General features: G+C 40.8%; 1 protein-coding gene across 1 annotated transcript; it reads left to right on the plus strand.

Annotated features, from left to right (window-relative positions):
- Nucleotides 1-366: 366 nt before the first annotated feature.
- Nucleotides 367-57,991, plus strand: pth2ra (parathyroid hormone 2 receptor a; the record flags this gene model as incomplete). The annotated part of the gene is made up of 12 exons (XM_084083801.1): nt 367-472; nt 11,166-11,276; nt 12,383-12,504; nt 14,534-14,631; nt 18,179-18,362; nt 22,912-23,065; nt 30,362-30,422; nt 41,926-41,992; nt 47,944-48,038; nt 49,548-49,686; nt 56,841-56,882; nt 57,590-57,991. 12 exons carry the CDS (start codon nt 367-369, stop codon nt 57,989-57,991), a joined length of 1,581 nt encoding a protein of 526 aa, XP_083939927.1.
- Nucleotides 57,992-72,089: the final 14,098 nt, after the last annotated feature.

Here is a 72,089-nt window from a genome sequence, read left to right on the forward strand (position 1 = left end):
GAATGAACAAATTAGATAAAAAGGGCATACAGGCTCAGCGAGCTCACTTTCCTGGATAGATTACTGGATCGGTAAAGAGGGATGGCAGATGAATAACACTGGATTAACATGTAAACCTCAAGAAGATTCTCCGCCTTAATACCTAATTAATTACTTGAAAGAAGAAGCGACCACGGCCAACCTCAATGCCTGTTACCGAGTAATGAATAATGATGATATTCTCACCATGCAAATCACACGCTCACCGAGCATGTTAAAGTATTGTCTTCATTCATTGTGTAGAATTTCCCGTGAGTTGCACATGCATGTGTGCGGTTAATTGGGGTGCGCCAGTTCATCTGATCTTTTTTTCCCTGTACTCTACAGATGGGGTCTGACGGGGCCTTGTCGGCTCAAGAGCAGATGTATATCCTTTACGACATCAAACTACAGTGCTACCAAAACCTCTCCAACAGAGACCCAGGCACCACAGGTACGATACGATACGATAATACTTTATTGTCAGTTTGCACTGAAATTTGTCTTGCGACCCAAACAGCCATGTATGCAACATATAACAGTACACACATTTGACATGACACAAGAAAACAACAAAATACAAAGTTCATACATAAAGACATGTAAAGACAAAAGCAATGTCCACCATTCAGCCTACCCCTGGCCTATAACTCCTTATTAAGCCTCAATGTCGTCTGATGGACAAAGGACCTCTTCAGTTTGACCTTATTGTATGTTGGAACACCGTATCTCCTTCCTGAAGGCAGCAACCTATATTCTCCATACAAAGCATGACTAGTGTTTGAAGTGATATTTTTTGCCAACCTTATCATACTGTTATTATACGTTCATACTGTTATTATACAGCACTAAAGCAAAATGTGTTTTATGCTCACTCTCATGACACACACAGTTATTATAGTAACTTTCTGCAGATTCAAGTACACAGTTGTTCCTTACTTAGATTAGCTTTTTGTTTTCAAATACAATTATTTACATTATTTTCTATAGTTATAGCTTTTTACTAGTTTTTATTTTTGTTTTACATTTTTATTTTGTTTCAAAAGCATCCCAGAAGCAGCTGTCCGCTCTATTCCCATAGCTGGGACTGAAATGATTAATTCTCAAAGAAATATTCTGTAATTGAGTGCACTAGAAATGATTTAGTAGTAGTTAGCAAGATTAGCTCCTATTGGCTACGTGTTGAACTGTCCTTGAGCAAGACACTGACTTGACCCTAATTGCTCCAGATGAGCAGGTTGGTTCCTTGCATGGATTCCTGCACCGCCGGTGAGTGAATGTGTGTGTGAATGGGTGATTGTGAAAAACATTGTGAAACACTTTGGAGAAAGGTGCTGCATAAATGAAGTCCATTTACCATTTAACACATAGATAAGAGCAGTGATTTTAATATCTCTGCCTGACAGGGACAGAGATTATATAAATTTGACATTGACATCAAGAACACACAAAGTTGAACTCACAAAATACCAAAATACCTGGGCCTTTGGCTTGACTCTGAATTATCATTTAAATGCCATCTTGATAATATTGGAAGGAAGATTAATCTCAGTATTAGTGTTCTCTACCATCCCAGAAACTGCCTTACATTTTCTGTGAGAGATAAGTTCAATATCTCTGCCCGCCTGGCAGAGATGATATATTGTCATATTGACATCAAGAACACTCAAAGTTGAACACACAAAATACCAAAATTCCCGGGCCTTTGGTTTGACTCTGTCTGATCATTTAAATGCCATCTTGTCCCCCCCCCCGCCCCGATTTCTGCAGTTTCAAAAACTGTAACCAAGAAGGCCTTTATGTTCAAATATATCTGATCATCTTTACATCTGTTTAAAAATGCCTTATTATAAGATGACATGTACATATTTATAATTAATAATGATGACACAAATGATATATAATTAATAACTATATAATCATAATTTACCTCGAAGCTACTCTTGTCCAAGATTATTTATTGCATAATTGAGAACATTTTATTTAAAAAAGTGTGAATATTATATTTGATCTTGGTGTTCAGGTTCTGCTTATACATTACTCCCTGCTCAGCACATTAGCAGACAACCATTTAAAAGCAGGGAGATATACATCTATAACAACGAGCTGAGTTTGTTGCCAGATTCTGTGAGAGAAACAAGCGGCGAGGTGTATGAATGAAAGCCCAAAAGAAGCGACCAGTTTCACCACTTGAGCCCCATTGCATCAGCTATTTTCAAAAAGAAATCTAGAAAGCAATTAGCCCAAATAAGCAACTACACTTCAGAAACAAGCCCAAACTAAAGCAACCAGCAACTATGAATCGACAAGCGACTTTACAGGAAAACAAGCCCAAAGTCGCTTATAATAAGCAGACCTGGCAACGTTGGCAGGCCAGCTCAAATGCATTTGCACAACAATGTGCACATCGGCCTATTGCTTCTGCTGAACTAAATGCCAACTTTTGACAACAGACTACCTGTTGCAGTCTGTTGTAGGCTGAAGTAGTCTGAAGTAGTCTGTTTGGTGGAGAGTCACCTTAACCTCTCAAGTGTATACTGTCTGAACTAGCTTGCATGCTATGCATAATTTATGTCAGGCCCTTCCCCCTTTTCACCTCCTCCTCCTTATTCAATCCTCTCATCTTCTGTCGGCTCATATTCAATAATGGCCCCTGTCAACACATATTTCCCGTCCTTACGTTGACGGAGAAAGGCTATACTTTGCAATTACAGACATTTATTGCATCAGTGGTTTATTGCATTGCCCTCATCTATTCCATTGCAGATTGATTAGATTGTTCATGCCTTCATTTATTGATTATATTGCTTCATTTCATTTCACATCACAAACTCACTGTTATATATGGTCAATAGCACTCTGGAATGCTCTGCCTTATTAATACATCAAGAGATATCTTGCCAAGTAACTGTCATTTGTGTATTTGTTTAATTTGACTGGACATTTTCATTAGATTTTACAATGTTAATTTGTCTTTGTGTATTCATTTTCTGATTGTTTTTATATTTTAATTTGTATTTTTGTAATTATAATACAGTTCCACCAGCACTGCGTTTTGCTGACAGACATATGTCAGCACCAGGCAGTTGACTTGAGTATATAGTTTCCTCTGTCATCCTGCTCATTTTACCTGTGGAATTACTGTAATCGTGATTGCAGGTCGAATTCACAGTGCATTTCATCAGCAGGTCTATTTTCAGATGGCTGGGAATCAGTATGGGAGTCAATGTGGAACACACTGTACACATGTTTCATAATTCTGCTTGGTGTTGCACTGGCCCATGATTTAACATCTAGTACTTTATGGAGGAGGCCTGCATTCATTTGTTACATAAAAAACGGATAAATGTGCTCAAAACATATTAGTACTATGAAAATGCACGATGCCCACCCACCTGACCACTTAACTTAACCACTTAGCCTAATGGCTGCCGAGATTTTCAAGTGGGCCCTGATCCGGAAAAGGTTGAGAAGCACTGCTGTAGTGTGTAAAGACAACAAAGTGCTTACATTGTAATCCTAAAGTTTACTTAAAGGGCAAGAGGTTTGGGTTGTGTAGTTACCTTTCCATGATGTAACTCCAAAGGTGGACAAGAAATCAAAAATAGTTGTTCCATTGATTAAAAATTGATCATTAAAAATATGCTCCTCATTGACTCACATTGTACGGTAAAACAGCTATCAAAGCACGTAAACAAACGCTTGTTTTTTTTAATAAAAATGTTAACTTCCTGTTGATTTTCAGGGAGTAACCTTATTAAAAATAAAGTGTTATCCAATTAAATAAAAGGGATGCCCACCAAAGTAACATCTAAACGCAATATTCAGTAGAGATTAACCTTGTTAAATTGACTCGCACGTCACATTTATGGGAAACTATTAAAGAGGAATCAGGGAGACACAGCAACCCCAGATTACATCATGAGAGACTGCCTTCTTGCCACATTGAAGCTGAGCTTAAAAGGTGCACTGGACAGGTGGAATGTTGAGCCCTTAGGGCTCGGTGCTTAGCCCCTCTCCTTTTTTATCCTCTACAATACATGCTCCCTCTCGAACAAATCCTTTGCCGTCACGGGCCTCGCGGCCTCCGTTTTCACTGCTATGCCAATGACACACAACTCTACCTCCCCTCCAAAACCATTACTGCTACCACCCACTCCACCCTCACCACCTGCTTGACTGACATTAAAACTTGGATGCAATCAAACTTCCTGAAACTCAAATGCAATAAATCCTCATCATTGGTCTAGACACCCTCACCCGCTCTACTCATAATTTCTCCCTGAACATTGACGGCTCCGTTGTCACCCCCTCCACCCAAGTCCGTAACCATGGTGTCCTCCTGGATCCCATCCTCTACTTCAGCCCCATTTCAACCAGATCACCAAAACAGCCTTTTTCCATTTTTGCCTTTTCCATGCTCGCCTTTGTCCCACCCTATTTCGCAATGCTCCAGAGATACTAATTCACGCCTTCATCACATCCAGACTCGGTTAAAACTGCCCTCAAAACCAAGGGGCAAGGCTTGGATATTTACGATGAGGCCAACACGGAAGCTTATGAATGGCCAGAGTGGCGCTGTTTTACCCTGCGCCGACCTGAAGTGTCAGAAAGAATTAATTTTAGCGCAAGTGAATGGGTTTTTGACAAACTTTAGACTAGATTTTCTTACCGTAATAAAAATTGTCATAAATTCTATATGCTTCCAGTCGCTAGTTTAAAGTCTCCTTTCAATCATCATGATATGCGTTTTGCTAAATTATGGTCCCATTTATTCTAAAATTGACGATAAAGTAGGCTATGCTCCAGGAGGGGCGGGATGATTTGATTGACAACCTACACAACCAATAGCATTCATTCCCCGCCCCCGCTCTTGATTGACAAGCTACCCAACCAATAGCATTTTTGGGGGTGTTTTCCGGTTCGCTGGTCACGTGTCTGGTCTCAACCAATAGCGTTTGAGTTCCGGCGTGGCCAACTGTATATATTAACGATGGAGGAATGCATGTTCCTGAACTATCGGCTTCATTTTCGTTCTGTAGAAAGCAGGGGAGTGGCTTTGTCCATTCTTTTTTACAGTCTATGCTCAAAACCCACCTCTTCAGACGTGCCTTTCTCACTTAATTCAAACCCCCCTTTTAACACTCTTCCTATATTTTAACTTTTTCGAAATTGACTTTGGGTATTAAAACAGTGCTACATATCGGTTACATATTATCATTATCAGCTTATTATTATTATTGTTGTTGTTGTTGTTGTTGTATAACAGAACACCAAAAACATTTTGGGGACACAATGCATCTCCAAAAAGAAAGAGAAAATAGAAAAGCAAAATGAACTCCATGAACCGGATGGCAGGACAGGGATCTGGTGCCTTCTATTAAAAATGACTCATTCATTGTGTGTTTCCTGTTTGTGGAAGCTTCTGCTTAGGGCACTGAAGGTCTTTGAGCAGGGATTATAAATATAATGTATTATGTGTTATGGCTTTTGTTTGTTAGCCCTGCCGTAACTGTGTATTCACAATCATGAGGCATGCACGACAATGTGGGCTGTGATGGTGCAGTGCAATTATAGATCGTATTTATCCAGAAGCCAGATATTGTTGGCCAAGTTTTCAAGGATTCTGATTTAAATTTTTAGCGGTGCCAACCGCTCTACGTTTGACTTTGTCTGCGTGTCCGTCCGTCCGTATGTCCGTCCGTCCGTTTGTGTGAGCACGGGATGAGCACGGCAAAGAAGCAACACATACAAACACACGCACACACACACACACACACACACACACACACACACACACACACACGGACTTGCAGATTGCCTATGCCATCTCTCCTCTCATTGGCCACACGTGCCACTGGTTATCAAAGAGGGGTCCAGGGACCCCCAGCGTATGAGCACGGGATTTTAAACAGCTATAACTCCAGTTTCCAGCATGCCACCAAGTCCAAATTCAGTATGTGGACTTAGACCACCAATAGGGACGAGCATGAATTGCTGAAGCCCCGCCCCCTCTGTCCAGGGACCCCCAGCGTATGTTATGTCCGTCCGCCCGTATGAGCACGGGATGAGCACGGGATTTTAAACAGCTATAACTCCAGTTTGCAGCATGCCACCAAGTCCAAATTTGGTATGTGGACTTAGACCACCAATAGGGTCGAGCATGAATTGCTGAAGCCCCGCCCCCTCTGTCTTCCCATTGGCTGGCCTTTACACAGCCATAACTCAAGTTCGCAGCATGCTACGGAGTACAAATTTTGCACATGGACTAAAACCACCAATAGGGACGAACTGTAATTACTTAAGCCCCGCCCCCTCTGTCTGCCCATTGGCTGGCCTTTAAACAGCCATTATTCCAGTTTGCAGCATGCTACCAAGTACAAATTTGGTAAGTGGACTCAGACCACCAATAGGGACGAACTGAAATGAGTTAAGGCCCGCCCCAAAGGCACCGCTTCCTTCACACAGGGTGTGATTTTTTTTTTATTGCAAGATGTGAATTTGTGGTTGTCTTTGATTCCTTAATTGTTACATTACTGCGTACACCCGCGGTACAGTATAAGCGATGTTTTGATTATTTCTTGATTCTCTCACCACCGATTCAAGTGTCTCATTGCGGCATTTTACTGTCATCTCCACCACAAGGTTCCTTTAATAAAGCCTGCCTGCGCTAGTTTGCACATGCTCTATAAAATCGGAGACATTCCAAAACTGACCCTTGGAAATTGTGTGAGAAAACCAGCCGAATGCGTAATCAACCACACGTTTCATCTCCTACCATGCACTTTGCTGTGACACAGGAGGTGCACTTACAGTATAATGTCAAGCAAACTGAATTTCCGGGCTGATGCGCCTGTTTTATAAATAACACTTGTGTTTCTAGTAGGTGACCGTCAGTGTTGGGAAGTAACTAAAGTAATATGTAACTTAAAGTAATATTATTACCTTTTCCCAGTAACTAGTAACGTAACTAATTACTTTCACGTTTTGAGTAATAATATTACCTTTACTTTTTTTCAAAAAGTAACTTATTACTTTTTTTCACGAGCCTCGGTGGTACTCTGGGTTTGAGTGTGTTTATTTGATCCTGTGTTGTTTTTGGTCCATTGATATAATGGTAGACTGGTTGGGATCGAGTTGCTATGCAGGCTGCTTGCTGATCCGGTCTAGAGCGGATACGGAAACGTTGCGCTCATGTCTGTGTGAATTATTATCAGCTGCGGAAGGGCGGGCCGCCCTTAAACCGGATCAAACAGTGTTGCCATGTCTGCTTATTATAAGCGACTTGTTAACCGATGAAGATGCGCCGTAAGCTTGTAGGTCGGCTATTTTCTATATATATATATATATATATATATTAGAATACATTTGTTTACAAAGAAATTAAGCACTTTATGAAGAGGTTTTGTTGTTTAGTTGGTTGCTGTCAAATAAAAGGTTTTTGAGAGGCTGGCTGTAAGTGGGTCCACCAGCATATTGTCCAATGCCCACTTAACCGTAGGCCTAGTCCATAGGCCTAGCTGTAGGCTGCTATGAAGTGGTCAAGTGGAACACACTTTTGATTTATTTTCCTGATATGTTTTTTTGTGTCCTGAATGATGCACTAAATATCAGTCAGTCAGAATGATTGTTTTGAAGTTTACATTTCCTACACCCACGAACCACGATGATATGTGTTGCTATGGGAGCCTTTTTATTTTTATTAGAATTAATTTTGTTTACAAAGAAATGAAGCACTTTATGAAGTGGTTTTGTTGTTTAACTGTTTTGTTTAACCTAGTACATAGGCCTAGCCCACGATGATATGTGTTGCTATGGGAGCATTTTTATTTTTGTATTTTATTAGAATACATTTTGTTTACAAAGAAATATAGCAGTTTATGAAGATGTTTTTATCTATGTTTGTTTAGTTTATGTTTGGAGCTTTAATAAACAACAGAAGTTGTTCAAAGATTGTGTCTCATGATGAGTCATTATCTGTTTGAGCCCAGGTGTTTGAATTTGAATATTTTATTAGGCAAAAAATACATTAAATACATTTAAAATACTTGTTTCCATTGAGGTCCTTAGTATTCAATTCATAGTCGTCAAATGGTTTTCATTTAGTCTGTAAGTTATGAATTCATACACTGTAAAAGTCTTAGTGTTAATATAATTCAAATGAGTGTACAATGAGGATTTTACAATGTAGGCTGCAGAAAAGAGAAAAAAAACAACTGCTAATGTTGAAAATGCAAAGTTAGACTTTTGGGGAGAAAGGATGCAAATTACTGGGGGCGAGAAAAAAAAAGTAACTAAAGTAATAAGTAACTAGGTACTTTTGGCAGGGAGTAATAAGTAAAGTAACTACATTACTTTTTAAACAAGTAATATGTAATAAGTAACATATTACTATGTTTTAGTAACTATCCCAACACTGGTGACCGTGACATTATAATGTGTATGAAATGAGGAGCAAAAAGCTTTGTAAATGTACCCCTAAGAGAAGTGTTGAGTGTTTACTTACGTAAAAGTAACATTACCACAATATAGAAATACTCTGTTACAAGTAAAAGGAATGTACAGTATGTTACTACTACTAAAAATACAAAAGTATTGACATCAAACAAGTTATAGCAGATGTTACAAACAGTGACTATAAAATGATATAGGTCTATTGGCAGAGGTTATGTCCAATTTGAATGCGTATAATCAGAACCAGGTGTATTTTTGAGCGTGTTCTTGAACCTTCTTTTGACACTCTTGAGCTATCAGTAAAATAATATTATCTACTCTATCTTTACATGCGGCCCTCTCTTTTTCTGTCTTTTAACCTTGGTCTCTCTCCACAGAGAATATCTGAACCTCTTACTTATGTCAAACGGTATTTCACGGTACATTAAATGGATGAAATTATGTCTGGCACCAGGCATTTACTGTACCTCGAGTGTATAATTGAATCTGTCATTCTGCTGGTTGTCCCTGTGGAATTAATAAGGACGAATTGTCAAATTGACAACTCAGTTCATCAGCACATCTATTTTCTCACATACTTCAGATGGCTAGAAGTCAGTGTGAAACACTGCACACATGATTAATAATTCTGTTTGGTGCATGGTGCACTGGTCCATGCATTAAAATAAGGTACTTAGGAATGGAGGAGGCCTGCATTCATTTATTAGATCATAAAAAAAGAGTGGGGAAATGTTTTCATTTGACAGAGAAAAATATTATGTAACTAGAAGAGACCTGTGCTCTTGGCGGATCACAGGTGTCCGCCAGGCCAGGTAGTTTATTGTGGGCCAGCAAAGTTTGGAAACCAGTGACAGGTGGAAATCGATGTGGGGAGTTGCGTAATAATCCAAGGACATTTGGACAAAATCCGTACGAGTAATATAAGAAAATGTGTTTTGCAAAAATTGTCCTCCTGGTGGCGCTATAACAGGCACCTTGGGGCAGAGGTTCTGCTCTGGCCTCCATGGAGTGTGTGGGCACAGTTTCACTGCAATTGGTTCATCGGTGATGAAGGTTATCTGCTCACAGACAGAATGACGGTCACACACACATGGACGGACGGACGGACGGACGGACGGACGGACGGTCACACACACATTGAGCAAGCTCCAGCGTTTTTGTTATTTCCATTAAAAAGAAAGGGAAGCAATTATTTTAGATTTCTTGTCCATCTTTGGAGTTACATAATGGAAAAGTAACTACACATTTTGAAAGAGAAAGAAGCAAGCATTCATCAGACGAGTAGTTCAAAGTACATGTCTATCGGGTGCACGGTTCAGGCAGAAACAGTTTCTTAGAAAGGAATACCAGCACTCACTTTCATCCATTTAGGATCATGTTTATTATAGTCTCAACACCCCCAGCAGCAGCTCATAAGACAGACGTTTCGGCCCACAGGCATTCCCAATACCCAATACAATTTCATGTATCTGTGCCTGCAGGCACAGTACACAATATATTTATTGTTATGTTTTGTTTGTTGCTGTTGTAGTTGATGCTCCATTCGATTGTTCTTCTTTGTTCTGGGTTATTCTTTAATAGCCTAACATATAATTGAAGAACTTGCAAAAACTGTTTTTGGATCAAATTAGTTGGCTCTGTACTTGGACTGCTTTTTTCACCTCTACACCAATCTCTTCACCAAAAACTAGCCGATCTACATGCTCACAACGTGTGGCAAATGTTCCCGTTCAAGTGGTTAAGCAATCAAAGTCTGCAGACTTTTGTGGTGGAAGCATTCCTTTACTTCATCTCTCTTCGCTTGTACTCTCATTGTCCTTTTGTTCGCTCTGTCTCTCTCGTATGCATGCACACGCACACGCACACGCACACACTAATGTAACCTTGCATCAGCTAATGCTCTCGATAACAATGTATGCTAATGCATACTAAATGACAGAATAAAAGTACCACGCAGTAATTATTATGTAACGGCTTACATCTTCACAGTGTTTCATATATCACCTCTCGTGTCTCATGGCTGCATTTACTGTCATCTCCACCACATGTCCTCCAAGATTTTAAAGAAAAAATACCATGACATTGTCTTAATGTAATTATTTAGTATTAATGTTATTTAAAGGTAGGTAAGTGATATTCTGTGGTATTTTTTTTGTTTTTGTTAAAAGGTTAAAGTACTATATTCTGATAGTACGGTAATCATTGTTACAGAGCGTTTGTTCAGTCACAGGGGTCTCTCCAGCTCTTTAGTAAACAGAATATAAATATATTTTTAGGTAGGTGACAACATTTAAGCCAATCAGGAGAGAGCACTGAAAATGCATTTTCTGTTTAATAAAGAGCTGGAGAGACATAGGAGACTCCTTTTACTGAACAAACACTCTATAGCAATGAGTACTATCAGAATATAGAGCTATTTAACACTTATTTTAACAAAAGTAAATCACTTACCCTACCTTTAATCATTAAATGTGTTGTCTTTTGCCAATTATGGCCCACCAGTGGGCCACAAGTGGGCCCCGACCCACATGGTGGGAATCGCTGTTCTAGAGAAATCCTGACCAAAGTGTTGGACCTGAATAAACATTGGCATCCTTAGAGCCCCGCCCGCTAGTGGGGCTTTAAAAAAAGCAAATAAGTTTGTCAATTAGCACAGTCAAATTAAAGTAATGAGATTTTAATTTCTCCTCCAGACGAGCTGTGCCCTCCGGGTTGGGATGGTCTCATCTGTTGGCCTCAAGGCTCCCGCGGCACGGTTGCAAATGTTCCCTGCCCTTCCTACATCTATGACTTCAACCATAAAGGTAAGGACATTGACCTGATGCTGTTCTACAGCAGGGGCAGTGGTGGAAAAAGTACTCAAATTCTTTACTTAAGTAAAAGTACCAATACTGCAATATAGGAATACTCTGTTACAAGTAAAAGTCCAGAATTCAAAATTGACTTGAGTAAAAGTACAAAAGTATTGGCATCAAAATGTACTTAAAGCACCAAAAGTAAAAGTACTAAAATATTTGAAGCAGATCTACAAGCTCACAACGCGCCGCGATACGACACGTTGTGAGCTTGTAGATCGGCTTTTTTCAAATAGCCTTGGTATAACATAGGGCTGAAGTGGTTAATGTGTGTTTTATAATGTAATCATTTATATCTGAAAAGTAACTAGTAACTAAAGTTTTCAAATAATTGTAGTGGAGTAAAAGTAAAAGTATTGGAAATTGGAAATACTCAAGTAAAGTACAAATACCTCAAAATTGTACTTAAGTACAGTACTTAAGTAAATGTACTTTCCACCACTGAGCAGGGGATCCCAAACGTTTCAGCTCAAGTAGACTACTGTAGAATCTACAGTACTCATAGCAATAATACAAAGGACAGAAGGGATGGAAAGCTCCCGCCTTGTGCCCTTTTCGCCTGACATTCTTTTATAAGGAGAATAGGAAATGACAGAGAAAGGCCCAAAGTTTCTTCAGTTCCTGAAAAGTTGACAAGTTGAAGAACCTGTTGCCTACACCAGTGGTTCTCAAAGAACCCCCAAATTAACATGTATTTGCCCGTGGACCTCCATCTGAAAATATTTTGTACCAGGGAGGGACCTCCATGCAAGATTTGTCAAAAGGTTTAAACATTATTAAAAATGTATCACATTTAGTTCATGATTTTTTCAAAAATAGCAGATCTATAAGCTAACAACGTGTCGCATTGTGATGCATAGCTTGCAGAATGGCTATTTTCAAATAGTCATTGTATAGTTTTAAAGTGGTTAAACTGATTTCTGATGCTATATCAACATAATTTGCTGGGACCCCCCCCACACCCCCATAAGGACCTCTGGTGGTCCTCAGACCCCACTTTGAGAACCACTGTCCTACAGTACATGACAATCAGAACATGCTGTTTGCGTTTGTAGGTCATGCCTATAGAAAATGTGACATGAATGGTTCGTGGGTGGTTGTGGAGAGCGGGAACAGGACATGGGCCAACTACTCTGAGTGCCTACACTTCCTCCAGCCAACTAACGAAGTAGACAAAGTAAGTATTGGTTGACTGATCCATTAGCTGCAGCTGCATTATTTTGGCGGATGCAAACACAGACCAGTGGTGGTCTGTATCATTTTGAGGTACTAGTCCACGACATCTCAGAGGCAAACATTTCCCTTTTTAAGTCTAAGTTACTTTTCAGATTTGGAATTGTTCTTACAAAACGTACATTAACCACTTAGATCCTGTTTTATACTGTACATTTATTTTTTCTGCTATTTTTGAGTAACTTTAAAAACATTTCACCTATAATGACATGTCTAAAAAGTGGATACATCTGTTTGTTTTTACAATTGTCTTCAAACCTAGTCCTATGTTGTGCTCATAAGAACAATGGTCACTTCCGGTCTTTGCCGCTGCATTCCTTATACCCAAAAATGTGGGGGGTATGCAGAGTTTCGGGTGTCTATAACCACTTCCTGGTAAAACTGGAAGTGAACAGTTGCAGCATGTGGCACCCAGGGGCCTCGCCCCTGGTGTGGCTATTCTGATGGCAGACCCCTGACCAGTGTAGGTGCCAAGGTTGGTACGGATCGGAGCAATGGTACGCCTCGCAGGTCCGCATGTTACGTTTGTGACATCCACCCACCCACCAATTAGGCCATTTTAATACAGGATAAATATTTAAACAATGAAAAGTATCAAGAAGAGCTTGTGACTAGCCTTCATAATAACTACATGGAACACAGTTTATTTGTATCCTGAAAACGTTTTTGGATATACACGTAATAATAATTATTATTTATAATTTTACATTTTTGCAAACCTCAAAGTGCTACCAAGTTTAAAAACATGGCATAAAACAGCAAAGGCAACCACACAATTACATGGGACCCTACTAGGCTAAAGGGTCAAATTAGTCAAAGTTTTCCACCCGACAGCGACGATGTGTCAAGCCTTTGAAGTTCTGTCTCTAGAAATGGCATGTGTTCTGGGTACTCACAGTGGGCCAATAGCAGTGATTCTCTACCTTTTCAATTTCAAGGACCCCCAGTTTGATATGCATCAGGCCACTGACACCCATTTGATTTGATTTGATTTGATTTGATTTGATTTGTTTTGATTTAATCTCTGGGATCCCAATCCAGACTGTGAAATCCTCAGTGTTAATTTAACACTGAGAGTGTACAAATTACTGGTCCATTTGGTTCTATTTGTACACATTCAGAGTTAAAGACCCGTAAGGGTCTATTTGGACCCCTGGTGGTCCCCGGACACCAACATTGAGAACAAGTGTTATATAGTACGTGAGTACATAAAAAACACACATAGAAAGTCAAGACCAGATTACAATCAGGCACTGTAATAATATTCTAAGTGTTGGACCTCCAATAGGTGTCAATACTGCAAAATCCTCAATTCATTTCTGAGATAATTCAAATGTACCCTGTCAGAATCAAATAACCACTGAGGATTTCACTGTGGCCTACACTGAATAAATACAATTTCTGTTCAGAAATTTTTCTTCATGGCAGTATGCTGGTTTTAAAGACGGGACACATTTTTGAAACAAAACACTGCAAAGGGCAATCCTCCCTGACAAATGATACTCTGTTATGTTTAATACTGAACCGTCAAACTCAAATATTGGAAATAGCAGATCTACAACCTCACATCTTGTAGATCTGCTATTTTCACACAATGTTCGCCTATAGGGCTTAAATGCTAGGTTTCATGTGGTTACTTAACAGTGTTATTATGGTACTTCACAATGTTACATTTGTTACATGTGGGAGTTTGCTATTTAATGGTCAGGAGAGTTTATGATTTTCTGCAACATAAAATCGTCTTTGTTGGTTTGAAAAGGCCCTTTGATTGCTATCTCCACCCCCTTTGCACTGCCCTAGACCCCATGTTAGGCAATCTGGGAACCCATCGTCAAAAGAAAAGGGAAAAACAGCGCCCTCTGATATTTTTTTCCTTTGGATTTGATTTGAAGTAGCGCAGCTTGGGATCTGTTCTTGAGAGATTACTTGTCGGGAAACACTGATCTATACGGTATCTGTATCTGTCTACACAGCAGGACTTCTTTGACAGGCTCTATGTCATGTATACCATCGGCTACGCTCTGTCCTTCAGCTCTCTGCTAGTGGCCATCGTCATCATCGGATACTTCAGGTGAGCGGAGGATCTGATAAGGTCTTGCAAGGTCTACAGACTCGAAGATATTCATAGCTAAATTAGAACCTCCCCAGAAGCTGTTCCTTCAACATATGACATTAAATCTGCGGACTGAAGCAAATATAACGAGCTACTTCAATCATTAAATGCGTACATCTGCAAACAACAATAACAAACACAACAAGGCAGCAATGCACGAGCTAAACAGCTGAAGGAATGCAGTATGCAGTAGATATGAACCAGTGTTGATATAGGAATGCAGTAGATATGTAGTAGATAGATATGCAGTAGATATGAACAAGTGTTCATATAGGAATGCAGTATGCAGTAGATAGATATGCAGTAGATATGTGTGTACATAGCAGAAAAAAACACACATAGAAAGTAACTACCAGATGGGGTGGAAGCATTTGGTATAAAATGCAGAGATCAGGCACTGTATATTTGAGAGGGAGTAGACACAATAACAGAGAGGATGACAGAGTCATTAAACTTTGTTATTATAGCAGCAGTAGTGAAACCCTAAGAAATGTAGAACTTTGAGAAATCTTGACATAGCTGAATATGCGTGTGTGTGTGTGTGTGTGTGTGTGTGTGTGTGTGTGTGTGTGTGTGTGTGTGTGTGTGTGTGTGTGTGTGTGTGTGTGTGCGCGTGTGTGCGTGCGTGCGCGCGTGCGCGCGCATGATACCGTTATTTTCTGTACACTGAAAGTTTGCAGAGGAAGACACTGAAGCAATATTGTTCAAATGAGCCTTGAGTCATGACTCATTCCGTCCTCTGTTATGCTCTTGACTTGCTCTTTCAAGCTCAATCTCTCTGTCTGTCTGTCTGTCCCTTTACATGCCACACCACTCAATTTGTATCCGTTGATATCTCAGCCCTTTCAAGTCATCCCCGTATTCTTCTATCGTGCTGTATAACCTCTCCTCTCCTGTTCTTTGTACTGCTGTGTGCAATTATATTCGTCCTGGGCCCATTCCATGTTCTGTTTGCAATAGCAAAAACACCATGTCCCTTGATCTTAGGCTACCAACCTGGGGAATTATCTCTTAACAACCAACAACGAATAAAACCATGGCTGAGGGTGGCCGAGACCACAACTACAGATCCCAGACCTTGGCAAAAATGATAATAAACAGCTTAAATTTGAGAGAAGTGAATAATTGGCTTCCTCATTCCCTATGTGTGAGGAAAAGTATATTTTTCTTATTGTGATTTTATCTAGCTTACTTTATATTGGATGTTTTTAAACCCGATTTCTGTGCATGAGATTGCTTCTCCTCCTTTGCTTAATTTAACATCATAATGTAGGCGATTATGATATTATACTGTAATGGGATGATGAATCATTTATAAGATCTATGTTTGATATTATGACGTCAGGGGTCTTCACTATTCTTCAGGCCAAGGACCCCTAAGTTGAGAGACAGATGAAGCACGGACCCCCGCTACATATTGTATGAATTGTGTTGCAGATTAAACTTTTACAATAGATTTCATAGATAGCTTCATAGACTGTTTGACAGCACTATGATCAGTGTTGCGTAAATTAATGTTTTTTGTTTGTTGAGACTTATCTTTTCTATAAATAACTGTCAATACTTAGTAAACTTGACCTTTGGCTCTGTACTTGGTCTGTTTCCCTCTTCACCAAAAATAGAACAGACTATAGCATGAGAAAGAATCAGCGTCGGCAGCTCTATGTACGTGTGTGTTAGCGCGCAAACACGACACACTCGCTTCAGTGGCCAATGTAACAACACATGACAGTCTTCAGACGCACACGCACGCTGTCATTATTCTATTAAAGTTTGCACAGAACACAACCTTTATTCTATCACTGCCTGCATTGTAACATTATGTAACACTAGGTAACACTAGGTAACACTAGGTAACACTAGGTAACACTATTTACATTGCAATTAATTTATAACTTCAATTAATAACTTTAAAACGTATATTTAAAATGATTATTGCATTTTGCCATAGTGTGTGACCGAGATGTGTTTTATTATTATTAATTAATGTATTATTTTTTTTTTTAAATGCGGGGGGGTTCTGCATGTTGATTCCAGGGACATGGCATATTAGCATATTCATTAGGGGTTGTTCCTGCAGGTGTGCCATAATGGCATAATTAATAGATCCTGGAATTGTTAATGAGGGCACAGACAGAGCCATGTTCAAGGTACTATATAACTACTTTATCCAGTAGATTTTTTTGGGAGAGGAAAATACTTGGCAGGGGCATTATTGATCAAACATTTATATTCATGACATGATGTGTGAACTGCAACTTTAACCTCCTTGGCTGGTTTGGATGGTTAATCACACCTGCAATCATTGAGCATATTAGCCTATTGCTGTGCATGTTGTATAAATGTGGGTGTGGTTCCTTGTTTTCAAACATATTGACGTGATGAAGATCCAAGTAGGATTGAAATGTTACTATGTTGGTATGGATGCATGGAGCATACAGGCCTTACTCCTTTCATTCACGCTGTATCTAATAGCCTTGCACCTACAGCACGTGATGTGCGTGTATTCTCTCTCATTCAACAGTAACAAGAAAAGCGCAAGGAACAGTCCGTAATAAAATAATATTGTCAGTCATGAAAAAGCACTCAGTGTAGGAAATGGAAAATTAGGATAAAACAGCAGAAACCATGATTACAACAGTGGTAATAAACATCACCATCATCAGTGACATAAACTCGGGATGAGAGCTAAGTGAATGGGGTTTGCGTTAGTAAGTTAGTAAGGGGCATTTCCTCCGACATTTTTCACCGCCGGGGAGCGCTCGAGACGAGACGCACTGGAAAAAAAATGCTTCTGAGGTAGGGTCGCTCAGTGCGGGCACTCAGTGCCCTAAGGGGGCAGCGCACTCAATTTTTGAACAACACCGCACCAAGTGAGCTCAATAAACGAACGCCCAGAGGGAAAACCAGTGCACTCAGTGCATATATCCGAACACGCCCCTAGTATTGCTGCTCCCAAAATTTTACTTACGTAACATTTTGAGCCACCAGGCTCTTCTTCAAACCAGGTCTGAGGAAGAGCCTGGTGGCTCAAAACGTTACACAATAGTATGTTATTCTTTATACACTGTTTAACTTTTTGGATCCAGCACCCAGCCTAGTAGGTCTGGGACTGGGATGTGCTTGTCTTTTAGCTATTAATCAGCTTCTTTCTCATCATTCACTCATGTTGACATTTCGGTTATTGAAAGTCCAGGAGCAGAGTGTTAATTATTGGCCAATTATTGGAGAGTTCAACAGGCTTTTTACAGTAATCCGTGACATTTTAGTAAGAATTATATGTAAACAAAAAAAAAGGCAAATATGACTCTTGGTGAGGTTATCTTCAGTTTACATCTCTAATCTTCAGCTTGCTAATATAATTAGACAACCTGAGTTCTAATAGTAATAGTAATAGTATGTCTGCGTGAATTTGGACTGTAAATACGTTTGTAATTGTTAGTTTGTTCATATAGTTTATTTTAGTTTACATATTTATACAATCCTATTTTCTCTCTCACTACAGGCGTCTTCACTGTACCAGGAACTACATCCATATGCATCTGTTTGTTTCCTTCATGTTACGGGCCGTCATCATCTTTGTGAAGGACAATGTTGTTGATACTGCCGCTGGCTTGCAGGAGTTTGATTCAGCTCTGATGGACAACTTTAAAACTGTTACAATGGCCCCACTGGACAACTCTCAGTATGTGAGTAATGCTTGCTCCCTTTCAACTGACCTATAAAACTGTGTTCACGCTCATTTGGCTACTGTGGTTAACAATTTATAATCTGGGCATTTAGCAGACTTTTATCCAGGGGTCAGAGAGTTAGCCTTGTCTGTGACTGCCCCCTCCGCTGTTGCCCTGCTGTATCCTCCGCTGTAGCCCCGCTGTATCCGCTGTATCCTACAGATGAATGTGTAGTTTATACGGAGAGGAAACATTTATCAACATTTTGCAGCAACCTTTTAAATCTGAGAGAATCAACCAGGTGCTCAACAGAGATAATAAATATATTTAAAGTAAAAACATGGTGCCACAAGGATCAACGGGAACAGCGAGTGAAGAAAAACAGATAAGATCCTAGCACTCAAAGATCAGGAGGGGAAGATGTAGATCTAAAATATCTGTTGTGGCAAAAGAGTAAACCTGCTTTTTGTAACTGTCAGTATGCTGTGACTGAAAGAATTTTGTATTTAGACACATATGGACTGACAGAGTACTGAAAGAGACAATTAGAGAGAGAGAACTCAATTTGTTGTGATCCCTGGTGAACAAAACCCATCAGACCTGGTTGAATAGGATACTATACTATCAAATGATGATTCCAGGCACATCATTCTCCCTATGAACGCAGCTGAGGAACAAGACCCTTGAAGTTGTTTTTTTGTGTGTTTCTGTCAATTATAGTTTTGCATTTTTCATTGTTGTTCCTACTTTTTGTTTTCAATTTCTGTTTTGTTTTAATTCGTTTTTTACAGCGCGGTTGCAACTTGAATGTATTTAAACATTTTTTAAAGGGCTTAGTATTAGTTTAGTTTGGATTGTAAAGTCTTAATTTTTTATTGTAACATGGATTAGTCAGGGGCTAGATTCAACGAGGTCAGAAAAAGAGCAAAAATAGCCGATCTACAATCCTTACAAAATCTAAATATTTTGCTATTTTTGAAGATATTTGAAAAGACTAAAACTAAGGCAATCTTTTGTTAATTTTAGGTAGTTTTGTAAACGCAACGGTTTCAGTTCGTTATCGTATTTTTGTAGAGCCTAATTTTTATTTCAGTTAACTAAAATGTTTGTGTTAGTTATTTTGTTAGTTTTAGATCACTTTAATAACCCTTGTTGCAGGTGGATTAAATCATTACCAATCAATTATTGCTCTTCATTACATTTAATAAACCCTCTGTACTTAAACCAATACCGAGGTCAGCTCTGTACTTGGTCTGCCCTTGTTTTCTCTCTACAACAATTCTTTTGAAAATGTTAAGGAGGGACTAGTAGAGAAGAGATCCAGTAGAACTAAGACATGTCATTTTATGTTTAGCTCTCGGGTGTTCCCCTCTGAAAATAGCAAGCAGATCTACATCTAGCAGATCTATCAAAATCTAAACAGCAGATCTACAAGCTCACAACGTGTTGCGCTGCGACACGTTGTGAGCTTGTAGATCGGCTATTTTCAGCATGCAACCAAGTGTAAACATTGACATTAACAGTATAATAAAGACACTGCCAGACAGGTATTCAAACCTTGTTAAACCAGGTACTAAACAGTGGCGAATACAGAACGTACCTAATGATTGGGCCTGGAAAAATCTATCTGAGCTCGAGTTTTTTAAGCTTAGATATTATGACCAGTGGATGATGTCAATATGACAATTCTTGGATAAGAAGAAGAAAGTCCGCACACTGTTCTCAAGCTCCAAAGAACTTACTTTTTATTTATGCAACGTTCTCGACCTTCTAGGTCTTCATCAGGCAAATATTATAATGACAGACAAAAGCATCATATACAGTATATACACAAACATTGGCTAGTGATGATATATAACACCTGGGAGTCAGGAGGAGCAAAACACAGGAGCTAGTGAGTGTTTTGACCAGGTAACACACAAAGTGATTGCCTGTGCCCCCAAAATAAGAAAACCTGTAACAACCCTCCTATGTGCTGCACCAAGTACTCTCCACTGGGCTCACAGTTTAGAGGTGCCATTCAATAACACTGGCACATTATCCAGTCTGATCCAAGGTTGAAAAAAGCTTTTCCAGAAAAAACAAGACTTAATTGTGTTTAAACGCTCTCCCAACTTGAGGGACAGCTTGGTTAGATCAGATTTCGGTACTCAGAGTGCTTCCAATTTCCAAGTAGTACCAGATGGAAACAAGTTTCAGGAAAATCTAGGAGTGAGACTCATCAGGGACGGGGTTTTTTCCCTTTTATTTGGGGTTTTTGTTACTTCAATTCGGTTAATTCGGTACAAAGAAATGTACTCCATAAAGTGTAGATGTGTGGCAAAAAGGAAATGTTGCAGCCGACCGACGGCGTGCAGAACGCATGGATGCATATTTATGGCAGAAAGAGCTTCACATTTAACTACAGCCATATATATGTCACAGGGAAATTGGAGAACCAGGGAAATTGGAGAAGGCGCGCTTGTTTTTAGGCACGGGGCTTCGGGGAGAGGCGGGGCTTTTCGAGACAGGGTTTATTACACGAGACTCGCGAGGAGGAGGAGGACCCCTCGCCCCGGGTCTAATCCGTTGGCCACGGTCCGCGAAAAAAAATGGGGCAGTGTGTTTTAGGACGAGCGTTACGTTTTCGACCCGGTTGCTGTTTTTCTGCTCTGAGGTATTTTCTTTTTCTTTTTTCTTCGTCCCAGAAGTGGGGGGGATATCACCCACAACGGCAAGCCTCAAGCAACAAGTTATGTAAATATATAATTCAATAAAAAACAATTATAAAGTGGTGAGAGGGGGAAAAAACGTGTGAAATGGCAAGTGTGGCATGAGGCGTGTGAAGAGGTTAAATTGCGTGACTCTCACTCTCAAAGGGTGAGACTTGGCAGCTCTGTCTATAGGTGTGGCAACTGTGTGCAATGCACATACATAAAACATGCAAGGTTTTTAGTCATCCTCACACCGGCCAGGAAATATCCAAACGTGATCCTGTTGCTGCTCATTTTAAAAAGGCCGGTCATAATCTCAATAATTTGCGATATGTTGGTGTTGAGAAGGTTGAAAAGCAACCCAGAGTTGGAGATCTCGAAAGGTTACTTCTCAAACGTTAGACCTATTGGATTTATCTCCTCAATACCATGTCTCCTGTCTAAATGAGGATTTGATATAAAGCCTTTCCTCTAGTTTATGGTTTTTTAGCTTAATTATTGTTCCCTCATAGGGACATAGATTTATTCTAGGCTAATCTTTTGTACCCAGTCAGTGGTCTAGGGGTAGTCTACCTGGTACCTTGTGCAGAGGATCCCAGGTTCAAACCTCACCAGGGACACTAACATAACAAAAAGAAATCATCATGGATAGGCCTATATACAATATATTATCATCATTTATGACTTTTAACTGTTTTTATTGTTGGTTTTTCATAAATGTACAGACTGGCTATTACTATCTAATATGTTAAATGAAATGAGAAAAGTCTATTTCCTGCCCATGCATTGAACATTCCCCAGAGGAGTGTAGTGATCCCTGTGATTGGAGTAGGGTGTTTTTTGTAGGGTGTTTTTTGCTCCTCCTGACTCCCAGGTGTTGTATATCATCATTAGCCAATGTTTGTGTATATATATATGATGCTTTTGTCTGTCATTATAATATTTGCCTGATGAAGACCTAGAAGGTCAAAACGTTGCATAAATAAAAACTACTTTGGAGCTTGAGAACAGTGTGCAGACTTTCTTCTTCTTATCCTTGATTCTTCCCTTGATGTCCAGCACCTGGCCTAAATGCAGGCGTGGGATGTGCACACAATTTATTCTCTCTGTGAATATGACAATTACTCTCACTGTCTCTGATTGTCTTTAATGCTTTGAAAAGTACAAAGCCAGCAGTTCAATTTAGAAAGTGAAGAAAGTGAAGTAGGAAGTAGACAAAAGTACAGAGATGGCCATGGAAATATTAACAATAATACCCTTGACTTTTAAAGCAATTTTTGAAACAGGGTCACATTGCTCCTTCTACGCCTTCCCTCTCAGCTTAACTACTCCTGTACGTACTATCTTAATAATATATAAATAAATAGATAAAATAAAGTTCAAAGGGACGAGGACTAACCATGGTAAGTCCTCATCCCTTTGAACTTTATTTTATTTTGATAGTACGTACACTCCCTCTTTAAAAACACAGCATGTGTTCTCCATCATTTCTACTGGATTAGTATACATTTAGTATTTATGGTAATATTATTGACCACTCATTTTGTATGTCTGTGGCAAAAATTTTGTTTGAGGAAAATGTCCATCACAAGCCGGCATGTTGACGACCCCTGCTCAAGACTAAATGTCTGCTTTAATTGTTTTTTCCCAGTGATTCATCTACTGTAGTTATGCACACAGTCCTGTTCCACAGACACACCACACTGTTTTGCCTGATGTCATTTTTTGAAGCGTCTGCGCCTGTAGCGATGGGTCTGGTTGTGATCAATCACTAAGGCATGTACAAGAATCTCAATAATTTATTTAAAACGCATGACTTTTTTCTCCATACATTATGTCACCAGTAGGATGCATGTGTTCTGTTTCTTTGTTAGATTGGCTGCAAGGTTGCAGTGCTGCTTTTCATCTATTTCCTTTCCACCAACTATTACTGGATCCTGGTGGAAGGTCTCTATCTCCATAGTCTTATCTTCATGGCCTTCCTATCAGACAGCAGATACCTGTGGGGATTCACGCTCATTGGATGGGGTGAGTAGAAAAACTCTCAGTAGCTTACATAACATTAAACACTGTACAGGGATATCAAGTATCAGTATCACCAACTAATGCGTGCGTGTGTGTGTGTGTGTGTGTGTGTGTGTGTGTGTGTGTGTGTGCGTGTGTGTGTGTGTGTGTGTGTGTGAGAGAGAGGGGCAGAACAGATATACTGTAGTAGTTGAGGACAGTGTTTATCAATCTAAAGCACAGCAAAGTGATGCTTATTTATACTTTGTTGTGTCTCACACAAAAAAGGCTAATCTGCGAGCTCCCAACTTGTCACGCTGCAATGCTTTGTGAGCTTGTAGATTGGCTATTTTTGGTCTTAATATAAATCAGGTTTTATGGTTCTTTAGTGTACATTCTAGTAGTCCATATGCACCAGAGTCAAGCAGGAGTCTTTAATCCAAGAACAGAATATTCTGTATGGGGGCTTTGTTGTGGAGCTTGTGGCTACTGGCACAAAGGACTGACAAAGTCACTTTGTGTAGTAATGGCATTTGAAAAAAAAATGTTTTGTACTTTATTTTTTTCATGTGGGCACCTTGTAGTCATGTCGACTACAAGGACAACACAAAATACAAATCGGGACAAAGCAAAACAGTAATGGCATTTGTGTGTGTGTGTGTGTGTGTGTGTGTGTGTGTGTGTGTGTGTCACACGCACATACATGTGTGCACGTATTTGTGCACATGCATGCATTTGTCAGTTTGTGTTTGTCAGTCCTAGAGTTATGAGTAAGAAGAGTCCATTTGAAGTAGGAACCATGCAGGCAGCCTTCAATTTAGCTTAAGGTTTGCCCCTGGCAATTCACAAACATTATACAATGCATGATAATGCACAATGCACAGGAAATAATTCATTCATATTTACATATGATTTTAACTAATTATAGTTGGGGCTTATGCTGTGTGCAGAGGAGTTTGAAAGCAAAAAGACCTGTGCAACACTAATTAGAGGATGACCAATACCGATTTCTGAGAGAACAGGAAGACTGATATAGTAAGCTGATATTAGCCAATATAGTTGGCGATATACAGCTGATAAGCTATATATTTACTGATATATACCCAGAATATATCAGATTCAAAGCTCACCCTGACACCACATTCTCTACCATTGAGAGGAATCAGGGGGCCTATTTTAACCTCTTTGCAGCTGCTGCATGGCTACACAATGCAAAATATTGTTTGAGAGACCCGCTTGTGTCAATATCCATACTTGTAAAGCAATTTAAAGAGTACGCTTTATAATCCACCATGCTACTCAATATGCCAAGGGTTCCCAAACTCCCAAAATGTTTTGGCATTTACATTTATTTTGGAGGAAAGGAAGGGAAGTTCGCACACTGTAGCTCCCAGTAGAAAATGTATTAAGTGTTAAACAACGTTTCGACCACTGTGGGTCTTCATCAGGTCTGATACATTACATGGAAGGAGGAGGCGTGTTATATACAGAGGAACATCACAATCAGAGGCAGCTGTAGTAGTGATTAACCATCGTCACACCCACCAGATCTACAGGCTCAGGCTGAGTAGGTTAGTGCCATGCTTAGAGCTTGTAGATCTGGGAAAGAAAAAAAGGGGGCAGTAAAGCCGACTGTCAATGAAAAAAATAGATTGTTTCACATAATTAGGTAAGGACACCACCATTATTATCCGCCCAGCGGATAAGGGTGGGAGTGGGATTATTCAAAACACTACTGATTACAACTGTGACATTTTGAGACGGCATAAGTCACAAACTGTTCCTCTTGTTGGTAGACCGATAGTCAGTGGCATTGGGTCCCTGACTAGCAATGTTTCCACTTTTATTGACCATTGGCTTAAACCTTGGGTTATTTATCTTTCTTCCTACTCTAGAGACTCTATCGATTTTATCAATAAGTTGAAATCTATCAGTATACCCCCTGCTTGTTTATTGGTCACGCTTGACGTGGCCAGCTTCTATACCAACATTCCACACAGTGGCGGTATAGAGGCAGTTAATACTTTTTATGTTTAACAGTTTTTTTATTTAGTCGTAAACATACAAATTTGTAACAATTTATTTTTGTCATAAACATACACATTTGTAACAATAAGATAAACAATACAATACAAAATACAAAGTATACATTTATATGTTTTTGAAACAATGATCTTGTTATGTTATTTCTCAAATATTTGGAAAAATAATAATAATAGAGAAAAAGACGGAAAGAGAGACAGTCTGACTAAATAGTTACGCTAATCTCTACATGGGTTTGTTTGAAATGTCCTTTGTGCTCAACGCTGACGCCAACCCCTTCTATTCCAATATACTCTCCTACCAACGTTACATTGATGATATTTTTATAATTTGGAATGATACGGCTGAAAACCATAATCTGTATCACCACTATCTAAACTCCTGTAATGACCATTTAAATTTCACACTTGAATTCAGTGATTCCCGTATACATTTTTTTTTTTATGTTTTGGTACTTAAAGAAGGGGTTAATCTGCAGACGGATCTATCCAATCAGTCAGTTCCATAGGTCATTGGTTCTCAAAGTGGGGTCCGGGGACCCCCAGGGGTCCTTGAGGGAGTTCCAGGGGGTCCCCAGCTAAATGATAGATAGTTAGGAACCAAATTGACCCTTATGGGTCTCTAACTCTGAGAGTGTACAAATGGAACCAAATGGACCCTAACGGGTCCATTTGGTTCCATTTGTACACTCTCAGAGTTAAATTAACATTGATTTTACAAGATAAATTTGGGTCCCAGAGATGGAAATGCCATTAAATGAGGGTCCGTAGCCTAATGCATGCAAACAGGGGGTCCTTGAAATTAAAATGGTTGAAAATCACTGCTAGAGCCGTAAAAAACGTCTCTTATGGCGCAAATGGGGGTCCGCGGGCTAATAAGTGTCAATTTGGGGGGTCCTTGACATGAAAAAGTTTGAGAATCACTGCCATAGGTAAATAAATGCTGCATTTATATAGCGCTTTTATCCAAAGCGCTTTACATAGATTGTGCATTACATTCACCCATTCACACATACAACGATGGTGGAGGAAACCATGCAAGGCACCAACCTGCTCATCGGGAGCAATTAGGGGTTCAGCGTCTTGCTCAAGGACACCTCGACACTAACCCTGGGGGAGCCCAGGATCGAACTGGGAACCTTGTGTGCTTCAACCAGCCGCTCTACTGGCCACTCTACCCCTGAGCTACTGCCGCCATAGGGCAAGAAGGGTGTGTAGCTCTCATGAGCATTATCAAATACAAGCAGACGACCTTACCAACAGGTTTTTGATACAGGTGTATAACCAGAGTGGATTGACACTGCTTTTCAACGTTTTGAGGAGGAGTGTCTGATTCCCACTACACGCACACAACAAAACAAATTATTCTCCCTTTTGTATCACCAGATATTCTCCTATGGGCTTTGATTTCAGAAAGATTTTGCACAAACATTGGCATATCATTGACACTGATCCCAGACTGAACACCAGTGGAAAAGAAGTGACAATACGTGGAGTGATCACATGCTCTAACACCTTTGCTTCATGGTTGGTTCATCTCATGAAATGCCTAAGAGCCCTCCGCACTCGAATCAGTGAACACAGGAGTAATATCAGATGTGGTGATGTGCGCAACCTTGTTGCAGCACATTTTAATAAATGTGGACACAGCATCACTTAATTTTGTTATTGGGGGATAGAAAAGGTAGACCGACCCACCCCTGTGGTGGTGATTATAACCGCTTACTCCTCCAACGTGAAGCCTTTTATAATCAATACTATACTATCACACTCAATAGTATACTATGGCTCCTTGTGGGCTCAACAAATAATTTGATGTCAAGCCATTTCTGTGATTCTTCTCTATTATTTTTTATCTTCGTGTATATTTGTAATTTTGCACCGTCTTTGATTTTGTCCTTTTTTGTCGTTATATCTAGGCGTTTTTATTGAGAAGTTACTTTTAATTGCACATGAACTATACTGTTGGCCTTATAACCACCCCACCCTGTAATCCCCTTTAATTGGAGAATTGTTCTCCTTTTTTCATTGACAGTCGGCTTTACTGCCCCCTTTTTTTCTTTCCCAGATCTACAAGCTCTCAGCATGGCACTAACAGCCTGTAGATCTGGTTGGTGTGACGGTGGTTAATCACTACTACAGCTGCCTCTGATTGTGGCGTTCCTCTCCTGTTGAATATAACACGCCTCCTTCAAGCGTCCTTGGGTTTTTAAGCGTCCTTGGGTTTCAGAAAGGCGCTATATAAATTCAAGTTATTATCATTATTAATATTCATGTATTGTATCAGACCTGATGAAGACCCACAGATGTGCGTGCTTCCCTCTGAACTCTATTTAGTTTGACTCGGTTCCTCAGATAAATATTGTGAAAATAGCAGAGCTTGTAGATCAGCTATTTTCGCAATGTTTGCCTATTTCTTACGTAATATTTGACAATTTGGCCAAATAAAAAAAAATCGTTGTTGGGTTTGTTTACTGTTGAGTGAGAAAACGATGTTGCACATTAAGCTAATCATCTGGGGACCCCCCAAAATAATTTGTGGACCTGACCCCCAGTTTTGGGAACCACTGCAATATGCCAGGTACTACGATAGACCTGATAGATGTAGGTTTAGTTTAGCACTACTTGGAGTGTGTATGACATTTACAGGTGTAAAATCCTTTTTTGTACAAGATACTTATAACCCTTACTAAGGGGTGGATATAATGTAGAAACTGAGGAAACATCTGAGCTACAGTAACACTCTGAAACACCAGGCCAGAAAACCGCACTGGTTGCATACGCACTCGGCTCGGGGGCAGAATCAACAGACATAGAAAGAAATAGCGAGCACATTAAAGTGGTGCTTTTTTTTAAAGATATTTTTGGGGGCTTTTCTGCCTTTATTGATAGTATACAGTAGACTAACAGGAAATGGGGAGAGAGAGATGGGAGTGACACACAGCAAAGGTCATCGGGATTGGGATTCAAACCCACGACCCGGACCGCTACGCCAGCCGTCCAAATCGATTTTTGTAATTTTTAAATAAAATTAAGAAAAAGATATTTTATTATTAGATCAATAAATAATCCAATCTTAGCAGCCCGTGGTCAGGCGGTGCTTCTGGCATTTGCCCACCTTACCAGATAGAGAAAACATACTGCATACTGTTGCCTTCACTGTGCTCTGAAAACATCATCAGGGGGTTCCACTAATCTACACTATGGTTATTATAGTTAACTAAAACAAACAACAAAATAACAAACTAGAATTAGAAATAATACATATATATACATATGTGTGTGTGTGTGTGTACACACACACACACACACACACACACACACACACACACACACACACACACACACACACACACACACACACACACACACACACACACACACACACACACACACACTGTATGATATATCAATAAATGAGGGTATACAAAAACTGACTGAAACTGTATTGTGTGTTTACTAAACACACTAAAACAAAAATCTTCCAAAATAGCGAAAATAGCCGATCTACAATCTCACAGTGTGGGCTTCTAGATCTGCTATTTTCGCTATTGGAGTCGTAATGTAGGTAAATGTAAGTTTGCACAACGCAGCTGAATTAAACTAAATATCAAATCGGTAGGCCTACTATTGGCAGATATTCTTGGGAGCAAAGAAACTTGATCAGATTATTACTAACTAGAGTTTCGGGGGGCTACGCCCCCCTCAACCCCAGCCGCGCACGGGGCCCAGCGTGGCCGTGTGTATATTGGGGGACCCAAATTGCCGGAGTAAAACTGTGGAAAAGTTTTTTTGAAAAAGGAAAAAATTTGAAGAAATAATATTTGTTATGTTTCAGGGGGTCCAGAGGGGGTCCGCGGACCCCCTGATGGTCCACTGACCCCCTGTGGAGTGTTGGGACGCGCGGGGACACCCCTGGAACATTGCGGACCATTTCGGTTTTTTTTTTTTTTTTCATGAAGGTGGTTGCTTGTTTCTGGCGCTGGCTGTGCAAACCTGGCAACCCAGCGCATGCTGCCGCAGCGAACCTGGCAACCGAGCGCATGCTGCCGCACGTTACACCAGAAATGGTGCCTGGAGAAAATGGTGACCAAAAAAAAAGTTTGGAAAAAAAGGAAAAAACCCCCGCAGCGGCTGCCTGCTGTTGTGGTGATGAGGTCGTGCGCACGGTAAACGGTACGAAGCTGCCTCCCCTTCCGTTTTGTCCGACATTTGGTGAGTAGAATTAATTATGTTGCGCGGTGGAAAAGGTGTAGTGAGCAGTGAGATGTCCCCTACGCGAGGCGTAAATTCAGCGCGGCCGCCGTGGCGAGTCAGTTGGCGACATGTGGTCTGGCGGTGCGTTGTTTATTCGATAACAGAGCTGTGGGGTGTCGACACCGAGGGTGCGGAAGTTGGTCGCCATTTATATAGTTAGATATACTCATATGAGGGAATGAAGGAGAAATCATTTAGAATTGGTGAATTGCATGTGTATGCCAAGTGCATGTACAGTGCATGTACACATAAAAGCAATTGGTGACAGCAGTATACATTTTGTTTTATGTAACAAGTGCTCCAATGCAACTGGATGCAAAGCTCATTGACAATTGCCGCATGGAGGCGCAGGACGATTAGGAAGGAGAAGCATCTCGCAAAATATAAAAAGTATCTGGCTGTAGATGCTGTAATGTACGGCCATCTAGTCGGCAGCTGGCACTTGGAACACCCTGCATTATGCCTGGATGATGATAGTATTCAGTGTCATCTGAGAAATGACAGACAGTGTAATTTCTGCAGGTATATTAAATAACTATGTCTGGTTCTTTCCTCGGATGGAGTATCTGCACCATAGAATGAATAACATGTTTCATGTTTACACATTATGTAGCCTGTATTCTAAATAGAGTCCAACGACTTTTGATTCCCTAAAAATGGACAACATAGGACAACATTTTGAATTTCCAAAACCAATGGACAGTCAGAAAACATTCAATAGACTTCTACTCTACTACATCTCAGAGGCAAATAGTGTTGCATTGGAACACATTGTGATCTTGTAGATTGGATATTTTTGGATACGTTTGAAAAAATATATATTTGGATTCCAATACTTTGTACTTTTACTCAAGTAAACATTTAGAATACAGACCTTGTAACATAGTATTTTTATATTGTGGTATTGCTACTTTTACTAAAAAGTAAAAACTTCTTCCACCACTTATACTACAGCTCCACCAGGACAAGGTCGTTAAACACTCCCTACTGTATGTCTTCTCACTGTATTTTGTCATTACAGGGGTTCCAGCTCTCTTTGTGGCTGCGTGGGCTGTTGTCAGGGCGACACTGGCAGATGCAAGGTGAGCTAACAATTAAGCCACACTATGCCACACACTAAGCCACTACTAGCTCATTAAAACCGGGAAAGTATTGTAGTAGATTTCTGTGGCTGGGTCTTCGCTTCCAGAGAAATGATCAAGAGACGTGAGGCAGTAGATACTGCTCAAGCGTGGCTTTATTGATGCTATGCAGAGGTTAAGTCTACAGAAGCATAAGTGTAGCATAAGTGATACAGATGGTCTGATCTTCAACTCCTTGACATTAGGTTTTATACTGCAATTATCAGTCCTCCTCTCCGTCATCTTTCCAATACGGTCATTAATCATGTCATTTCTAAAAAAAAGATTTTGCCATGTCATGGCCATTTGTCCTAAACTTAGTCCTTAGGGCTTTATGTATGTGGCATATTTAATGGCAGAATACCTAATTTTCCTGGCATCATACATGTTTGTCCCCCAATTCCCATCATCTCACATTTGATTTGGCACGCTATATGTCCTCCCAGGACCTTGGTTTGGCATGCCACCTTGTCTAACTAACCTTACTCTTAATCCTGGATGTGTGCTACTGCTTATCTATCGATATACACCTGGCTCCATCTTGGATCCCTTGGTAGTGTTCTGTGAGATGGAGCCATTTGTGGTTATTTCCTACCTTGGTGCCAATATATTGTAGAACATCTTACATAATCATTTAGTGACATTTACTTGTGATAAAATACTAGAATACATATGTCATATGTCTGGAATACATTTACTGTGCTAGATTACGCATTATTATTCTCTCTGTCCCTTTAATTGATACCACAACAGTATCAGTGTCATTTTAGATTTGAGCTATATATATAGCAACATAACCTTTTCAGAAAACTCTTAGGATTTAGGACAGTGGTTTAGAACAGTGGTTCTCAAAGACAAACTTGAAAGCAATGAATAGCAGACATAGCCAATCTACAAGCACAGTACTCACGACCCATGTTTGGTCTGTCGTGAAGCAGAACAGACAAGTCGACTGAGAGGTAGCAGGTTATACTGTGGAGATTCTAACAAGGATTGGCTGTGCATGGTGAATGGAGGCAGGTGTAGTGGATACGGTTGATTGTGAATGGGGAGTCGCTAGTGAGTGAAGGCAAGTGTGGTAGATAGGGGGGCGGTCGGTCGTCTCTGCTCCGTCACTGCCCTCAAAAGAGCTGGCTAGAGATGTGATAAATGACCAGGAGGTGCAGGCCGAAGGTCTTGAAGCTCGGGCGACGTGTCACATGATCCCCCCCCTGTCCCTAGACCCTCAATCGGGTGAGGAAAAACTCCCACTGAGCTGAGTGAAGGAAAAAGAAGAAACCTCTGGAAGGATAGCAAGAGAGGGGACCCCCTTCCGGGGCGGACAGGATGAAGATGATGCAGCGCGTTACGGTCATACCAGGTGGATGGGCGTTACGGATTGGGTTGGTCAGAGGGGAAAAGTAGCCAGGCAGTTTGCGAGGGCGGTCGAGGAGGTCAGCTGTCTAACGTCTTCCTCATGCTTCAAGGTCTCTTGAACACTGCTGACCACACACACAGACACACACACACACACACACACACACACACACACACACACACACACACACACACACACACACACACACACAGAGAGAGAGGGGGAGGCTTTTTCAAGTCAGAATGTTTCATTCTGCTCTGTCTTTTATCTCCTTATTTCCATGAGCAACTGTGGGATTACCAATATGCATGGCAAGCAGCCGAGAGTTGTTATCTTTTTTTCACTGGAAATGAAAGAGTTTCAATGGAAGCCCAGCTGTCGTCTGTCTTCTGTGTGCAATTATTGTTACCGTAGCATGAAAGTTGAAAGGGATTGCTTGTTTTCTGGATAGCTACTGTTACGGTAGTGACCTTTGTGGCTTGATGACTAGCGACGCTTGGCTATGAATTCAATCCCATGGTGGACAGAAGGCGTTACATTTTTTCGGTTAGGTGTAGGCATTGTTTTACTGAGGTTATGGCTAGCATTAAGGTTAGGTTTAGGCATAGCTTTAGGGATAGATTTAGGCATAGTTTTACTGATCCAGTTTTACTGGAACACAAACTTAATCAGTATCATTGGTAACCCCTGTGAAGTAAGTAACATACAGTACAAATTCATGCCATTATGGCTGCCGTGCATAGCCTAGCATATTGAGGCTGCTACAGGAGAGAAAAGATCACAGCAGGGTTTCCATTTAGTCACGACTCTCTCCTGAGTGTGTGGAAATAGCTGAGTCCAATCAGCTTGGCACCGGCTGGTGAGATTGTTTAAAGACACATGAAATGAAAGATATGTTTCCCCACACTTATAGAGCATATCCGTGGTCATAATGGAGATATAGACGGATTTCTTGTTTACAAACAATGAGACTGCAAGCGCAGGTGCCGGATACATGAAATCAATTCCCAACAAATCCCCAAACCTGTTGTTTTGGGGAGCGTTGGTTTCTGTTCATTCAACCTCCTCTTGTGTGCTGGCTGGTGACGGCGCTCCTAGCGAGACATGCTTCACCCTGCAACAGCTGACATACAAGCTCACATGCGACCGTCGTGAGCTTGCCGTTCTCGGCCGTTCTCTGTACGGCGGAGCATAAATTAGGTTTGAGGGGATACAGCTGCGATCAAGCAGGCTCTGGTGCCATGATCGTAGGAAGCGCTCCCTCTGCGACTGGAGGTGGGATTTGGGGGACAACTGCTTTGAGAATCGCTATAATTGTTTACACACAACATAAACCAAGGTATATATTTCAAGAGTGAGAGATCACAATAGACATCCATCCCAAACCTTCTAACTCCACACTGAGAAGAAAAACGGCATCTGAAAGTTTGATGGGATGCATTTTTACACGTGAGTGCTGTCACCACTTTTACATTGCATGTCTTGGATCCGGCCTGTGTGCGCATACTGGTTCTTATCAGTGTGACTTTGTCTGGAAAATGCGTCTATAATTAACAATAGATGCCAAGAAATTTGAAAATAAAATAATAGGCCTATTAATCAATTTATGGGTATTTATATGTCAAATTTCCTGAATTCACACACCCTACAAGCAGTTTAGCTCATTGTTTTGACATTTAGAACAGGATGGACATGGATGCTTTGAAATAGGACCGATTTGCAAAAGGGTAGATGAATCTCACTATTGAGAGTGTACTGTTGTGTTTGTGGGGCTGCAGCAGGGGTGGGAGTCCAAGCCAATTACCCCATGTTGACAATAACGTTTACCTTCACCCTTGATCCATATTGAGTTTGATTTTACATAATATAATGAGTTTGCCATTACAGCAATTGTAAAGAAACAAGGATGAATGCACAACTGATCCTTGACTTGGACATTTTGCCAATGGCTGTTGATATTATGCAACATGCATATTTTGTGTTTTTCTTTTTATGGTTGCTATTTTCCAATCAGAGATGTTTATGGAAGAAGCGGGTATGAACACAATGTTCCCATTGTAGTGATGTACTTCGAGAATGAAATCACCTGCCAGACACTAGCTACTACTTTGTATCTGAGTGGTTGTAGTCATGCATTTATGCATGCACAATTTCCCATTTGCTGTCAGCTAGAATCCCACAGTATGTGTATAGCTCTAACATGTTTACATTTTGAAAAGCACATTTGCCTCAAATGCAAATATCGTATTTCACATCATCTACACGTCACTTACAGAAACTTGTCAAATGTCAAAACATTTTTTATTATGTATTTTAAGTTAACTTCATGGAGATACTAAGTTATGATTATTGCAATTTAGTTTCAGTAAAGCATTCATTACATTGTCATTATCTTTTTTTTTTAACACTGATCAAAATAAACACCCCCATTTACTTCTCACTGTCATAGTCGCACTCAATATATAGAGCTAGATTACATCATAAACATGATTTTTATGTGGCGTGACAGTCTTAATTGGTGGTGTCACCTCCGATGTCTCTTGTGTTAAAGATGTAGGGAATTATTTTAATTGGATGGGGACACATACACAGCAGATGTAGAAAATAAATGTTTTAAACCGAATACAGTATAGCAGAGTGGCTCACAGAGCTTAATGAGCTAAAAGTCTAATATCTCCCCTGAGCTATAAATATGTATACATATGTATATATATCTGAGATGTATATCTATCTCTTTCCCGGTGAAATGTCACTTCTGTAATCCAATTCCTGTAGAGTTTTCAATTCAATACAATTCAATTTTATTAAACTGTCAAATCACAACAAGTTGTCTCAAGAGAAGTTGTCAGCCAAGTTGCCAGCCACCACTCAGTGGTCAGTGGCCTTTTCAGACCAGTCAATCAAGAGGGGTTTATACTGTATGTATCTCTCTCTACGAGCAGCAATATGTTGGTGGGACATGTTCCACAGAGACTGTGCTAACACAACAATACAACACAAGACCATAATCCAAATAATAATGCTGGATGTTATGGAGTAAAAAAGGAAAATAATATAAAAAAATAAAATAAAAAATAAAATAATTGATAAGATGGAAATACAGTTAAATTATAAGTAGAACAGTAGGTATGAAAAACCTCTTAAGGCAGGTATGATGTCAGCAAATGTGCTACAGTATGTCATATTTTAAGTTCACTGCTGTCCACAGATAATCACACCGTAAGTAGAACCACATAATTATACCCTTCTCATCATGTTCCATTATCCCTATGAGCACACAACTTTCACACATCTGCTAGCTGGAATCTAGCAGCTCCAGTTGCTGGATGACACTCCATTTTCATAATTACTTTTGCCAATGAATAGCACCTCTTGCCTTTACTACATATCAGAAAAAGTTGCTCGTACCTTTTAAAATGTAATGAATGTAATGTTTAAGAAAGTAGGTAGCTGATATATTGCACTTTTACCTTAGCGCTATACTCTTGGTTGCTTGTTTTTGCAGGAAATGCACTTAAGACTTCTGGTGATTAGTAGTTTCGTTTCCTACCTATGTTGAATGCACTTATTGTAAGTCGCTTTGGATAAAAGCGTCTGCTAAATGACTGTAATGTAATGTAATGTAATGGGTTATTGTTGCTTTACTTATAACTGAGGAGGGCGATTAAGGAAATAAAAAAGGTTGCAACAGATTTCGCAACCTAAGTTGAGAAAGCTGAGCAGGAAGATAAGACATTGATTCATCATCACTGTCGGGTGGAAACCTTATGTCCAAAACTGTTACTTTTCAGGGAAAAAAATCCAATGTAGTTTATTATTTTGTCATAAGCTCTTATACTATACTAATACTTTTCATTGGTTCAATATTCATAAAACCCACAGACACCACTTTCACAAAAAATAAAATTCAATGCAACACTTTGTGAGCTTGTAGTTCAACTATGTCACACAAAAGTAGTATGACCAAATAGTTAATTATTGATGTATTTCATGCTGTAGCAATATATGAGGGGATGTACCATCCCTATGTTTGGTTGGTATTGAATACATTTTCATGCCTGTACTGTAAGTGCTGCCGTTACACAGATTCTGCTCTTTAGCTTGAACCAAACAGGCCACATCATTGGACATATCTATGCAAGTACACAGGTAGGCTACAAAGCACTTTTGTAAAAAAAAAAAAAAAACATCTAAATGTTCTATTTATTTTCACCACAACAAGAATTATCCTGCTTGCTGTAAAATCCTTAGAGGGCAAGGCTGGGGAGGTCATAAAAAAATTAAAAATTAACAGCCTGTATCTGTTAATTTATATTTTAAATAATAAAACTTTACTACAGGGCAGCGAGCACAGCCTCTTTTAACAACCTGTTAGGTTGTTAAAAGAGACTACTACTGGCCATTCCCAACAAGTTGAATGAAAATCCAGCCATTAGTTTTGTTCACAGACACATGGAGTCTAGTCACAGACACAGATACCCTCTCACGCACGGCTGCCTGCTGGCTAATATACCCACTAGTGTTCATACGTGCTGTAGCCCGTATAGGAAAAAAGTGCTGCCTGGCTGCATCACATTTTGTGCCAATATGAAATCGGCACACACTCAGAGAACTCAGCTGGTTTTAATTAAACAATATGTATTCCCTCCTTATTTTTTAACATTTAACCATGGCCAAGAGGAGGAGGCTGCTTATCTTTGGCTTTAGAGACAGACAGCCCAGGGGAGGGTAGTGGTTCTTGGCAGTGGTCAACAGCCATTTATCAACCGGTACTCTGCTGATGTTTTGGTAAATCGCCTGCCTCCCTCCTGAGCAGCATTTCCTTCTTTGTGATTGACAGCTGTTAAAATGTCACATGTAGGGGAGCAACAGTCACAACACACACTGTGCTGCGCCGTTATGTGACTAAGTATAAAATGGGTCTCAGGTGGTTGATCATCAGACTAATATGATTTTGTTTATTATAAAACATCTACTACAGTGTTTTCGTGTTGATTCGTTGATGGATAATTTTCTTGTGATGATAAAAAAAAACACACTTCTCAATGATTCGAAATTAATCAAAGAGGAAATGGATGGAATAATCACTTACAAGATAATCGATAATTGCAGCCGTAGTCACATGAGTTTACCTGGAAAAGTTTTCAAGTTTTGAAAGCGCTCCGCCCTGCCAAAAAAGCAGTGGAGTGCAGCGCCAAGAGAGGCCGCTTTGTGTGAACATGTCCTAAATCTGGCATAAATTCCGAAGCCACAATACCATAAGAACGATATTCATTTGAATAAGACTAAAGGCCTTTGCAGACAGGGTGCGATTTTTCGTACGGAAAAAACGGACAAGTGGCTGCGGCGATGCGTTTTTTTTTTTCAATCGAACCCAGTTCGATTTGTGCGTCTTTTGGCATGCTGAAGGATCCGATTTTCAGTCATAAATGGGATAATGTGTGTTTATAAGTTCTATTCATATTGTTAATGTGTTCAACTAATTAATCATTCAATTGATATATGAGTGTATTCATTTCATGTGTGTGTGTAGGCAGAGGAGCCAAGCACAGCATATTAGCTGGTCTATTATTGTTACCAAGCTCCTGTAAGTTACAGATGTTGTCATCTATTCAGCTATTATCTATTACATTCAGTACTGATTACTTGAAATAGTCTGATACTTTTAAGTACTTTTAGTCACGCCTCCCTGCCTGCTTCTCTCTCTCCGTCTCTGTTGCTGTATATATATGCATGTAAAGTATTTGTACTTTAGAATGACGCAGGGCAGAGCTGCGCGTCTCCTTGCCGCAAGTAAAATACTGAAGGGAGATCTCCATTGTGTCGCGTGTTTGTTTTATTGTGGTGTGGACTGAGCCCTAAGGTGAAAGCCAAATGATAAAGAACCTATCACATGCGGTAAAAACGGATTGACTAATCGCACCCTGTCTGCAAAGGCCTTTAATAACATTTTATTAAGTCTGAATGACAGTTCATTGTTTCCCCTAGGATGAATTTGTGGCAGTGGCTGTGAATATTTATTTCGCAAAAGAAATAAATTGCCCTCAAAATAAGAAGTCTGGTGTGTTTCAGACTGAGAAGTGTCGCGCTGTCATGCTGGCCCTGTGGACCGCCTCCAGGCAACCGAGGGTTCAAGTTCTATCCTTGTATGCAAGATCATTATTAAGTTAAATGTTTAACTTGCCCACCACCACAGAGTCCACGGGTTCGAATCCATCGTGGTGCATCCGGCTTTGTTGAGTGTCTAAACGAACACAATTGGCCTGTGTTTGGAGGAGGGAAGCCGGGCGGGAGGGTGATATTTGTCTTAAGATGGCTATATTTCAATTATTATTCAACCTAGAAATGTGTTTTTTGAGTCTAACCCTAGGTTTTAGGGCTCAAGGAATGTGACTGAATCATTGACATTACCTTCAGTTAATTATTTATTGCCAAATACAAGATGGCGTCCCAAGATGATGTCCCATTCTACTAAATTATGCAAAGACATAATACAAAATTACTTAAATAACCACAAAGTCTTCAAGTAATCCAGTAAGCCAGGTTTACCAGCCCATTGTACGCACTTGTTGTGTTATGCATTCACTATTCATCGTCATCCTCTGACTCCTCTGGGGGAAAAAAAAAAACGTTTTATCATGTTGACACAGTCCACATCTTCTATTAGAGCAGTGGATTATCTTGCAGGCAGTGGAGTAGTTACAATGAATGACCTTCAAGAGACTGTTTGTAGAAGAATTCATTCTTGACAAACAGTAACTGGGACGAATCGATTATCCTGCAGGTTCCACCCCTAGTTAATGGCTTCCTCACCCTCTTTTTTTCTCATCCCTGTTCAGTGCAGAGCAGTTGGGGGCTAAAAGTGTCTTGCTCATGAACACCTCGACACATAGCCGGGGCTGGGAATCGAACCCAGGGGGAGCGGGATCTCTACCCATTCAGCTATGGCCACCCACAAGAGCGAAGGACAGGGTCTTCTTTTACAAGCCTGTGTCCCGACTCCCTTTTTATGCCCATGTATGGAGATCCCTGATGTGTATATGCCCATACATCGAAATGTCCATATATGGGCATATTGGTCGGATCGGTGGTCCTGGACAACTGGATATCCAAACTACTCGACGGCGGGCACCGCACTCCCTCGAGTCCTTGCCCCTGCGCACGCCAAGTTTGATGTCGCTCGGTCCCATATATGCACATCACCATATGGGCATAGTGGTCGGATCTGTAGCTCTGGACAACAGGATCTATGTATATGCCAGTCCATGTCCCTTTTGCCCATATATGGGCGTGCCCCATTTTGTGCCCATATATGGAGCTGACTAATTTGTTTGCGCTTGATGCCATGACGACACATTGAGGTTAGGCAACACACTCCATATTTGGGTGTAGCTGCATTGGGAACTCCTTATATGGTTATGGCTGAGCCATGGTGACATGAGCGTGACGTCAGTGGTCTGCCCGCCGGCCATACGGCCCTTAATTTTAAAATAAGATATATGGACTGCCTATGTCACTATGACTCAGACATAACCATAAACAAATCTGATACGCCCATATATAGGCATGACATATCACTAAGACTCAGACATAACCTTAAACAAACGCAATACGCCCATATATAGGCATATATAGAGATCCGGTTGTCCAGGGCCACAGATTCGACCACTATGCCCATATATGGTCATGTGCATGTATGGGACCGACCGACTTCAAATATGGGACCGATACGACTTCTATAATGTTTGAAACATAACCCTCAAGAAATCCCTCAATTCATAGGGATTTATTTTTCTACACAATGAATGACCTTGTTAGTCTACTGCTCTTTCTATCACTCCTGAGAGAGAAAGATATAGCGAGGTTTCTGTGTGTGGCGAAAGAACTTCATGGTCAATACGATGACTTTTAAAAGTGTTATAATATGCATTATGTTAAGGAGAGTTATTTCCTCTCACGCAGGTGCAGAGCAGCGTCACCAGCTGAATCGCCCAACATCACCTCACCTGATCTGATCTCTGGGTGTAGTCACAGACACGATAAAACTGCCTGGCCTGTTCAGGCCTTAAGACGTTTTTCTTTCTTTCCATAAATGCAGTCCCTGTGGGTTAGGTCATCAGGCTAAAAAGACAGAAAATGTCACCTTTAATTTTCCATCCCCCCCATCATCCCTTTTAGTCTCATTGATCCACTTTGTGCTATCAATACATTACTCACTAAGCAACGCTTCAAAGTTTCCATAGATTTTTGCGTGGTTCAGACCGTAACCTTCTCAAACACACATGGGTGTTCAGTGCCAAGCCTGTGGGGGACTTCTGCCTGTACTACCACAACGACCACCACCCTCCACTCCTCTTTCACTCTCTGTATCCCACTCCTTTTCCTATACCGTCTAAAGAAAGAAAGAATCCAAAGGACAGTGGATTTCAACTAAAGGAAAAGCCAAGGCCAAGTCATAAAAAAGGGTTAGGTGTTATAAAATAATACTGCAGAAGCCTGGTTTCGATACGGATTGGCCTCCAGCTTTGCGCTCTAGTGAACACATTGACAATGTCCGTGGGTAGGAGGACAACAATATTTTCTGTTTACTAAAGAGTTGGAGACTCTTGTTCCTGAACATACACTCTATTAAAGATTAACAATTAATATCAGAATCTGTGGCTTGACGATTTTCGGGCAACTTTGTGGCCTTCAAATCTGGTCCTATATTGCGCTTATCAGAGAAATGATCACCGAGTTATGGCCATTTGAAGAGTTGAACACTGCTGTAACACTGCTGTGGTGCCTCATGTGTGTGTGTGACGGTTCTCATGCCAGACCATGGAACAGTGTTTGTGCCAAGTTTGGTGCGAATCGGAGCAACAGTGCTCGAATTATGGCCATTTGATTTTGAAGTGATAAACACTGCTGTAGTGCTGCATGTGGGTGCAATTTAGGTTCTTTGGCGTGACTATTTTCATGCCACATCCCTGAACAGTGTTTGGTGCGGATCAGAGCAACGATGCGCCTCAACAATATGTGGCCCCTGGGGGCCCCTGACGCAGTAAGCTGGGTTTGTACAATGTGGCCCCTGGTGTGACTACTCTCATGCCAGACCCCTGAAAAGTGTTTGTGCCAAGTTTGGTGCGGATCAGAGCAACAGTGCGCCTTATCGTGTGGCCCCTGGGGGCCCCTAACAATAACTGGGTCGTACAACATGGCCCCTGGTGTGACTATTCTCATGGTAGACCCCTGAACAGTCTTTGTGACAAGGTTGTTGCGCATTGGCACAACGGTGTGCCTCACAAATGCGGACGTTACTTTTGTGACCAACCACCGTTGGTCCGCCCACCCTCTAGGCAATGAATAATAATAATAATAATATAAAAATCCTAATAATATAGGATTTAACACTTATTTAACAAAAGAGTATCACTTACAGCACCTTAAGCACACAAGTGTATCAGATATCAAATACTGGGAAAGCGAGAAATATATCTAACTGCTTTTAAACTTGGATCCAGACTGTTTTATTTCCTGAATCACTGCATCAGCATTCTGTACCTCTCTGCTATAGCAGATGATAAAACTAAATAGACTCTGTCTCTTCATTTATCCCCCTTTTCTACTACATCTGTAGTAGAAAATCTACATCCGTAGTAGAAAATCCCAAATTAACCTTCAGTCTTTGTGTTGGTTGATGTGCAATTTCAACAGCGTAGACATGTTTTCCAACACCTCTGTCTCCCTCCAGCTGAGCATGCCTGCCTTTTTAACCACTTAAATCGTTTATACTTAGTAAACTAATAATACTTAGTTGATCGGGGTCGGCGCTGTACTTGGTCGGTTCGCTCTTTTCCCCCCTCTACAATAAATCACTTTGACAAAAATAGGCAATCTACAAGCTCAAACTGTGTCGTGTTGTGATGCTTGCCGCTATTTTTTTTAATGCTGCCCCCAGAATAGTGATGCTAGGGTTCAAGTGATTAATAATGACAGTCTTAGACTCTTTGGTTTCCCCATCTCTCTTTCTGCTCAGCTCCTCCTTCTTCCTCCTTTACTAATCTCCTTCACATGGTTGTTGTCTCCTCTCCTCTCCTCTCTCCTCTATGTATGGCCTAACCACAGATGTTGGGAGCTAAGTGCAGGCAACTTTAAGTGGATCTATCAGGTCCCCATCCTGACAGCTGTTGGGGTAAGTGTTTATTTGTATATGAGTGTACAGAGTGTGTATGTATGTACGTGCGTGCGTGCGCCGTGTGTGTGTGTGTGTGTTTATAAATTCAATAATCTGGTAAATGTCACCAAATGAAAGACCTGGGGATTAATATCAGTGTGCATGTGTGTGCATGTGTGTGTGTGTGTGTGTGTGTGTGTGTGTGTGTGTGTGTGTGTGTGTGTGTGTGTGTGTGTGTGTGTGTGTGTGTGTGTGTGTGTGTGTGTGTGTGTGTGTGTGTGTGTGTGTGTGTGTGCGCGTGTGCGAGTGTGTGTGTTATTTTACAACTCGTGTCCTTAGTTGGGCTTCAATTACCAGCACAGGGTATAGGCCTAATTAAAATAGTATGTGACAGTGATGCCACTGCCCACTGGACAAGCTTTTTGGCCATTATTTTCTGCACCTGTGACTATATAAGGCAGAATAGGATAGAAAAAGATCCTTATTGTTGCTATATGTTATGTTACTGTCTTGTCTTTGGATGTATCTGGCAAGAGGCTCTGGGGCTAGACTGTTGATACATTTGAAAACTAATTAGAGAAAACAACTAGATTGTATCTTTTCACCATGTGGCAGTGATGCCACCAGACAGGCTTTTTGGACATTATGTTCAGGATTGTGAGGTGTCTGATTGTAGATGGTGCTTGAGTCCAAACTGTCATAGAATACACATGCTTATGATTAATTTGAAACAATTAAGGTTGGTGTGATTATTTTTTTGAAAAATAAAGTGCCCCCTTTGGAAAAATAAAGGCCACCCTGCTGATTATTGCCTGGAGCCGGTACTGCTGTTTGATACACACAATGCTTTTTAGTTTTAAGGAATGAGTCAAACCAATTGCTTGTTTAGAAAATGTGATTGTATGCATATTTCACTGTTCATTTCACTATAGCAGTAGTCATGGAGAGCACACATCCAAGTCATCTATTTCTATGAGCTGTTCCCAAATACTATTCCCAATGTCACAAATTCAAATTGCACAATTTTGGACTGGATAGGGATGACCATCTTTACCCATTCAGGGCTGCAGTTACCAAAATAATACAGGCGCGTTTTTGTTTCGTTTTTCTGTTTTTTCCTGTTTTGTTCCCCCCCAGATAGCTTTGTAGCAAATAGACCTTTAATCGGGCCTGAAAAGTGGAGCCTGACATAAATCTGTCCAAACCCAGCCTTGTCTGACCTGGATCACCTCTTATTAAACCCAAAACGTATTACAGCTTGACATCTTCCTAAACAGCAGCAGCAGCCTTTTCTTTTCTCATTAAATATTAGGATTATTCATCAAGAACAGTGAGTGATTCTACCTTTTTTCCAATTGGCAGTGTTACACTCTGTCACAGTGACCGTTGGCAGTTCTCAGCTTGGATTTAACACAATTAGTTAGAGATGCGCTTCATTCTAAAGTGGGAGCGGGCACGTCGCACTGCTTTGATGTGTGGAGGAGGTGCGCTCATTGCGCTGCTTTGACAGCTGAACTGCCAGAGACGTGTTAGCACCACTGCAGTAATTATTTTGAGCTTCAAGTCAAGCTGCCGTATCAAATCTGGACCATCAAACATATTATATTGCTCAAAGGTTGCAGTCCAGTCAAGCAGATATGCCCATTCACTCACAAGAGTGAGCAATGGCTTAAATCATCCCAAGCAATTCTATGACTGCAAACAATAATGCAAAAATAATAAGGCAACACAGTGCGTGTGTGCGCACGTGTGTGAGAGAGAGTCGTCCCCTCAGTCAACTGGTCCTGATGCTCAACAGACTAGCATAGACCATCCTAACACTACTAACTACAAATCAGGACCTTGGCATAATTTCTTGACAAATCCAACCCAACCAAATGACAGTATTAAGCAACAGAAACTAAATTATGAAACCGATTTGAATAAAACAACAACAAACTGAAAAAGTAAACTTGAATGCTCTCAGGCTCTAAATAGATACACCATGGCAGAATATTTCACCACAGAGACTAATAAACTGAGACAGCCTGCACAGCCTGGATATCGAGACCAAACCTGGCTGCCCAGAGAGGACAGGCTGTTCTCTCACTCTAGTCAAGGAGTGAAGACTGAGCTTAACTTCTTGTGAAGAATTAGTGCTCAGGCTAAACCTCTAGTTTAGATACAATTGCTTTGGGGGTATTTGTATTTTGAAGCAAGATACATTTTTATGTATTTTGGTAACAGCCAAGCCTACAGCAATCTCTCTCTCTCTCTCTCTCTCTCTCTCTCTCTCTCTCTCTCTCTCTCTCTCTCTCTCTCTCTCTCTCTCTCTCTCACTCACTCACTCACTCACTCACTCACTCACTCACTCACTCACTCACTCACTCACTCACTCACTCACTCACTCACTCACTCACTCACTCACTCACTCACTCACTCACTCACTCACACACACACACACACACACACACACACACACACACACATGCACACACACACACACATATGCATGCACACCTGCCCTCGCGCACACACACACAGGGTGCCTTCTTGTTTTCAATAGATGTTGATAGCCTGTATACCAACATTAATACAGCAGCGGGAATGAAAGCAATCAGAGATATCTTTAAAAAGTATCCTGACAGACAAAGACCAGACGCAGAATTATTGGAACTACTAGAATTAAATTTGACCAAAAACGACTTTTCATTTGATGGGAAAACCTTCCTTCAGATCAGTGGAACAGCCATGGGAAAGAAATTTGCGCCATCCTACGCAAATATATATTTGGCTTTATGGGAAGAAACAGCTCTTAAAAAATGCAGATTCAAACCCACACATTATTTTAGGTTTCTAGATGATATTTTTGGAGTATTTGAGCACTCCACAGAGGAATTTGAGCAATTCATACAGGTCTTAAACACACATCATGCCTCAATAACAGTGAAATATGTCACAAACAAAGAACACATTGACTTCTTGGATGTTACAGTCTTCAAAGGGAAAGATTTTGACACCACCGGCAAACTGGATTCAAAGGTGTTTTTTAAGGAGACTGATACACATGCACTGCTCCACAAGACATCCTTCCATCCAACCCATTGTTTCGCAGGAATAGTCAAGTCACAACTCCTACGTTTCAAAAGAATCTGCACACAAACAGCAGACTTTGAAAATGCCTGCAAAACTCTATTCACAGCATTAAGGAAACGTGGATATACAAGAACATTCCTCAGGAAATCATACAACACATTCCAGGAAGTGAAAGTAAGGAATGAGAAACCCACACTAGCCTTAGTAACCACATTTTCTAGCCAAAGTTTATTGGCAAACAGAGCCATCAAAAGCAATTTTGAAAACAGGGGAGGAAACCTCCTACAGAACTTTAAGATAATTTCGGCCTATAGGAAAAACAAAAATCTGAAAGACTACTTGATCCACAGCAAATTGAAGCCATGGAACCAAGTAGCACGGGCAAGACCTAACTACTTCAGCCCTAAACAAACGGTTAAAAACAGGACAAACAAAAACATTATTAGCCTAAGACAGAACATCACATACAACACCAGAAATTGTGTTTATCTGATTACTTGCCAAGTGTGTGGATTACAGTATGTAGGAGAGACAAGCAACTCCATAGCAATTAGAATAAGCCAACACAGGTACACCATTAATAATGAAAAAGATACCCATTTATTAATTGTTCAACACTTTATAACACATGGGATTGATGCCATAAAAGTATGCGGCCTGGAATTCAATGACTGCTGGACAATTGGACAGAGAAGATTCCATGAAAAAGAATGGATTACAAGACTTAGCACAAAATATCCAGGAGGCCTAAACTTCTAAACTGCCCAAAGTAACTGAAACTATCCACATATTCTTACTAACCTAAACAATAGAGTTGATCACCTACATCAACCACAAAGTTGAGGGGGAGATCTCATTGTTGAGCTAATGAGAATATCAATGAAGGCACATTGATACCAAGAGCCATCAACATTTGGACCATCAACAGGGAGCTAATTGTCTTCCAAATTGGAGGTGTGAACAACAGAACTGTGGATATGCTAACTTGTTTCCAAAACTGTATCCCTTCAGTATCTACCCCATAGTCCTAACAAATATAGTGTAAACACATCCTTAAATGGAATTAGGAAATAGCTTTAACCCGAGGGTATGCGGTCACCCTGACTCAGAGATTAGACGCCTCTGCCCTGCACAGTCTAATAGAAAGCACAAAGCTTTTAAAAAATAAGGCTGCCTCATCCAGGCAGTTGGCCAGGAGCCACTTTGAGTGGTAGTTGGGATAAACGCAGTCAGTGGAACAAACGCAGTCCGCACCAATAATATTTACGATTCTGTCCCTATCGGTACATAACTCGGACGGCGCTGAGTCGACTAGCAGCCCAGCGGCTGGTCGACGCGGGCACTCGCGCCTGGAGGCGCTCGGGCGCGTCTCCTCAGCCTTAAGGTCTGCTGAGTCGGCGCGCCTCCGTCATGGCCCATAACTTATAATTATAAATTATAGGGAAAACACATCCTTAAATGGAATTAAGAAATGGTTTTACCTTTAGTCTAGGTAAACTTAATTATTTGCAAAACATGACATCCCTTATTCAAAACAGATGGCGAATGCATTCTTCTCTTTATAGGGCCTACACAGGTAATAAAATTGCCTGTGAGACCTTCATGAATTGAACCTCACAGTCAGCAGTCACTCACTCACTCACTCACTCACTCTCACTCTCACTCTCACACACACACACACACACACACACACACACACACACACACACACACACACACACACACACACACATGCACACACACACATATGCATGCACACCTGCCCTCGCGCACACACACACACACACACAGTTACGGCAGATGAGAAAAGTTAATACAACTTCAGTACATTATGTATAGATCGTGCTGTCTTCTACTGTGTGTTCAGTTACTGAGTGCAGAGAGACATTGGGGAGAACATTTAGAACACTTTAAAGCTCTTTCTCTTTTGCCGAAATACAGAGGTTTGAGTCATGGTGAGGTGAAGGGGTTCAGTGGGTGGAAGCATAAGCGATGAAGCCTTAAAATCCCTCCTTAAATTCGAGCAAAAAGAGCATCCTGGTGATTAGGCCTGTCACATTTTTACGCCAGATTACAATTATATGAGATAATATGTATAATTATATGAGTACCGGTCATTGTCAGTCTTTTATTTGTATATCTAATGGGATATTTCACTTTCAAACATGTTTGGGGTCATCTACCCAAGCTTTTGTGAACACCCCAGACAGTTTTTAAATTGCTTGATTCATATTTAGATATTTGATATTCACTTCTTTAAAACCCATTGTAACTTCAAAGGCCATTTAAAAAGGTTAGACACTACAAAGGGAAGGAACAGTGGAACACATGGAAATGTGTTGACCTACAATTGAACCCTCTCCAAAGAGCACCTGTTTCAGTTTCTGATCATTACGGACCCACGTAGCGCTTCCTCGTCTCTTAATTCGCCATTTTAAACATGTTAGATTAATTGAAAACATCCGTCCTTGGTTCTGGTGAGTGATAGTGTCCGTCTAATACGTGAGGGGGCCATGTTTTTTCAATGACTTTTTTCATTTAGTGTTTTCGTTTTGTTTTTTTAAATGAACAAAATAAATAAAGTATGGCGGGAAGCGGTACACAGCTAGGCAGTGGTGTCAGAATACTGATTATTTTGAGTAATTAACTAACATGTTGCTCACAGAGCCTTAACTCAGCAAGGTCAAAATGCATGCACTAGCAGAGAAAGTGTTTACAGAGAGAGGTTTTACACATGAGAAACAATGTGAAAAAAGGAGAGGCATTATAACAACCAAGCCATTTTGATGCAGAAAATACCTTCCAGTCACCAGGTAGGAGCTGCAATCATTTTTTGGCAGGAGTAATCATGCATATTATGGCTATTATGCTATTCTCTTCTTTTTTTTTAATAGCTCAACTTCATCTTGTTTGTGAACATTGTGCGAGTTCTGGCTACCAAGATCCGAGAGACAAATGCAGGGAGATATGACACCAGGAAACAGTACAGGTGGGTGACGACTGTATGCACTGTGTCAGAAGCTTACTTTTTCATTTAATGCTTAACCCTTTAAACCCTCTGTACTTAGTAAACCTGACCTGAGTTGGCTCCGTACTTGGTGCACTTTCTTTCTCTCCAAACTATTCATATACTGTAGTTGATGCTTCATTCATACAGATTGGTGCCTTTATTCGCAGTGAATAATCAACCTTGTTCCGAACTTTTTTTTCTTCATCACCGTAATATTTACGTTCCATGTGGATGGATGATGTACTCATGACATAAACAACAGTTTGAAAAATATATTTTCAGGCGAAACAATCTCACACAAAAACAACAACAACAAAAACGGTAAGGACTATAGCCACATGAATCCTATAGTCAGTGTTCCTATTCTGGGCATGCCATAGCTTAACATTCGGCAAAATTAGGCGAACATTCCGTTAAAGTGGCAGATCTACAGTGATGAGTGAGATGCAGATCTACAATCTCACAAGGCGTCACAATGTGACGTATTGTGAGCTTGTAGATTAGCTATTTTAGCTATTTCTGATTTTTTTTTGTTGTTGAAAGAATTGGCTAAGTGTATCTGAGGGTGTTTATGAATATTTAACCAATGAGAAGTATTAACAAGAGCTTGTGACTAAATAATAACTACATTGGATCCATACAATAATTGGTGTTATGCCAGTGAATCATGCTGTTGATGTTTCTGTAACCATCTATCTGTTGCTATTGCTAATCTCATGACTCAACTCAGTGTAGTACAGTAAAGTAGGTAGCTGATATATTGCACTTTTACCTTAGCGCTAGGTATACACTTAATTGCTTGTTTTAGAAGAGAATGCACTTAAGACTTCCGGTGATTAGTAGTTTTCTTGCCTACCTATGTTGAATGCACTATTGTAAGTCGCTTTGGATAAAAGCGTCTGCTAAATGACCGTAATGTACAGTAATGTGATGTAATGTTATGTAATGTGCCATAGTGTAGGACAGAAATGACTAATCTGATTTAATTTAAATAGAATCTATGATTCTAGTTGAATCTGTAGGTAGCCCATTGTGACTAATGTCCATCTGTGGAAGTCAGTTTGCCAATAGGAATTCATTTGCATTGTAGTGCTAGTCTACACGCTGGGCAAGACCTGGGCTGTTGATTGTCTGGGCGGAAGTACCGCCCAAGGAAATGACGTTTATGCTTTACAAATCTGTTAACATTCTCTGTGAATGAAACAAGTGTTGTGATTGGTCAAAAAAGATCGTTCTGAAACACGTACGACAGAAATCCTGTCCACTCAGGACTTGCACTCTCTGCTTTAGGTCGTGACCAGGCTCTTCTGCCTGAGTGAGGCTGGGACCGAGTGACTCATCAAACTCATGTTTGACGATAAATGTCATTTATTGTCAATTCGTCATTGAATCAATATGCGCTCTTGCTGTCTGTTTCAAGCGCATTTTGAAAGATATCTTGTTTGTGTGTATGTGCATGTGTTTGTTTGTTTGTTTGTGTGTCCACAGGAAGCTGGCCAAGTCCACCCTGGTACTGGTGTTGGTGTTCGGGGTCCACTACATCATCTTCGTAGGGATGCCACACAAGTTCAAAGGACCCAGCTGGGAGGTCCGCATGTACTGTGAGCTGTTCTTCAACTCCTTCCAGGTGCAGTCATTTAGTTGTCCTTTTTATGATGTTTCGATGTCAGATTTTGGAACTGTGTGTCAGAATGTATTTTGCCCACCCTAAATGTTAATCCAGACTACGCCAGTGGATGCGACGCGTTGTGAGCTTATAAATCAGCTAATTTTGAATAGCCAAAGTATAAAATAGGATTAAATGCTGTATTAACTAATTTTGCTGGGGACCCACTGGAACCCTCTCAAGGACCCCTGGGGGTCCCCGGACACTACTTTGAGAACCGCTAAGCTACAACAAGCTGATATATGTTCCCAGATCTTTTTACTTTGCGCCTGCTGGTGGAATTATACAAATTATTATATGATTTGTGATTTTGGCCCTCAGGTTCTTATGTAAATTACATAATTTCCACAATATAGCAAAACCTTGCCTTGCACTGTCTTGCTTGTTTCATTGTGCCAACTCTCCCAGCAATGCGCATGCACCCGGGTGTGCAGGCAGGAAATTACCTAAATCAAGCAAGCATATTCCAAGGTCACAAGGAGGACACATTCTAGACATTCTCTGTGTACCCACAAAGTTAAGTGTGATACTTATGTTGTGCATTGTGTTGCGCACCGAAAATAGCCGATGTGTCGCTGTGAGCTTGTAGCTGACCTAAAGCTCGTAGCACGCCACAGTACAACACGCTCTGAGCCTGTAGATTGGCTACTTCCGGTGTGCAACAAAATGTGTAACCGAATATAACTCAGGCATAAGGGCCCTTTAGGGGTGACATTTTAATCTTAGTGTGGTCTAATAACCTTTATTGTCTGGTTGCTTTTGAATGCCTACACACACACACACACACACACACACACACACACACACACACACACACACACACACACACACACACACACACACACACAGTTGCTGAAACTTGACACCCAGAAATGTGTGGGACGGAATTAATTGGCAAAACAACTTAATTTGGGAGAAAAGTTAGAAACGCACACACACGCACGCACGCACGCACGCACGCACGCACGCACGCACGCACGCACGCACGCACGCACGCACGCACGCACGCACGCACGCACGCACGCACACACACACACACACACACACACACACACACACACACACACACACACACACACACACACACACACACACACACACACACACACACACACACACACTACTGAACTGATGTATATCAAGACTGACATAAGTAATGTCATTAGACTGGGGTAGCCTATCCAGTTGTTACAGTATTTAATGCATGAACCCTTTCTGACGCATTCCCCGGAAATGTTCTGAACGGCCTGTACTGTGTGTCATTTGTTTACAAATTTTGGTTGCTTAACGCAGGACGGTGTGAACACAAAGCAGACCTAATGAAAACTGCAAGCAAGTAACAATTTGGTTGTTGATCCGGACCTTTTTAGCGGACTTTAGGTGTGAAAGGCACCAGAGTGTTCCGCCAAACATTGAATGAAAAGAATTGACTTTGGGAGGGTATTCCACAGGCAGACCCCTTATATTTAAGGGAGTCCGTGTCCATATCCTCCCAGTAATCAGTAATGTACTACCTGCCCACATACCCTGGTGTATGTATATGTCACAGGTAAATTGGCATTCCAGGGAAATTGGAAGGGGAGCGCGTGAAAACAAGTTCATTTAGACACTTCAGCTCAGAAATAACCACACCGTTAATGAACCATTTACCATTTATTAACCATAACCATATTAACCATAACCCATATAAGCAATGATATTGCATTCAAGTTTGGCGGTGTGACTCTGCTCATGTGATATACAGATTCCTGTGCAAACATGTCACAGATCTTCAATCACAAACCCCCAGAGCAGAGCATTGTATTCAATCCAATCAATGCCTAAGCATAAAATACAGTTTAACATAACATTGAACCTTCAATGCATAATTAAACAACCACAATCATAGTACAATCCATAGAACACAGTACAATACACAGAATGATAGAACCACAGTACAAACACAGAATCAACCTATAACGATAATAACTAGATGCCACGGGGAGGAGGCCGGGGAGGTGGAGGGAATTTGAAAACAAGCAGCTGTACACACCGCTTAGACAGCGAAGCACGTAGACTGAACAGAGAACAGAGGCTGCTTAAATGAACCGCCCGAGTTGCACTGTGGGTATTAGGGCGTAAGTAATTAGCTTGGAGCGAATGAGAATGACAAGAGGTTGAACGTACTGACTTAAAGGAGTACGACTGTATAACTGATAGCGAATGGGGGGGGGGGGGGGGTCCGGGGAGTGTGAATGAAGTACATAAACATTCTGCCTTCCGTGTCTACATGAACTATCGTTGCACTGTATCGCTTCTTTTCCAATTTACCTGGAATGCCAATTTACCTGTAACATATACACTCCTGAGTCCTGAGATAACCATTTGCATGTACCTCCTGTGGTTTCTACCAGCAAGGAATTCACACCTCTACAGGCCAGGTACTGGATTAACTCTCTTCCTGCATTGACGAGATTTCTCGTTTTTCTCCGCATGGCTCAGCCAGCCGTCAACGAGTAAAACGAGATTTTTGAAAAAAAAAAAAAGATAACGCGATGCGAAGATTTTCTGCTCCTTTCACTTCAATGTTAAAAAATAAACTGAGACAAAATTCACATTTTACCTATTTTTGCAATGTATTTTCTCTGGCAGGGAACGGGGTAGATTGTGTATATACTCTGGCAGTTGGTGCAGTAAACACACAGTCTATTAATTAATGAAGGTTATTTTTGTCCACTGGGAAATGCAAATGGTGCTCTCCAATGCCTGCCATCATAATGCTGTAGGAAGTGCTGTATACCTTTCAGTCTGATTATACAGGTCAAGTGTTTTTATGCCTGTGTTTTATTTTGAGGTGCAGTAAACACGCAATCTGTTTACTGCACAGATAAACGGTTATTTTTGTCAGTGGGAAATGCAAATGGTGCTCTCCAATGGCCATCATACAGTAATGTAATGCTGTGGGAAGTGTTGTGTCCGCTTTTCTCCTCAGCAAAGTTACCTTTCAGTCTGATTAAACAGGTCAAGTGTTTTTATGTCTGGTGTTTGCTAAAAGTCCAATTAAATTGTAAAAAAACCTGTTAAATATCATTAGCTTTAACTCACAGCTAATCATGATCTCTTAATGAACCTCTCCATAGCCCATTTATCACTGGATGAAAACACCTTTGTATATAATAGAGGGTCGGGGCGCTGCGCGCCCCTCCCCCCTAGCCGCTGCGCGGTGCTTTGTGTTTGTTGGTCTCTATAATATATAAAGCCATAATAGGAGATGTTCCCAATGGAGCTATGCCCAAATATGGAGTGTGTTGTCTGACCTCACTTGGGTCTCGTTGGGCGGTTATATAAAGCCATAATAGGAGATGTTCCCAATGGAGCTATGCCCAAATATGGAGTGTGTTGTCTGACCTCACTTGGGTCTCGTTGGGCGGTGGTCGGCGATGACGCTAAGGAACAACATGGCCGACTGTAATGTTGTGAGTTTGTGTTGGCCGCAATTAATTATGCTGCGAGGGGGCAGATGTGTGCTGAGCAGTATGAAGTGGCCTACAGACTGCGCGTAGTAATTTTGCACGTTGTGGCGTGTCTTGTTAGTGACATTGATATGTTGTTTTTGTGTTTAGTCCCACACAGTGGCAGGTTTTTTTGGGGGGTTTTGGGTTTAGAAATGTATATATATACTAGAGGGTCGGGGCGCTGCGCGCCCCTCCCCCCTATCCGCTGCGCGGTGCTTTGTGTTTGTTGGTCTCTATAATATATAAAGCCATAATAGGAGATGTTCCCAATGGAGCTATGCCCAAATATGGAGTGTGTTGTCTGACCTCACTTGGGTCTCGTTGGGCGGTGGTCGGCGATGACGCTAAGGAACAACATGGCCGACTGTAATGTTGTGAGTTTGTGTTGGCCGCAATTAATTATGCTGCGAGGGGGCAGATGTGTGCTGAGCAGTATGAAGTGGCCTACAGACTGCGCGTAGTAATTCTGCACGTTGTGGCGTGTCTTGTTAGTGACATTGATATGTTGTTTTTGTGTTTAGTCCCACACAGTGGCAGGTTTTTTTGGGGGGTTTTGGGTTTAGAAATGTATTATAGGATATATATATATATATATATATATAGATAGATATAGATATAGATATAGATAGATGGACTTCAACCACTACCCTATAAGGCATTAATCCTGGGCTAGTGATCTGTAAGGTTCGGCTACTGGAGCATTTAAGAGTAAATAATGATGAGACCAGACAGGTATGTATGATATAATAAAGAAGGGCCGGCTTGTATTATAGAAACAATAATAAAGAGGAATGGTACCAAAATACACATACAACAGACATACAATAGACAATGAGCTCAATAACAGTGCAAATGTAACTTGTAGTCACTTCTTTAGCGCAGTGATGAAATCACTGTACATTTCACCTTTGTTTAAACCCTTAAGATATTTTTAGTGGAATACCTTTTAAGTTTAGGTTAGCGTGACGCGTCGTACACTTCGCATCGCACATCCAACTTACAGCCACCTCACAGTGTGAGCGAGAGTATTGTGTGAAAGTAGGCCGAAGTCGCTTATAATATTCGGACATGGCAACACTGGTGAAAAGTAAGGCAAATTTGCTTATAATCAGAGGACATGGCAACGCTGAGTGTCCTGTGCGCCTCTCTTTCTCTGTCCCTGTGTGTCTGTCCCCCTGTCTGTCGAATAAGGTTGGGTCCCACATAGAATAGCCTAGTTGGGTTCCACCTAGGGCCCAGTCCCAGTTGGGACCCACCTGGTTCCCACATAGACTTGCCTAGTTGGGGCTCACCTAGGGCCCAGGTAGAACCCACCTAAAGGCCACATGGGCAACCCAGTGGGGACCCACCTCGGTCCCACATAGACCCCCTGGGAGTCTTGGGACCCTAGGTCTCCCCTGGAGACCTAGGGTCCCTAGACTCGACACGGTGCAATGGCTAGATGATGAACTTTTGTGTGTCTGGTGGAAAGATTTACTTAAACGCGACGTGCTACCACCTTTGCACGAAAGGATTGCGCGCGCACACACACACACACACACACACACACACACACACACACACACACACACACACACACACACACACACACACACACACACACACACACACACACGCACGCAGTGAAATTGTGCAGGGCAACAGCGCAAGGCTGTTCTGTCCTCTCTCCCCCCCCCCCCTCTCTCTCTCTCTCTCTCTCTCTCTCTCTCTCTCTCTCTCCCTCCCCCCTCCCTCCCGCTCTCTCTCTCTTTCCCCCTCTCTCTCTCTTTCCCCTCTCCTCTCTCTCTCACACACACGCAGCACGGAGAAATTGTGCAAGGCAACAGCGCGAGGCTGTTCTGCCCTCTCTCTCTCTCTCTCTCTCTCTCTCTCTCTCTGTTTCTCTCTCCCCCTCCCTCCCACGCTGTCGCTCTCTCGCTCTCTCTCTCTCTCTCTCTCTCTCTCCCCCCCTCCCTCCCTCGCTCTCTCTCTCTCTCCCTCGCTCTCTCTCTCTCCCTCCCGTCAAACGGTGCTCCCTGTCTCGCAGATGATTGGCTGTTTAAAACAGACCAGGCGGAAGTAAATTGCGAGCTGAAATATATAGCACTTTATGAATATTATAAAAGGAGAGACATGTGAAGGTTGAAAATAAAGTAGAAGTACTTATATGCTTTTGCATGAGCGATTTTTGTAGCAATTTGTGAGAAAAGTGGAGCAGTGCTTTGGCCGTGAGTTGTTCCTAAGTGGTTGAGGTTCCAAAGGCGCACGGCTCTCTGATTGTATTGTTGGGATGGGATCCTTTTTAACCGTAGAGTGAGTATTTTAAATTATGAAATATGGATCCATGAACTCTAATACCCAACACAGTATGAATTTTACAATTACCTTCAAATCAATACACAATGCACATCCATTACAGTCAATAAACCCAATGTGAATCACAGATGTATGTATGTGAATGAGTGAGTCCAATGACCGTCCAACCACACTGTGGAGTGGAGTATTAATGGATGATAGTGCACAGTTCAATGTTTTGTGGTCAGTTCAGTTCTGTGTTTTGTGCAGTTCTGTCCTACCACACTGGTAGAACCACAGACTTATTGCAGAGTGAGTCTCCAAGGAAAATCAAAAAGATGGTCTTCGCATGCATTCGATCCTGGGTTGGTAGCTCGCCATCCTTGGTAGACCTAAACTCTGGCCTCATCCAAAAAACTCAAAATAAATAAATGTGATGCAATTGTATAGTGTTTATTTTTAATCATTATTATTATTATATTATTATATTTTCAAATTTCCCCTTTTTACATTTATTGAGTTGTATTTGACCTTAATGGGGATTCATTAAATATTATACTGACACCTGATCAAACAGATCAAATGAGTGAATGAGTCCAGACTCATCTCTGTTTTGTCTGCAATGCAAGCTCGGCAACTATCTGTCCATTTATTTGATAGACGCTTTGATTTGCAATAATTATTGTAGGCAGCCCAGTAATGCCTGCACATCGCTGGCTGTGAGATAAAAGAGTATGCATACAGTACATTTCCGAGTCCAATTGTAGCCTCTGCAAAGCACAACCAAGAAATTGTCTTTCATACTGCTTGTACTGTGTGGCATTCAAGAAAGAGATATGTGCATGAAAGGGGGCCCATTGAATGCTAGTATATGCAAACACACACAAAACACATCGCCTCTGTGACTGCAGATGCTCAGCTACAGTTAATTATAAACTTTAAAAACACAGCAGAGGTGGGGGGAAAATGCAAGGCTGTTGGCTCGGAGGCATATTTCTATGGATTATGGATTATATCAGGCTAAGGTTATGCTCTGATGAAGGCTCCTGACAAAATGCGTAAGCCTGAGCCCACATTCTTTTTTTTGTGAGGGGCATGGGGGCTCAATTTGTTTTTTAACCTTCAGAGATGAAAAAAAAAACACTAAGAAACGGACCATGCTCTCCACGGTCACGGAAGTTCTGGAAATGATGATTTATTTTAAGGCACCTTTCTTTCTGCCACCTGCCTCTTGTATTCAAAAAAATGACTCTATTTGATTTTCAGCTTCTACTGAGGGGTTTGTTGGAGTGAGTCATGTTTGAATGCAAGCAGATTTAATTAATAAATATATATTTTTCCTTTCAGGGGTTCTTTGTGTCCATCATATACTGCTACTGCAATGGAGAGGTGAGTGAATGTCCTTCACTTTCATTGTTCACAAAAAAATATTTTGTGGAAATAGAAAAACGTTGTGGGGATTCATTTAAAAAAGACAAAGAAATGAAAATAATTTTGAAGACAGTAGTGAGCTCATTCAAACGGCCTTTTTTCTCCTTCCTCTTCTCCTCTTATTCACTGTCCTGAACAGATAAGCAACATAAATATGCATGTCTTGTAAGCCTCGATAGCGGTTGTAATTGCAAAAAATGTCAAACGTCTTCATCCACCGATTTCTCAATTGACATATTTTGTGTCCAGTACAATAACAGATACGTTTTTTGCAATAACTGAATAATTGCTTGACGCATAACAATGTGTTTACATGGACGCTAATATTCCACTAATGGAATGACAGTCCAATCAGAATACAAAAACACATCGGAATGATTTCAATCACTAAATAGGTTGAATCACATGTAATGTGGCGCAGACACGATACCAATATTTGATATTAGTCACCCTCTCTGCCCTTCTCTTACTGTCTCTCTATAGTTTGTATAAATAAAGCAAAACTACCTGAAAACAAAATATGTTTATTGATGTAATGAACTGCCAGGATAATGAAAACATTTCCGCCTATATTTTCTATACATCATTAGCAGCTGTATCATTACTTTTGTTATTTAACAAAAGAAGGCTTTTCACAAGCAAATGTCTCCTCCGAATGACACCAGGTACAGACGGAGATAAAGAAAACGTGGACACGCTGGAATCTGGACTTTGACTGGAAAGGCCCGGAGGTCTGTGGCCACTGCCGCTACCGTTCTGTCCTAAGCGGCTTCAACAACAACAGCACCAGTAGCCACTCCCACCTAGCAGGGGGCGGACCCGCCACCCGCTCCACCACGCTAGTCTCCAGTCGCGTCTACCGAAGTATCGGGCCACCAATAGTCAGCGCACATGCAAATCTGCCAGGATATGTGATCAGTAACTCAGACCCAGACAGCCTCCAACCATCCATACGGGAGGAGGCAGAAGACAGCGGGCCCAAGCGGGTTGATGATATCTCCCTGAAGGAAACACTGCCTGTTCTGAACAGCAGTACCACAGCGGAAGACGAAGAGGAAACACTGTAGAACACTGGGTTGGTGGTATGGACAAGTATAACAACTATAAAATCTTATAAATCACCCTCTGAGAGTGAAACTTTTCAAATTAATTGAAAAATAAATTGCTTGTGCTTTGAAGCACCCAACTTGACCCAAGCTAAGGATATCTACTACTTGAAATTGTAAAATGAATAATTTGTGAATAACTAACACAAGGCATCCAGTTACCATAGCTATTTTTGACGCCTAGGGCCCATGTTGTAATTACCGAATGTACTTGGCTCATCTATGAGTAAGAAAGTGATTGTACTTAGCACAGTGACGGTGCAGATTAGGGGTGTGCCGATACACTAATTTCACGAAACGATACGATACGATATTTGGCTCACAACTTCGATACGATTTCGATACGATACGATACGCACTTTTTTTATTATGAAAATAAATAGGGGAGAAAAAAAGGAAATGCAAACAAATAATTCTGTTTTTGCATTATTCAGACATGCAAACTTGTAGCTTTTCAGCCGTTTTGAATCCAAATAGGGCAATAGTGTGACACCTGACCCGAAAAAAAACAACATGTTGTCACCCTTTTCACCTCGGGGCTGTTTGCATGCTTGATTATTTTGATTGGTAAAAAAAAAAAAAAAAAAAAAAAATTCAAAACGATATTTTTTTTTTCCAAAACGATACATATCGTCGCGAAAACGTATCGCGATATATCGCGGGACGATATATCGGCACACCCCTAGTGCAGATATTTCCCTATATTTCCCGAGCACATTATTGAGATTAAGATGCGCATACGTACTGTAGGTGGGTTCACATTCACAATGTGCGCACATTGATTACAATCAAAATCCAAGGTAAACCCCAAAGACGAGTGATGAGGAGAGAGGGAGAGAAAGGAAAGAAAAAGAGACACATTATTTCAGTAAGTAGCCTGCCTACACTTATTGCTGATAAAATATGTTCAAATTAGATATCTCTTGTCATGTAAGAATGTTGTGAATCCATAGCCTCCTGGCTTTCTTCATCTTTTTCTGTAGCTACAGTAAGGCCACCATCAATATCTATGTCATGCTTTAATATGCAATTTAAAGAAGAACCTAACTTAGAATAAGTATGTGTTTATCATGTGGAGACATAATAGGTTACAGTGATTCTGACCGCAGCGACTGTAGCAGCACGGCCTCTGTGTTTGGTCCACCTCTCCTTTCCGTGTGATGCTTTGGTGAACAGAGAGCTTTTGTTTCCCCAGTGTACTGAGTTGACAACATTATATCACATTATTAATGCTGCTCCTGTAGATGGTCAACTTGCTAAAGCCGTCATCTAAATGACAGTGGGTTATGATGAAGGCGCGACAACCTCTTAAAGGGAACATAACCGGCATGCATTCTTAAGTGCCAGAGCCAAAATTCATTGTAAAAAAAAAGTGCTTAGGAGCCGAGATACAGCCCTTTTCAGTAAGAAGTTTTAAACAAGCAGTGAATGGAGCAGAACATTTTCAAATAATTATATCTTGGGTTCTGAACATTTTTTTCCACTTTTTATTTTTTGGACGTCTTAGACATCCAGTGGCACAGGGCTTATGATACAACGGACGTATTAGACGTCGAGTGGCACTGAATGAGTTAACTTGCATCACTTCTGTTTTATATCGTTCCCGACTTGCTTGTTCCCCATGGGGTCTAGTTTGTCAAAATGGAAATGGCAAACGTTATGCATTTAACCACTTGAACCCCAATTCTGGGGGGAACATTCACAATAAATATCCAAGCTCAGCTCACCATTACCCTCAACTCAGGGAAAATGAGTGTGAGTAGGTATTTAAGTAGGTAAAACATTTGTATTTATTAAAAAAAAAAAAAAAATTGAGCTTTTTTTTTATATGCCTTTATAGATAGGACAGTAGACTGACAGGAAATGGGGAGAGAGATGGGGAGTAACACGCAGCAAAGGTCGTCGGAAACGGGACTCAAACCTGCGACACGCTGTCAGGCTGGCGTCGCAGCCTAGGGTGCCTGGACCGCCACGCTGCGGCCAAGGCCTAAAACTGTAATTTTTTAAGCACGCATGGTATACTGTTTATATCAAGCACCTTATGTTTATTTTTCATACTGTTCATATTGATATCTGACGTGTTTTTCTTTCTGGAACAATGGGGGTTCCCCCGTGCCTCAAGCCAAGTTGCATCTCCGGAGCAGGACTCGTAGACATGAAGAAAGAAGGCACTGTAAGCAAACTCGGACATTAATGGTTGGAATAAAATTACCTGCACATCGTCTACACTTGGACAATAGGGACAACTTTATTCAAGCAACGTTTCGGTCAATAAACCTTCAGTCATTGACATTGAGATGCCTGAAGAAGGTCTATTAATCGAAACTTTGCTTGAATAAAGTTGTCCCTATTGTGCAAGTGTAGTGCGGGTCATTTTATTTTATTCTATTCGCCTGATCCGTGCCTACGCACCCGTCTCTGAGCTGATCAGGTGTGCATAAGACTTTGTTGTTTACAGCTTTCTTGAAACTGCAATGATGGAGCTTGTATGACAAAGAGTTTGCTCTCTATTTCACATCTGTAAACCTGTGACAATAAAGTTGTTTTGAGTTGAATTGAGTTGAGGTAGGCCTACTGCATGTTCATGCCGATTTCTGTTTATGGACGATTTTGTTTATGTATTTCTATATTGCTATGCTGGTTATATGTTATAGGGGATGACAGGTTAGTTATTGTATTGTTCTTCTTGTTGTTGTACTGATGAATATGTTCGTTCATTGATGCAGTGCTGCTGAGTCTGTGCTACTCTTACTAGTGTGATTTAATGTTTTTCTTTATGTTCACAGTATGCTGCTACACCAATTGCCCTTCTGGGAAAATAAAGTTATGTTTCTTTCTTTCTTTTCTTTTTCCTTTATTTATTCAGGGAAGCCCATTGAGAGCCAACTTTCTTTTACAAGGACGCTCTGGTCACAGCAAGTAAAACAAGTACGGTTATAAAATACAATACATATAGTGAAAAAACAATAACAAACTTTTGAACCACATTAAAACATTAAATTACATTCAAAATAATAAATAAACAAATAAATATACCATAGGGTTACATGAGACGGGTGCATTCGCTATGTAATGTGTCCTCAAGAAGCACCCTCAATGTCTCTATGGAGACCAATTGAACCAGTTTCAGAGAGTCCTGAAGTTTGTTCCATTTATGTGGAGAATAATAAATGAAAGCAGTCTTTCCTTGTTCACTGTTCATACGTGGACTGATATATCTAATGTGTGTCTGTGAACGTATTGAATGTCCAGTATTGTAACATGTGGTTTTAAAACGAGGATAAATACAATGGAAGCTTACCACACAAGGCCTTAGGCCTATAAATAAATCAAATACAATGTTGCTCTCTACGAACTGCGAGAGATGGCCAATCCACTTTTTCATATAAAATACAGTGATGGGTGTGAAAACCATTGCAAGTAATGAATCGTAAAGCAATGTGGTAGACCAAACTAGTGAAAATAGCAGATCCACAAAATCACAACGCGTTGGGAGCTTGTGGATCTGCTATTTTCTCTACTTCTCTGCGCCAGAGTGCAAGTAGTGGTCAGAAACTACCACCTCGCTGTGAGGAGGCGAGGGGTCAACATCTCCAGGTGGCGAGGGGTCAACATCTCCAGGTGAGGTGGGTGATGGAAGCATGGAAATAAACCTGCTCTTTGCCCTTTTTGCCATGGGGGAGGACTGGTGTTCATCCAGGAGTGTACCCAGTAGCTCAAACTGACAAAGTGCGGGCCCAGCTGACTCCCACTCCTGCTTCCGGGATGCCTTTGTAGACAGATGGAGTTCCCATCACTCCTTGAGCTTTCCTTTTCTTTTTCTATTTCTATTCCGCTCTATTCTGTGCACAAATGGAACAGTGGGGACTCAGCTCATGTCCCCTGCTTAATGTTTTCATTGATTTCTGAGAAACTGCTGCAGTGCCTTTGTCCAAAACAACGGTAAGTGGGTGGTGATGACGATACGACATCCTTGAAGCAAACAACATGAGAAGTTACCTCAATTACACCCTGCTGTGTCTAATGTTCACGACCAAATGAGGCTGATGAGAAATAATGGATGTAGCGTGGTATGACAAATAGACAAAATCTAACCAACAAATTAGTACTTGGTTGATGAGTGCTTCCTTGTGTCAGCTGGTGCATAAGTACATGCATGCACGTAGGCTATACCAGTGGTTCTCAACCTGTGGGTCGGGTACCCCAGGGGGGACCCCCGCATGATTTTGGGGGGAAAGAAAAGAAAGAAATTAAATGAAAAAAGACCATTACTGCATCAAAAGTAGACCATTACTGCCTCAAAAGTAACAACAACAAACTGTACTATAAAAACATTGTACAAAATTGTCAAATAAAAAATAACAAAGAGGCCAAAATTGTAAAAAAAATAAAAATAATAATAATAATAATAATAATAATAATATTAATAATAATATTTTCCCAATATGTATCTGTGGAACCGAGTAAAACTAAATTTAATGGTGGGTTAAGTGATTTTCTTCTTCTTTCTGTCGTCTGCATTTTACCCATCCTAGGAGCAGTGAGCAGCCCTTGGTGTGAAGCACTCAGGGAGCAGTTAGTGGTTAAGTATTGTGGCATGGTTGTATCGAATCTTCAAACAGCATTCCGGAAATTATGACATCCTCTTGAACAAACTCATGGCTTTGGGTTTTAACAGTGCATCTCTGCAATGGGTGAAGTACACTCGGTGGGTAGAGAACAAGCGGTGGATGTGAATGGCACCTTGTCCTCGCAATTAACTCAATCATGTGTGGTCCCCCAGGGGAGAATATTGTAAATGACATGAAGCCAGCCGTTGATTGTAACCTATTTCTTTATGAAGATGATTCAGCTCTATTAGACTATTATTACAATAAATCAGAGGTGGAAAAATGTACAGAACTCCTCAAAATCAGTACCTGATTAGCAGATAAAAAATTGTCTCTCCATCTCGGCAAAACTGAACTTTGAAATTACAGCCAAGGAAACTGTCACTTACTTAGGCTGCATATCGGGCCATACTCTCTGGGGAGAGTACGTTTTAACAAAGGTAAAGCAAAAAGCTAACTTTCTATCTAGAATTATCCGTTAGACAGATGTACCCTAAAAATACTGTCCGGGGCTCTTGTACAATGTCACTTTTGACCACACACATCTTGGTACACTAGCATGTATTTTCTGAGAAGATGCCACTGTAAGTAAAACAACACACTGTGTACTGTAAATAACTGCTGCTATTCTAAACTTACCGGTACTTAAAAATAAATAAATGAGTACTGCCCTAGTAAAAAGCGTATTCAATAGCAAAAGAGAACAGGGGATAAACAAAAATGTATAAATACACAAACACAACCACATATACTGTTCTTATGCACATGATGGATCTATAAAAGCTGATGGATTGGATTTTAATAATATGTAGCTAATAGGCACTTGTGTTTCATAATGGTCTCTGAATTTCTGTGTATTACAATGACCATACAGTGCAAAAAACAGGAAAGCCTTTTAGAAAACCAAGTTATTTTGAATCACAGCATATAATAAACATACATTTTGCTTAGTTCTCATAAAAGCCTACACCAGTGGTCTATCTGCTTTCAACTACTTTTAAGTTCCATTCCGCAGATGTTGATATAAGGCCATTAACGGTATAGAAAGAATGTGAGCAGAACTAAGCCTAATTAATATAAAATACAATGATGGGTGTGAAAACCATCGCCAGTAATGAATCGTAAGGCACTGTGGTAGACTACCTTCAGAGACTTCAGCGTAGAGAGTGAAGCATACAGCACTGCACACATCATCAAAATCAAAAACAGATATTAATATAGCTGCAAGCAGCAATGAGCGGTTTCGAGAATAATGGCAGACTAGCAGACTGTGACAGAGTGGCAGACTGGCAGACTGGCAGACTGTGACAGAGTGGCAGACTGGCAGACTGGCAGACTGGCAGACTGTGACAGACTGTGGCAGACTGGCAGACTGGCAGACAGACAGACTGTGGCAGACTGGCAGACTGGCAGACAGACAGACAGTGACAGAGTGGCAGACTGGCAGACTGGCAGACTGTGACAGAGTGGCAGACTGGCAGACTTTGACAGAGTGGCAGACTGGCAGACTGGCAGACTGTGACAGAGTGGCAGACTGGCAGACAGACAGACTCTGACAGAGTGGCAGACTGGCAGACAGACAGACAGTGACAGAGTGGCAGACTGGCAGACAGACAGACAGTGACAGAGTGGCAGACTGGCAGACAGACAGACAGTGACAGAGTGAGAGAGAGAGAGAGAGAGAGAGAGAGAGAGAGAGAGAGAGAGAGAGAGAGAGAGAGAGAGAGAGAGAGAGAGAGAGAGAGAGAGAGAGAGAGAGAGAGAGAGAGAGAGAGAGAGAGAGAGAGAGAGAGAGAGAGAGAGAGAGAGAGAGAGAGTGGCAGAGAGAGAGAGAGAGAGAGAGAGAGAAAGAGAGGCAGTAAGAGAGAGAGCGAGAGAGAAGAAGTGAACATGCATTAATTAACAAAGTCATGATTTTTGTTCAGTAAATTATATTTGGACCGGTTAAATTGGGGTTTGAACCAGGGACCTATAGACTTGTGGGTAGACAGTGTAAAGGATAAGGATAATTCCAGGTCCGTTCATGAAAGTCCTTGCGGTCTTGTTTCCAATGAGGGCCTGTGAGCAATTAGGGGTTAAGAGTCTTGCTCAGGGACAAATTTCATTTCATCGACACATTTGCTGGCCTGGCCTGGAATCGTACCTGGGGCAACCAGGGCCTCTGGCTCCCTAGGTGGGCTCACTAACCACTCAGCTATGGCCACAGTACAGACTGAGCCATTGGATAGACAGAATTGGATTTCATATGTGGTAAGTTATCATACAGCATGGGTTGCTTATTATATACATACAAGCTCATAACGCGTCACATTGTAGATCGGCTGTATGTGGTTACTGTAGGTGTTGTATTAATAATTACATCTGCAAAGTAACAAGTAACTAAAGCTGTCATCTGCTGTAATTGTAGTAGAGTAGAGTAGTAAAGTAAAAGTACCTAAAAATTGTACTGTGCATGTGGCAGGTGTGATTGGTGATGAGTGAGAGCAGGTGAGAGGGGTGGATCCAATCCATGGGAATAGGGGGAATTCCAAATGATGATCACCTCAACGCATTGTTGGGGACAGGGATCGAGCCAGCGACCTATGGATTCACAGGCTGCCTCTCTTCTCATTGAGCTAAAGATATGGCCTCCCTGATGGTGTCTGTTGATATCTATAGGTTTTTCCGTCCTATAGGTTCTTCCGGTGTGAGATTGTAGATCAGCTATTTTCACAAGAAAGTATGTCATACATAAAAAACAACTACTCTCAAAAGCATTTCATGTTATTGTTTAAAAATTGCACATGTCTGAATTAACAGGGTCATGTTTTGTACAATGCAATTTAAATGTAAACTGTGACGAGTGGGGTTTGAACCATGGACCTCTGGCACATGAGACTAACAGTGTATTGATCAAGCTATTCAATGCACAGCCTTAGTCAGTGAAAAAGGAGAATCCAACAAATGAAGTACGTCATACATTGAAAATAACTACTCTCAATAAGCATTTCATTTATCAATTGCATGTTTATTCATTGATACAATCATGTTGTGTGCAATGCAATTGAGTTGAAGTCTGCATGACGTGGGATTTGAACCGGCGACTCTGCGGTATCAAGGCAGATGATTAAGCCATTGGGCCAACAGACCTGTACTAGTGAAAAGGGAGTTCACACACATGACACACTTTCACGCAAATTGCTCAGAAATCCTTGTTACGGGGCCAGGCTTCCAGCATGGACCCGTATTGTTATTCTGATTATTCCGTTTCTTCTTCTGCCACTTTTGGCAGTTCTGGCTGAACCGTGCAGTCGCTTTTTATGAAACTCGGCCATATGATAGATGGTCATGAAAAACGATCAAGAAATAATTCTCACAATCTTTCGTCAAAAGGTGGCGCTATAGCACTCAATTGAAAAATGCCAACTTTGAACAGGTACAACTCATGCCCTGTTTCACCTACAGCCATGAAACTTCGATGCACACATGCGTCTCCTCATGCTGAACAACTTTCACACTCTGACCTTTTGACCTCTGACCTTTAGATCTCCCACCATTTTGAATTATATGAAAAACAGTTAAAACCTATCTCCTCCTGGGATTTTTGAGTAATCTGCACGAAACTTTTTACACATGAACTTTGGACCTATGCCAAAAAACGTTTGCAAAATATTTTCCATAAGTGAAAAAATGAAGCTTTAATGAGCCAATGAATATTGCAGTTTTATGACAATTATTCATCTGCCCCTAACACATACATGCAGACTTACCATTCTTTGAAACTTTGCAGAAATGTAAAGGGCCATTCCAAATATCACTGAAACCAATCTTACTCCAATTGGTCAAACGGGGGCGCTATAGCAATTTTTTGAAAATTGAAACTTTAAACAGGCAAAAGTCATGCCTCGTTTGGCCGACAGCCATTAGACCTGCTTACACATGTGCCTTGACTAATGAGGAACACATCTATCACGTTGACCAGTAAGCACCGCCCTTAGATTGTCCGCAATCTTGAGCAGTTTGAAAAACACTTAAACCCAGGATTTTTCAGCTATTTGCGTGAAACTGTATCATCTGTGTGATCTCCTTTCACAGGTTCTTGTCTGTTGGTGGCTTCTCGCTTAAATGTGTGCCCCACAACCTGAAGGTCACCAGTTCAAGCCTCACTTGGTGCAGACTTCATCTAAGTTGCATTTCACACAACATGACTATCAATGAATACATCTGCAATTGTTAAAGATAACATGAAATACTTAATTGAGTGTTTTTTACATACAGCTGATCTACAATCTCACAACTTTTCAGATAGCAATGAGAGTATGTTTTTTCAATGTATAACATACTTCATTGTGAAAATAGCCGATGTACAATCTGACAACTTTTAATGGTTTGTGAGCTTGTAGATCGGCTACTTTCACTAGTTTTGCTTCTGAGGAGATGTACAATTTCTTCATTGGTAAATGGTTTGTGAACGAGTGATCTTAGTGTTAGTGAAACAGGGGCTTGGGTCATGACAGAAGGCAAGCGTTTGTCATCCTCAACAGACAACATCAGCCTGGACAAAGCTATAGCACTATAGGTAGTGTTGCAGCTACCTAAGAGTGCCTCACGACCGCAAGGTTGCTGGTTCAAGCCTCACTTGATGCACACTCATTTAAGTTGAATTGCAAAAAACATGACTCAATCTATTCCGTTTCCATGGCTCTCTCTCTCTCTCTTCAATCTATTCCGTTTCCATGTCTTTCTCTTCAATCTATTCCGTTTCCATGTCTCTCTCTCTGTCTCTTCAATCTATTCCGTTTCTATCTTCAATCTATTCCGTTTCCATCTCTCTCTCTCTCTCTCTCTCTCTCTCTCTCTCTCTCTCTCTCTCTCTCTCTCTCTCTCTCTCTCTCTCTCTCTCTCTCTCTCTCTCTCTCTCTCTCTCTCTCTCTCTCTCTCTCTCTCTCTGTCTCTCTCTCTCTCTCTCTCTCTCTCTGAGGGTTGGCCATAGCTGAGTGGTTAGTGAGCCCGCCTAGGCAACCAGAGGCTCTGGTTGCCCCAGGTACGATTCCAGGCCAGGTCAGCAAATGTGTCGATGAAATTTGTCATCGACACAAGCAAGACTCTTAACCCCTAATTGCTCACAGGCCCTCATTGGAAACAAGACCGCAAGGACTTTCATGAACTGACCTGTTAAAGGAATTATCATTTCTCTTTCTCTCTCCTGGCCCCGTATTATCGCTGCTTGCAGCTATATTTTTAAATGTTTTTCAAACTGCTCAATATATTTCGGAATGGAAACTAGTGGAAAATAGTCGATCTACAAGCTCACAACGCGTTGCTATCTAAAAAGGTGTGAGATTGTAGATCGGCTATTTTCACAAGAAAGTATGTCATACATAAAAAACAACTACTCTCAAAAGCATTTCGTGTTATTGTCTAAACATTGCACATGTCTGAATTAACAGGGTCATGTTTTGTACAATGTAATTTAAATGTGAACTGTAATAAGTGGGATTCGAACCAGGGACCTTCGGCACATGAGACTCACACTCTACTGATGGAGCTATCCAATACACATCCTTAGACAGTGAAAAGGGAGAATCCAAGAAAACAAAACAAAAGGGCGAATGAAGTACGTCATACTGTACATTGAAAATAACTACTTTCAAGTATGCATTTCTCGTCATCTTTAACAATTGCACATGTATTCATTGATATAGTCATGTTGTGTGCAATGCAATTATAATGAAATCTACCTGAGGTGGGATTCGAACTGGCTACCCTATGGTTTCAAGGCAGATGATTAAGCGATCAAGCTATTGAACCAACACACCTGAACCTGTGAAAAAGGGCCTCAAACATGTATTTGACACAGTTTCACGCAAATTGCTCAGAAATCCTGGATTTAAATGTTTTTCAAACTGCTCAAAATTGCAGACAATCTAAGGGCAGAGCTTACTGGTCAAAGTGATACATGTGTTCCTCATGAGTCAAGGCACATGTGTAAGCAGGTTTAACGGCTGTCGGCCAAACGAGGCATGACTTTTGCCTGTTTAAAGTTTGCATTTTCAAAAAATTGCTATAGCGCCCCCCTTTGACCAATTGGAGTAAGATTGGTTTCAGTGATACTTGGAAGGACCCTCTACAATATTGCAAAGTGTCAAACAAATGTGAGTCTGCATGTATGTGTTAGGGGCAGATGAATAATTGTCATAAAAGCTGCAATTTTCATTGGCTTATAAAAGCTTAACGTTTTCACTTATGGAAAATCCGCTTGCTCACGTTTGTCGGCATTGGTCCAAAGTTCATGTGTAGACAGTTTCGTACAGATTGCTCAAAGATCCCAGAAAGCTATGGACTTTTACTGCTTTTTACTGCTTTTCATAGAATTCGAAATGGTGGGAGATCTAAAGGTCAGAGGTCAAAAGTCAAACAGTGAAAGTTGTTAGGCATGAGGAGACGCATGTGTGTATCGAAGTTTCATGGCTGTAGGTCGAACAGGGCATGAGCTGTACCTGTTCAAAGTTGGCATTTTCAATTGAGTGCTACAGCGCCACCCTTTGGCCAATGGTTGTGAGTTTCGGGTTTTCGCCGTTTGGCATAGCCCTCTACCATATTGCCGAATTTCATAAGAAGTGACCACGCGGTTAGGCCAGAACTGGCAAAACCGGCGGAAGATCATGAATTCCTACAGATGTAATAAGGCTTCGAGCCTATTGGCCTCGAAACCTTAATTACAGATTGAATGATAGTCTTTCTACAGATAAAGGTGCAACAGTCAGGTATTTGTTGGAGACCTGTCCTGGTTGGATTTGAACCGGTAACCTTCTGGTTGCAGGTCCTGTATCTAAACCACTGCACCACAGAGGTTCTGACTTATTCTGTTAACTTAGCCTTGAAAACTTTGTACCCTTTTCCCTTTAAATATCCATTGCCATTGACAATGCATTAGGCGCTTAAAGTTAAATATTTCAAAAACTACAAATCATTTCAAAGTAAAACATCTCAAGGATGCATGTCCACAGAAGGGGGACTTTTTGAACTGTGAATGGAGTTTCTAGGTGAAAGTGTTTTTTTGAGGTCCCAAAACCTTCCATCCGCCAACATTCAAAAACTCTGAACTTTTAAAGGAGTACAATTCTAAAAATATGCAACATTTCAAAGATTCCTTTTCAGGCAAACATGTCCAGAGTAAGATGAACATTTTAAAGTATGAATGAGGTTACTAGGCGTAAGTATGTAGTTGTAAGCCTGCCTTTAAATGTCCATTGCCGCATCGACAATGAATGAAACCAGGTTTCCTGGTGGAACTTTTAAAGGAGTACAATTCTAAAACTATGCAACATTTCAAAGATTCCTTTTCAGGCAAACATGTCCAGAGTAAGATGAACATTTTAAAGTATGAATGAGGTTACTAGGCGTAAGTATGTACTTGGGGCAACGGATAAATTGACTGATATCCGTAGAATAACTTGTAGGAGTGTCCTGGTTCAAATCTAGTCACCACCTTAGTAACTGAAACCGAATCTGGCCAATTCGGTCTCTTCGGACAGACGCTCTACCAGTTTAGCTATGCTGTTGGCTGAGAGTTACAGGTTTCCTGGTGGAACTTTTAAAGGAGTACAATTCTAAAACTATGCAACATTTCAAAGATTCCTTTTCAGGCAAACATGTCCAGAGTAAGACGAACATTTTAAAGTATGAATGAGGTTACTAGGCGTAAGTATGTAGTTGTAAGCCTGCCTTTAAATGTCCATTGCCGCATCGACAATGAATGGGGCGCTTAAAGTTAAATATCTCCAAAACTACAAATGATTTCAAAAGAAAAAAATCTCAAGCATGCATGTCCACAGTAAGGTGGAATTTTTGAACTGTGAATGGAGTTTCTAGGTGAACGTGTTTTTTTGAGGTCCCTATAGCCTAACCCTAACCTTCCATCCGCCTCCATTCTAAATCTCTGAACTTTTAAAGGAGTACAATTCTAAAACTATGCAACATTTCAAAGATTCCTTTTCAGGCAAACATGTCCAGAGTAAGACGAACATTTTAAAGTATGAATGAGGTTACTAGGCGTAAGTATGTAGTTGTAAGCCTGCCTTTAAATGTCCATTGCCGCATCGACAATGAATGGGGCGCTTAAAGTTAAATATCTCCAAAACTACAAATGATTTCAAAAGAAAAAATCTCAAGCATGCATGTCCACAGTAAGGTGGAATTTTTGAACTGTGAATGGAGTTTCTAGGTGAACGTGTTTTTTTGAGGTCCCTATAGCCTAACCCTAACCTTCCATCCGCCTCCATTCTAAATCTCTGAACTTTTAAAGGAGTACAATTCTAAAACTATGCAACATTTCAAAGATTCCTTTTCAGGCAAACATGTCCAGAGTAAGACGAACATTTTAAAGTATGAATGAGGTTACTAGGCGTAAGTATGTAGTTGTAAGCCTGCCTTTAAATGTCCATTGCCGCATCGACAATGAATGGGGCGCTTAAAGTTAAATATCTCCAAAACTACAAATGATTTCAAAAGAAAAAATCTCAAGCATGCATGTCCACAGTAAGGTGGAATTTTTGAACTGTGAATGGAGTTTCTAGGTGAACGTGTTTTTTTGAGGTCCCTATAGCCTAACCCTAACCTTCCATCCGCCTCCATTCTAAATCTCTGAACTTTTAAAGGAGTACAATTCTAAAACTATGCAACATTTCAAAGATTCCTTTTCAGGCAAACATGTCCAGAGTAAGACGAACATTTTAAAGTATGAATGAGGTTACTAGGCGTAAGTATGTAGTTGTAAGCCTGCCTTTAAATGTCCATTGCCGCATCGACAATGAATGGGGCGCTTAAAGTTAAATATCTCCAAAACTACAAATGATTTCAAAAGAAAAAATCTCAAGCATGCATGTCCACAGTAAGGTGGAATTTTTGAACTGTGAATGGAGTTTCTAGGTGAAAGTGTTTTTTTGAGGTCCCAAATTCGTCCATCGACCTCCATTCTAAATCTCTGAACTTTTAAAGGAGTACAATTCTAAAACTATTAAACATTTCAAAGATTCCCTTTCAGGCAAACATGTCCACAGTAAGATGAACATTTTAAAGTTTGAATGGGGTTTCTATTCTATATATGACATTTTGAATCATTACAGTCAGTTCACCTTCTTTTGGGTCTTGAGTCGAACCAATTACTCCCGCGGAGACATCAAATTTCTCTTTTGGGCCTTGAGTCTTGGGACTCATGGCCCAAAAGAGAAATTTGATGTCTCCGCGGGAGTAATTGGTTCGACTCAAGACTCTTTTGGGTCTTGAGTCTTGGGAAAGAAAAAAAAGTGTGCCAGTTGGATTTGAACCAGGAATCTTCTGGTTGCAAGTCCTGTATCTAAACCACTGCACCACAGAGGTCCTTACATATTCTGTTGACTTGCGTGGAATTTGTCTGAAAGATTATATAAAGGTAAAAGCCCCAGGTAAAAGTTAGAAAGATGTCCTTG

Source organism: Gymnoscopelus microlampas (genome assembly GCF_963454915.1).
Source record: "Gymnoscopelus microlampas genome assembly, chromosome: 17".
In the NCBI taxonomy this organism is placed as follows: domain Eukaryota; kingdom Metazoa; phylum Chordata; class Actinopteri; order Myctophiformes; family Myctophidae; genus Gymnoscopelus; species Gymnoscopelus microlampas.